The sequence below is a fragment of the Ruditapes philippinarum genome, unplaced genomic scaffold (assembly GCF_026571515.1).
Source record: "Ruditapes philippinarum isolate M1 unplaced genomic scaffold, ASM2657151v2 ctg4454_1_1_1_1, whole genome shotgun sequence".
NCBI classification, from domain to species: Eukaryota; Metazoa; Mollusca; class Bivalvia; order Venerida; family Veneridae; genus Ruditapes; species Ruditapes philippinarum.
In genome coordinates, this window is record NW_026858396.1 from 1 (window position 1) to 66,984 (window position 66,984).

Sequence of the window (66,984 nt, forward strand, 5' to 3'; positions counted from 1 at the left end):
TTTTTTCCATTTTTTTTCCATTTTAACAGCTGCCATTCAATAACCAGTCACCCATGTCTGCACACCAGTACCAAGGCAAAACCAGGCTTATTACTGTCCAACAAGAGCTTAACTCAACCAAGTTTGCAAACATTGCATACATCAACCCAGACTTGTGTAAACTCCTCCTTAAATGGTTCAGATGAGACTTTCTCTCAGAGGTTAAGATCTGTCGTCAATTCTTCGGTACAACCATGCTCCAGGACCTCTGATCAAGATTTCAAATCATCATCAAACTGGTCTAGCCTGAAATTGACTAAAGCATCGTCTTACGAAAACCGTTCGCTAGCATCCAGTCATGTTCCAAGTGGCTTCACACCTGTCAAACTGCCATTTGGCCTCAATAGTGGAGACCCTATGATGACATTTCCAGGGACACCTGCTAAATCAACTATTGGCTCACCACTTGGGTGTTTGTCAATACCAGAGGTAAGATGTATATAGATCATAGCTATGAAATTTGGATGGTAAGTCTGCTAAACACTTTTGCACAATTATGCTTCTCTTTTCTATGTTGCTTTTATTTACAATCAAGTACTAAGAAAAGTTAAGTGTGTGGTCCGCCGACACTCACTGGGTCTTGTTTGAGACAAATGAGTGGCAAACAAAATAAGTTCATGGTGGCACAGATATGAAGGCTTTCAGAAACTTTATACTGGTAGCATAAGGCAGATTTGCCACCAGCATTAAAAAAGTAGTTACTGGTACTCATACTTTATTGTGCTATTTTTAGACACCAGGTACAAGTTTCACAGGTGTGGACTATCTAGAACTGACAGATGATGAGGACGTGGCCAGTCTACTGTGTACAGAGTCCATTGATAGCATCGACCTTGAGAAAAGCTTCTCTAACAAGTATTCAACATTATATTATATTTTCACAACCTTTGAAATTTATATAAAGTTCAAGATCATTTACTGTAGAAAATATGTTAAAATCACCTCTGAAATATGTTGAAAATATCTTTTTCATTTAATTTCAAAGAAAATAAAATAAATTGTTCGGCCCATAACTTTGTTATTTGAAGTCGGATTTTAAATCTATTTCACAGAAATTATCACCATATTGAGACAACATGTCGCGTGCAACATTTGGGTCACTACCTTGAAGGTCAAGGTCACAGCATGACCTTGCAGCAAAATTGTGTCCGGTCCATAACTTCATTATTTGAAGTCGGATTTTAAAACTATTTCACATAAATGATCACCATATTGAGACAAAGTGTCGCGTGCAACATTTGGTTCGCTACCTTGAAGGTCAAGGTCACAGCATGACCTTGCAGCAAAATCATGTCCGGCCCATAACTGTTATTATAAGTAGGATTTTACAACTATTTCACAGAAATGATCACCATATTGAGCCAATGTGTCGTGCGCAACATTTGCGTTGTTTTTACACTTTGAACTTTGTCTGTGACATAACTCAGACACTACTAGAGGTATACCTTCCTGTGTCCAAAACCTATTCAGGGAGCATCACCCGGTTCAACCGGCTCTTGTTATATTTTTTATTGTATGTTAACAATGTTATCACTGAGTGTAAACAAAGTTTGAAATTTCAAGTCAAAATTTCTCTCCAAAAAGATCATTTTTAAAAATAGTCTTACTGTAATGCTTTCCCACCAGAGGCCAATATCATAATAAATTGGTCATTTCCAGAAATTTATTTTTCACATTTTTCTGTATTCAATAATTTTTAACCGTTAATAACCACAATTTAGTGCATAGCGATAAAGAATGAGTGATTGTACATAATCTAATGCCCAAGATTTTGAAAAAAAAAGTCGGAAATACATGTAACTGTTTTGATATTGGCTGATGTTAAAAATATTTGGCGGGAAAGACTACCCGGTACCTTAATTTAGAATGTGCCTGTCAGGGCCAACATTTACAGGGCTGCCGATTTTCCGCGGATTTGCGGAAATCCGCGGATTTCGTGAGCTCCTTGGTCATTTTTGAGATCGATGTAAATTCGACAAAGACAATAAATTCATTCGTCATATTTTATACAGTACCCAAAAAGCGGCACGCTTCAGCTTTTATCGTTACACTAGCCGCCTATGGTATGTCTGTAAGCGCTTTTCTCATTGGTCAAATCGAGTCTTTTCCGGCATTCTATTTTAGAATAACCAATCAAATTACAGTTTACATTGTGGCTCTTGTCTGTTGTCAAAATGTCGGATATTTGTTTTGAGGGCTGATGACTTAATAAAAAGTTAAGGAATTTTCAGAGGGCAATTGTTGACAAAATTAAAGGGCTGAAAAACAAAGACCCAAAGGCTTATTGGAGCATGTTAAACAAATACAGTACAATAAAAAAGAAATTGTTAATAATATTGCCACTGAAGCGTTCCATGAACATTTTAGTAAGTTGAATGAAAATATAGCGAATGACGCACCAGATGATTTCAATGTTTCAAATGTATCTGCGAATAATATAGATTTAGACAAACCTTTTACAGTAGAGGAAATTAGAAGAACCATTCGTTTACTTAAAAACAACAAAGCTTCATCTTCATTTGATGATGTGTTAAACGAGTATTTGAAATATGCACCAGATAAGGGTCTCACTAAAAAGCGTCCCGAAGGATTTTAGGCGTCCCGAAGCGTCCCGAAGCGTCCCGAAGCATTACTTGTTAATTTAAACAGCCCAGAAGGGTTATATTTATTGTAAATGAGCTATATTATTATGTACTGAGGTATTTATGGTAGAAAAAAATATTCTTACTTATCATTTTTTCTATTTATATAAAAAAAAACTAACAACCTTCGACTCCAGTTCACTTGCTCAAAAACCACGACGTTTTATACCGACAAAGCGTCCGGGAAGGTTTAATGTTTATCTAAACCAAAATTATTTTGAAATACTTCGTAATTTTTAGTTAATGAAATAGTTATGTAAGTAAAAATAATAAAGAAAAATGTTTTCCATACATAAAAATAATCTTTATAAGCGCGCCCGAAATCGTACATCTATCCACGCATCAGTTCAAGTTGCTAACTGACTAACATAGCGTCCCGAAACGTAATCATGGTTTTAATTTTTATCTAAGCAAATATAAATCGTAATTAATTTCTTTTTACGAAATGTGTAAGTGACATAAAGAAGGAAATAAACATTTCATCCACAAAAATATTATTTTACAGCACGAAAACTGACGTTCCCATGGTGCGCTAACAAAGCGTCCCGAAGAATTTAGCGGTCCCCGAAATGTCATGAAGCGTCCCGAAGCCATTAATCTTTTAATTTAAACAGTCAGAAGGGTTATATTTATTGTAAATAATGTATATTATTATGTATTGAGGTATTTATGGTAGAAAAAAAGAATCTTACTTATCATTTTTTTCTATTTATATAAAAAACAAAACATACCTTCGGCTCAAGTTCACTTGCTCAAAAACCACCGTATACCGACAAAGCGTCCGGAAGGTTTAATGTTTATCTGAACCAAAATTATTTTGAAATACTTCGTAATTTTGGTTAATGAAATAGTAATGTAAGTAACAATAGCGAGAAAAATGTTTTCCATACATAAAATTATCTTTATATACGCGCCCGAAATCGTACATCTATCCACGCATAGTTCAAGTTGCTAACTGACTAAACATAGCGTCCCGAAACGTAATCATGGTTTTTTATTTTTTATCTAAGCAAAGATAAATCGTAATTAAGTTCTTTTATGATACGTGTAAGTGACATTAAAAGGGGAATAAACATTTCATCCACAAAATATTATTTTACAGCGCGAAAACTGATTTTTCCCATGGTGCGCTAACAAAGCGTCCCGAAGAATTTAGCGTCCCGAAATGTCATGAAGCGTCCCGAAGCATTAATCTTTATTTAAACAGTCAGAATGGTTATATTTATTGTAAATAATGTATATTATTATGTATTGAGGTATTTGTGGTAGAAAAAATAATCTTACTTATCTTTTTTTTCTATTTATACAACTGACGTTTACCCGTGTAATTTCATGTCGCTCTAACAAAGCGCCCGGAAGAAAGTTAGCGTCCAGTATAGGAGATTATATTTACTGACTCGCAGTTAATATAATCGTTTTAAGAGCGTTCAGTTACAGATGTTTAATATATGTTTTCATATGCTCATCTGTATCCAGGCCACACCACGTGGAGGAACTCTTACATGGCCCTTTTTTTTTTTTTTTTTTTTTTTTTTTTTTGTTAATTTACTTTTAAGAATTAGACTTTTATCAATTTATTGACCCACTTGTAATTTTAATGAATATACAGTTTAAATTTATTTAGTTATTATATAGTCCTAAAATTTATATTTTAATAGCAAAATAGTTAAAATTTATATATAATAGCCTAATAGTTAAAATGTTATAAAGTTTTTTAATTGTTTCGCCCCATCATCCAGTGCCAAACCTTACCGGTCTGTATCAATGCTAAAGCAACGACATAAGCTCACCGCTGATGGGGTAAGGATAATTTAACTCTATTTTAATTATTTATTTTCTTTTAATACTTTTTTTTATTTGTGCCAAACCTACGGGTCTGTATCAATTATTCACTGCGTACGCACATCTTTTGACCCGAATGTGTCTTAGCGTTTCTTATTCGTTTCTTTTGACCTGGCTTTTTTGGCGGTAGCATTTGTTTTTGGAATGATCAAATTAGAGTCTGAAGATTTTATTGTACGGAATTGTTTTTTTTTTACCACCAAATTTTTTTATAAATTTCTCTAATAAGTGAGTTTTCTGCTCTTCTGTTTTGGATTGCCAGGCTGCTAATGAAATTCTTAAAGAAGGAGGCGCACGGCGCCAGTTCGTAGTCCCCGTGACCGTAAAGTGCGCCTTTAATTAATGCCTCTTGTAAACTTAATTTCCGAATGTAATTTTTCTATCAAATTTGGCATTTTTTGTGGAGTCCAATTTTGATTTAGTTTAAGTACGTGATTCATAGATTCGCAATTATTGTTTTTCCAATTGATAGGGACATTGTTTGATTTCCTTGGTTCATAAATATATTCTTTTAAGGTCGGGATAAGTTTATCGGAAAGATACGTGCCAACGGTTTCCTCATATTTTTCGCGAATTTCTGTCGATTTTGTTTCAAAGTCAACAGTAGTATCTACTGCTGAAAGTCCATTTGTACCGAAAATATTTTCGACAATTTCTTTACTGTATTTTTCATTCACGCCAATTTTATTTTTAAGATGCCTTTTTAAATTTTCTTCTAAATGTCGCGTACAAAGCGTTATTCTTGAGGTCGGAAAGCTAGATTTGACAGCATTAACTAATGCCTTTTCTTCATCCGTGCCAATGACAAAATCATTAAGTCCTAACTCAGTTTCTGAAATAGAGGTATTTAACACAGCTGAGACGTGGCTGAAGAACCGTTGGTATGTTAAGAATGACCCGTCCCAATGAAGATATATAGGGCCTAACAGAATAGGAGACGTGTCTTTGCTTTTTCTAATCAAGTTTTTATCTTGATAAACAAAACTTGTTAACATAACAAGGACCTAAGTTAAATGTTTGTCTATTCCAACAACAGAATTCTTACAAGCTTTTTTAAAGTGCAACAATTGAGTATCCGTGTATAATATCACATTTGGTGGTTTACCTGGCCCCTGAACGACCTCTTTTAGAAATGGATGAGAGAGTGAATTCATAGATACTTACACTTTGAATGCCGTCTGCGGTGTTCTGTTTGCTATCTGGATTTTGCTTTTTTGCTAAATTTGACTTCATATTATGAACCATTTTAGAATCACGAGGAGCATGATCGGACTGGAAAATTATCTGAAAAATATTTGTTCACGGGTTTGTTACAAATTTTTTCTGACATTATTTTATTTTTTGTTTCAGGCGACGTCTAAACGTATTCTTGTTTAGTTTTTTTAGAGTTACCATGGCTGCATAAATCGTCCAGCGGAAAATTACCTAAATACTCGGCAATGGCTACTTTTGTTACATTTGATTGAACACCACCGGGCAAATTAAATACATTAATAAAAGGCTGGCGAAAAAATTCCAAGAATATTTAATTCGATTCAATGACATTAAATACTGTAAGGACTACCACACAGACAAGGTCCATCTTAACACAAACGGGCAAAAAAAATTCAGGGCCAGATTACAACGCGTGCTGTGTAAAACATACGCGAATGGCTGAAAACTGTCCTTTTAAAGACAACAAAAGGCCTTTTTTAAGGGCCACACACATGTCTCGAAAGAAATTACCTCAGTTGTCAATATAAATCAATCGGAATATAACCTTACCAATGAATTTCCGTTTTTCTATCAGTGCATCATACATTAAGTAATGAATATACAGAAACAGAAGAAATGTATATTTCCTTGTATTAATTCAAAAAATCGGTAATTACCTGTTTATAATACTTATTGTAATACTTACCAATACTTACATACTATTTCAGGTATTCACAATTTCATGATTTTGCCCGTGTAATATACACTATTTTATTATTTTTACATATCTACTGTGATATAGACCTGAAAATAAAAATAAAAAAAAAAGTTTTAAAAATTAATCAATACGATTTTGAAATTTTACATTTTCTAGGGTTAAGATATCACAGAAAACAACAAATATGTACTGTTATTATAGACAAAAATGTCTAAAAACTATTATATAACTTATTCACAGTTTACGAACGAATGTCCGGATTATACACTTCAATAAACTAGGAAAGGCAGTTATCTGGACTCTTCAGTAATGCGTACACAACGGGGGGTGGATGGAGTGCGGTATCCATAGCGATTGCGGTTAATTTCCTCTATCGATAGATTACAATCTTTTCACTCCGTTTACGGCTTAAAAAAATTAGAAATACAATAATTAAAATATAGACAATTTAAACAAATCATAATGATAATAGTCTTGTTAGGTGGGATGTCATGTATATTATTTATTAACTTGACAAAATGATATTAGGATTGCAATGAAATGAACACAATAATCAACATAAGGAACGAGACAATGAATCACAAATCAATAATTATAGATTATAAATAGAACAGTGCTCGTGCACCTAAATGTATAATTACCTACAGTACATACAAACCGGAAAAATGACACTGCCAGCCCGTGCATTCCATGAAATATTTATAAATACAAACATTAACATTTTGCTTTTACATACATGTACATAAGTGTTATAGAAATATATAACCTTCTTATGGATAATACATAATGTCATGATCGGTACAATTTAGAAAAAAACAATGATTTCAATAAGTACCATTTATTTCAAATACTGTCAGGGTTTTTTTCCTATCGTTTTGTTAGCGCGACATGGCTAACGTGAACCGATTAATATTATCCATAAAAACAAATGTTACTTGATAATGATTGTATTCGGCTATATACAATTTATTACAATATCAACTTTTTTTGGATTACAATAACATCTTCCGGACGCTTCCTAATTTTAGGAATATGAGAGTGTGTCATCAACTGCGCACGTCCATGTCTACTTTAATCTTCTGGATATCAAATAATATTTGATAGAGAAGAACTGTCTTCCTGAATAATATCATCTAGAAAAAAAAATATTTAAATTGATAGTGATTTCTTTTAATTATATCGATGTTGAAAGCTGAAACTGATTCGGGACGCTAAATTTTGTTCGGGACGCTTTGTTAGCGCAAACATGGGAAACGTCAGTTTTTTGTGCTGCTGTATATATTTTGTGGATGAAAAGTTTATTTCCTTCTTTATGTCACTGACACATAACATAAAACAAAAAAACACGATTTATCTTTGCTTAGATAAAAAAATACCATGAAGACGTTTGGGACGCTATGTTAGCCAGTTAGCAACTTGAACTATGCGTGGATAGACGTACGGTTTCGGGCGCTATAAAGATAATTTTATGTATGGAAAAACATTTTTCTCGCTATTGTTACTTACATTACTATTTCATTAACCAAAATTACGAAGTATTTCAAAATGATTTTGGTTCAGATAAACATTAAACCTTCCGGACGCTTTGTCGTATACGTGGTTTTTTAGCAAGTGAACTTGAGTCTAAGGTATGAATGTTTTTTTTATATAAAATAGAAAAAATGATAAGTAAGATTATTTTTTTTCTACCATAAATACCTCAATACATAATAATATACATTATTTACAATAAAATATAACCATTCTGACTGTTTAAATAAAGATTAATGCTTCGGGACGCTTCATGACATTTCGGGACGCTAAATTCTTCGGGACGCTTTGTTAGCGCACCTAGGGAAACGTCAGTTTTCGCGCTGTAAAATAATATTTTGTGGATGAAATGTTTATTTCCTTTTTAATGTCACTTACACGTATCATAAAAGAACTTAATTACGATTTATCTTTGCTTAGATAAAAATAAAAACCATGAATACGTTTCGGGACGCTATGTTAGTCAGTTAGCAACTTGAACTATGCGTGGATAGACGTACGATTTCAGGCGCTATAAAGATGATTTTATGTATGCGAAACATTTTTCTCGCTATTGTTACTTACATTACTATTTCATTAACTAAAATTACGAAGTATTTCAAAATAATTTTGGTTCAGATAAACATTAAACCTTCCGGACGCTTTGTCGGTATACGGTGGTTTTTGAGCAAGTGAACTTGAGTCTAAGGTATGTTGGTTTTTTTATATAAATAGAAAAAAATGATAAGTAAGATTATTTTTTTCTACTATAAATACCTCAATACATAATAATATACATTATTTACAATAAATATAACCATTCTGACTGTTTAAATAAAGATTAATGCTTCGGGACGCTTCATGACATTTCAGGACGCTAAATTCTTCGGGACGCTTTGTTAGCGCACCTAGGGAAACGTCAGTTTTCGCGCTGTAAAATAATATTTTGTGGATGAAATGTTTATTTCCTTTTTAATGTCACTTACACGTATCATAAAAGAACTTAATTACGATTTATCTTTGCTTAGATAAAAATAGAAACCATGAATACGTTTCGGGACGCTATGTTAGTCAGTTAGCAACTTGAACTATGCGTGGATAGATGTACGATTTCAGGCGCTATAAAGATGATTTTATGTATGGAAAACATTTTTCTCGCTATTGTTACTTACATTACTATTTCATTAACTAAAATTACGAAGTATTTCAAAATAATTTTGGTTCAGATAAACATTAAACCTTCCGGACGCTTTGTCGGTATACGGTGGTTTTTGAGCAAGTGAACTTGAGTCGAAGGTATGTTTGTTTTTTTATATAAATAGAAATAAATGATAAGTAAGATTATTTTTTTCTACTATAAATACCTCAATACATAATAATATACATTATTTACAATAAATATAACCATTCTGACTGTTTAAATTAAGATTAATGCTTCGGGACGCTTCTTGACATTTCGGGACGCTAAATTCTTCGGGACGCTTTGTTAGCGCACCATGGGAAACGTCAGTTTTCGTGCTGTAAAATAATATTTTGTGGATGAAATGTTTATTTCCTTTTTAATGTGACTTACACGTATCATAAAAGAACTTAATTACGATTTATCTTTGCTTAGATAAAAATAGAAACCATGAATACGTTTCGGGACGCTATGTTAGTCAGTTAGCAACTTGAACTTTGCGTGGATAGATGTACGATTTCGGGCGCTATAAAGATGATTTTATGTATGGAAAACATTTTTCTCGCTATTGTTACTTACATTTCTATGTCATTAACTAAAATTACGAAGTATTTCAAAATAATTTTGGTTCAGATAAACATTAAACCTTCCGGACGCTTTGTCGGTATACGGTGGTTTTTGAGCAAGTGAACTTGAGTCGAAGGTATATTAGTTTTTTTTATATAAATAGAAAAAATGATAAGTAAGATTATTTTTTTCTACCATAAATAACTCAATACATAATAATATACATTATTTACAATAAATATAACCCTTCTGACTGTTTAAATTAACAATAATGCTTCGGGACGCTTCAGGACGCTTCGGGACGCTAAATTTCTTCGGGACGCTTTTTAGTGAGACCGCCAGATAATATGTATGAAATTTTTTGCTATTTGTTTAACATCATTTTAGACTCGGGAATATTTCCTGAAGTATGGAGTAAGGGTATTATTTTGCCAATATATAAGAATAAAGGTGATGTTTCTGATCCAGACAATTATCGTGGTATTACAATTTTGAGCTGTTTTGGTAAACTTTTTACGAATGTTCTTAATACTAGACTCAATAATTTTTTAGAGAATAATAATATATTGTGTGAAGAGCAAGCTGGATTCAGAAAGAATTATAGTACAACAGATCACATCTTTTCCTTAAAAATGTTAATTGATCTGTATTTGTCTAAAGGTAAAAAACTGTATTGTTCATTTATTGACTACAGGAAAGCCTTTGATAGCATTAATAGAACTGCACTCTGGCAAAAATTGTTAAGTAATAATGTTGATGGTAAATGTATAAAAATAATATATGATATGTATAAAAAAGCTAAATCTTGTGTTCAGGTGAACTCCTTTAGTAAAATGTCAGATTTTTTCACAAGTCATACAGGTGTTAGGCAAGGTGAAAATCTTTCGCCTGTTCTATTTTCTTTGTTTTTGAATGATTTAAGCCAGTTTTTGTCACAACATTATAATGGTCTAGTTTCATTATCTTCAGTAGTAAATGATACTCTGAGTAACTTCGATGTTGAGGTTTATTTTAAATTGTACATACTACTTTATGCTGATGACACTGTAATTTTTGCTGAAACTGCAGATGAATTGCAAAAGGCACTTGATGCAATGAGTAGTTACTGTAATATGTGGAGTCTCCAAGTTAATCCTGCAAAAACTAAAATTGTTGTATTTTGTAAAAATGTACGTGGTATTCGTAATGCTCCTAATTTCATTTTTGAAGGTAATATGTTAGAAGTAGTCGACTCTTTTTCATATCTTGGCGTAAAGTTCTCGTATAATGGTAAATTTACTAAAACAAAAGAATACTTGTTACAACAAGCTAGAAAAGCAATGTTCTCTGTAATAGTAAAGTCTAGAAGGCTGAACCTGCCTATTAGTATGCAAATACATTTGTTTGATACAATGGTAGCACCCATTTTGTTATATGGAAGTGAAGTGTGGGGAATTGAAAATTTAGACTTGATAGATCAATTTCAGTTAAAATTCTATAAACTTATTCTTCGGTTAAAACAAAGCACTCCTAATTGTATGCTATATGGTGAACTAGGGGTGCTACCTTTGTCTATTCATGTTAAGGCTCATATTTTATGTTACTGGAATAGAATTTTAAATGCTAAACCTGAAAAAATATGTCATATATTGTATAATGTTTCTTATAAGTTGTATAGTGATGATAACAATGTAAAACTACCTTGGATCAATTATGTACACAATTTATTGGACTCTCTGGGCATGTCAAATTACTGGATGTATAATATACCTTCTTCACAGCAATTGTTCAAGAACATTGTTAAAACTAGATTGAGAGATCAATATTTACAACAATGGCATAGTTTTGTGACTGAGTCCAGTAAAAGCCTTAATTACAGAATGTACAAAGATTCCTTTGTTTTTGAAAATTATCTAGATACTTTGCCTTACCATTTGTCTAATGCTATTTTAAAGTTCAGATGTACGAACCATAGATTACCTATAGAAAAGGGGAGATTCTTTGGTATCCCGAGAGATGAAAGAACATGTCATTTATGTAATACAAACTCTTTAGGGGATGAATTTCATTACCTGTTTGTGTGTGACTTTTTTAAGCAGGAGCGTCGTAAATATATTTCAGTAAGATATACTAGTAATCCTAATACTTTGAAATATTCATTGCTAATGAATAGTACAGACAAAAACGAGCTTGTTAAACTTGCTGTTTATTGCAGGAAAGTAATGCATGTTTTCAAATGATAAACGAGGTTGTGTAATATATGTATACATTTTGATAGTAAATAGTATTGTGTAGTATAATATTATGTTTCTTAAGGCTAACATGTATTTTTATCACCTATGTGTTAGAAATGGCTCAGTGTCTGATATTGCTCAAATTTTGTCTGATATTGCTCAAATTTAGTCTGATATGATAATTTTCTGTTTATCTAGTCACAGCAAATTTGTATCAGGTCATTTGTTCATGTTATATAGCAAATTTTCCTATGTGTTAGAAATGGCTCAGTGTCTGATATTGCTCAAATTTTGTCTGATATTTCTCAAATTTAGTCTGATATGATAATTTTCTGTTTATCTAGTCATAGCAAATTTGTATCATGTCATTTGTTCATGTTATATAGCAAATTTGTATTACGTCATTTGTTCATGTTTAATATGTTGTGTTCTGATGCCTCTCAGAGGCCTAGAATTTGATAATAAAAGTTCAAAGTTCAAAGTTGAAAACCTGAAGTCCAACTAAAGTGTCTCTGAATGGCTTTAAAGGCAACCAAGGAAGTCAAATTTAGAGTCCAGGAAATTGATTTTAGGGCATACCAAATCATCAGAATCCAGGAGCTTCTGGGGGCTTTGCCCCCTGGGCCCCCGGCGTATTTTCCTCTGATTTTGCAATTTGCTGTTGGCAGCCCTGATTTATTGTATTCATGTATTGTTCAGACTATGAAACTCAAATAAGAAATATTTACATGAATGTTACCGGTAATTATTTTATGGTTTGACTTTTCTTTTATTTTATAGACCTTCAATGGGGGAAGAAGAAAATGACAAAGAAATCATCTCTGAAATAGAGTAAGTGTGCTTACTAAGAATACACAAATAGAATGGTATAGAGATATTGTTTGGTATCATGGCAATGGTAATCTTATATATCCATTATGAAACAAATAGGTTGCTTATCAATCTCACAAACAGATACCAGAAGATATCACTTCCACGGAAAGGTGATAATTTGCCTTTCAGAAAACAAAAATTTCATAATAAATCTAGTATGTTTACAACACTGATGTTGTTTAGTAAGTATTGTCAGCTTCTCTAAATGTCACACATTTCTTATATTTCCTATACAATCAGGGAAGGGACTTCTTGAAAATGTCATAATGTTATATTCCTTTAACAGGCCTCAATATGACTCAAATCAACTTGACTCTGACTCACCTGTAAATGGTCCTGTATGAGTATCTGAATTAATACCTAAAACAATCTCTTAGCAACTCTTCATATGACGTCAAGGAAACTGAATTTAGGATGGTTATTGTATACAGAAAAAGAATGCTGCAAAAAAACAAGCTTAATCTTTACATCATTGAAAAAGGTTATCCATTTAGATTCATAATTTCAAAAACAAATATTTTATATTTTTATTAGTTACGAGGTTAGTTGTGACAGTGGTAAGAGTAGTGCCTCACAGATGAAGGTCCGTAGAAGACTTGATAGGTAAACTTTTATATGTTACTAATTAGATAAGTATAAAAGACATGCCTGTCCTTTGAAAATGAAACTGTTCATTGTTACTCTAACAACATTTATAATATTCCCCGAAAAATTTCGGGGGAGCATATAGTCGTCGGGTCGTCCGTCAGTCTGTCAGTACGTACGTACATCCCGAATTCGTGTCCGGCCCATAACTTTGTTATTTGAAGTCGGATTTTACAACTATTTCACAGAAATGATCACCATATTGAGACGGCGTGTCGCGCACAACATTTTGGTTGCTACCTTGAAGGTCAAGGTCACAGCATGACCTTGCAGCAAAATCGTGTCCCGCCTACATCATCGTTATTTGAAGTTGGATTTTACAACTATTTCACAGAAATGATCACCATATTGAGACGATTTGTCGCACGCAATATTTTGGTCGCTACTATGAAGGTCAAGGTCACAGCATGACCTTGAAGCAAAATCGTGTTGGGCCCATAACTTAGTTATTTGAAGTCGGATTTTACAACGTTTTCACAGAAATGATCACCATATTGAGACAACGTGTCGCGCTCAAATTTGGGTCTCTACCTTCAAGGTCAAGGTCACAGCATGACCTTGCAGCAAAATCATGTCAGGCCTATAACTTGGTTATTTGAAGTTGGATTTTACAACTTTTTCACAGAAATGATCACCATAATTATTGAGACGCGTGTCACGTGCAACATTCGAGTTGCTACCTTAAAGGTCAAGGTCACAGCATGACCTTGAAGCAAAATCATGTCCGGCCCGTGGCCCGTAACTTCGTTATTTGAAGTTTGATTTTACAACTTTTTCACAGAAATGATCACCATATTGAGACGATGTGTCGCGCGCAACATTTGGGTCGCTACCTTGAAGGTCAAGGTCACAGCATGACCTTGAAGCAAAATTGTGTCCGGCCCATAACTTGGTTATTTGAAGTCGGATTTTACAACGTTTTCATAGAAATGATCAACATATTTAGACAACGTGTCGTGCTAGTCGGTAGATAGATCTAATTGAGTAGAAGTGCAGTGCAAATAACAGTAACTCTGCATTGTCTAAGATTGGAATTATCACACTTTATTAAACTTTGTCTGAGACATAACTCTGAAACTACAAAAGATATACTTTTCTGTGTCCAAATCCTAGTCGGGGAGCATCACCCGGTTCAACCGGCTCTTGTTTATCACAATGCTAAAACTTAGTGGCTGTACATGACAACGTAGCTGACAATGACTTGTCAGACTACCAGGATGTTGGTTCCCTTGCTAGAATTCTTGTTCCCATAGTCTGGTACCATAGTGCTGAATGGGAACTAGTTTCAGTAGAGAATTTTATCAGACTGTATAAAGACTTGATTCCATAGACAAGTGATCAGTCTGCAATATCTTCAGACTTCAATAATTAAATAACATGTTATCCTTTAAATATTGGACTTTGTGTACCATAATTGATTTGCCAATCTTTGAATTTAGAACAGTCCAAATTTAAATTATCTTACAATTAAAATACATTAATTACCAACAAAATCAATTTTTAGTATGATTCTTAGAGTGTCTTTCAAGTGTTGCAATGCTATTCATTTTTGGGTCATTTTGCACAATAAACATTGGGTCTAAACATTATTCTGAGAAATCAGAGTGAGTGCTGTTCAGAAATTTTGCACACAAGTTATTAGCCAAAACCTGCATCAAATGGCGCACATGACTTAAAAAATAATTGTCTAAAAAAATTGCAGTTCCTTCATGTCGTAAAACCTCAATGGAGTTCCTTTAAATTACAAATTGTTCAAACACGATATTTCTCTGATTTGCAGAGACTATGGATGCAGCAAGGATCAAGCTGTACCTACCACAGATAAAAGTTGTCTGGAGTTTGATGGGTAAGATAGCTGCAATCAAGATTTTTGATAAATTGTCCCCCTTGTTGTTGTTTGTTTAAAAAAACTGAAGAGTTGCTATTGTTGTTTGAAATTCAAATAATTTCATATTTGTATTCCTAAAAGCTAGTATGTCACAGATAATTGGGCCGAAGATGAAGGTCAGTAGATGTTAACAAGTGCCTTTTGATTCTAACAAATTATTGAAGTAAAGCCCTTCATAAAAAACTGTAATTTGTTAGTTTATGGTAGCGCATTTTGTAATGCACCTATTAAAAAAAAATTGCTACAGAAGGGAGACAATTGCAATTAAACAATTTTCATTGTCTTGACTCTGTTACCTCCCCTTTTCAGTTATCTTCTATTCCACAAGCACAATGCAGCACTAATGGATCCTGGCTGCAGTTCCTCCGAGAAGGCTTTAACCATTGCTGATATGTGGGATAATCTTGAACCAGAGGATCGTGCACGTTACGCCAGGATTGCTTCCCTTGATCAGTCAGATGATTCTATTGACCTGTCAGCAGATCTGCTTGGTATTGACCTGAAACCTCTACACCAGGAACATACAGGTTTGAATACACTTTATATTTTCTTATATATTAAAATCTTAGGCACCTAAAAACTCCTTAGTCAGTATGATTATAGTAGCTGACTTTCAGTTAATTATACATTTTTATAATTTATTTTTTTTATCGTCCAGCCAATAATGTATATACAATGTCATATGGCACAAGACATTTGTTGCTGCATTTGGGTAAGATACAGAATAAGGGAAAAAAATCCATCAAGGCATATAATATACAGTGTACATGTACTTTAAGGAATTGGCTCAGAACCTTCCGAGAATAAAGAGTCTAACTGATACAAGTATATGCACTACATTCATATTGCTTACTGTATGATGATAAAGCATTTAGGGATTAGACAAATTATTCTCCATATCTCTTTATTTATTCAACAACACCATAATCTATGTGACTGATTATCTACCTAATAAACACAATGCGTAGGCAAACATTTACACGTGATTAAGGCCTTTAACAAGCAGGTCTTGAAAAAGACAACTCCTACGTCTATTTGTTACTTTTTGTATGAAATGGTGACATTACTGATTCTTAAATCATTACACAATGGTAGTAAAGCTATAAAGACATGGGTAAAAATACTTCACAATAAAACCTGTCTCCATCATGCACTTTGTCAACTGTATGTGCTGACTTGATGTTTTTTCATTGATTGTATAGGATAAAATTTTAATCTGTCAGCTGACCTATAGGACCATTACTATGACTTGGTCCAGAAATAGATGAACTGACATATACAATAACCCTCACTTTAGGAAAATATAATTGAGCAATTTTTCTTAACTTTGAGCTATCTTGCCATTTAAAAGAATAAGCAAGTTTCTCAATCACAGTAGATAAACAAAATCACTGTACCATGTCATGCAAGCCACAATGCAAGCAGGTGTTACTTATCTAATCACTGCACCTTTCTTCAGGGACCCTTTATATTTTAACCTGAACCTTTCTTGCAATAACAGGATGACATTTAAAAAGATGTTTAAAAGGTTGTTTATACGCTTTGTACATAGTTTAATTAAGATTTCTCAAAAATGAGTGATACCCAGCAAGTAATACTGGTCATATCTCATTGTTAAAAGTAGTATTTTATTGATATATAGCAGAAAAAATAAATCTTTTACATCTTGTACGTTATTTTGTATACTATTTGCAGCCATTGACAACATACAGTATCAGGATGATAGTCAGGAAGTACCGAGCCTCGTTCTTGACCTGTCAGATGAGATACACAAAAATTACGAGTTTCAGTATATCGAGGGCTACGAAGACCTGGGCGTGTTTTATCCAAATGATGTTATGAAAGGGGTATTGTTTTCTTCTTTTTTCATTGACATCTACTTTTTCTTATCAGCAATTCATTCTTTAAGATTCAGACAATTCTTAGATTAAAGATACATATTATATAGGAAGCTGTCTTATCTCCAGAGTCACCTATCTCAGTATGCATGTACATGTAATCTTGATGTAGATGAACATAAACTTATACTGTACTGGTATATGTTAATATTTTTGTGTGGTTATGTATAATTCTTGAGTTTGTTTCGCAGCTTTAAATCTTAAATGGACCCTACAAATATGATTTATTTGTGTAAATATTATAAGATGTTATTTTCACCAAGCTAACACCGAAATAGTGAATTCTTTTTATACAAAATTCCTTTTTACAAATATACTTTCACTTTGGAACTTTCTTATGAAGTTTTCCACTGTCATCAATAAACTTGCATTTAAGGAAGAAGAAAAAAACAATGTAATATTATACATTATTACAATGATTGCAGGATTTTTCAAGAGATTCCAGTGAAAGACTAGAAGACAGCGAGCAAATGAGTCAAATTGTTCCGCAGATGTGATGAAAGAATCGTCATATACTATCTTGTTACAGTGCTTGACTTCATATTGATTTTTGTAACAATGTGGTTTTTAGGCTCTATTGGCAAAATAAGTATCTTATGGCTCTAATGGCAAAATAACTATTTTTAGGCTCTAATGGCTAAGTTAATTTATTTTTTAGGTTCTAATGGCAAAATAAATCTATTTTTTAGGCTCTAATGGCAAAGTAACTTTATTTTTTAGGCTCTAATGGCAAAGTAAATTTATTTTTTAGGCTCTAATGGCAAAATAACTTTATTTTTAGGCTCTAATGGCAAAGTAAATTTATTTTTTAGGCTCTAATGGCAAAGTAAATTTATTTTCTAGGCTCTTATGGCTAAATAACTTTATTTTTTAGGCTCCAATGGCAAAGTAACTTTATTTTTTAGGCTCTAACAGCAAAGTCAATTTAATTTTAGGCTCTAATGGCAAAATAACTTTATATTTTAGGCTGTCATGGCAAAGTAACTTTATTTTTTAGGCTCTAATGGCAAAGTAAATCTATTTTTTAGGCTCTAATGGCACAGTTAATTTATTTTCTAGGCTTTTATGGCTAAATAACTTTATTTTTTAGGCTCTAATGGCAAAATAACATTATTTTTAGGCTATAATGGCAAAGTAAATTTATTTTTTAGGCTCTAATGGCAAAGTAAATCTATTTTTTAGGCTTTAATGGCAACTTAAATTTATTTTCTAGGCTCTAATGGCAAAATAACATTATTTTTTAGGCTCTCATGGAAAAGTAAATTTATTTTTTAGGCTTTAAAGGCAAAGTAAATCTATTTTTTAGGCTCTTATGGCAAAGTAAATTTATTTTCTAGGCTCTATCGGCAAAGTCAATTTATTTTTTAGGCTCTTATGGCAAATAACTTTATTTTTTAGGCTCTCATGGCAAAGTCAATTTATTTTTTAGGCTAAAATGGCAAAGTAAATTTATTTTTTAGGCTCTAATGACAAAGTAACTTTATTTTTTAGGCTCTAATAGCTAAGTAAATTTATTTTTAAGGCTCTTAGGGCAAAGTAAATTTATTTTTTAGGCTCTAATGGCAAAGTAAATTAATTTTTAGGCTCTAATGGCAAAGTAACTTTATTTTTTAGGCCTTTATGGCTAAGTAACTATTTTTTAGGCTCAAATGGCTAAGTAAATTTATTTTTTAGGCAGTAGTGGCTAAATAACTTGATTTTTATCTTGATAATGGACTGATACAAAATGGAAACTGGGCAAGTTTTAAGTGCTTTATCAACAGTAGTGATGCATTTGATCAAACTCTTTATTGGAGGGATTGTTACTTAGATGTTAATTACTGTGAATTCACTTAATTATGTGGGCATTATATTATGTGGTTTTGTCATAAACTACATTTTCGTGGCTTATTAAATTCATAGACTGTCTATTTTACCAAAAGGTAAAATGTAAATAATGTGATGCAAAATAATAGCAGATGAAAAGAGATTTCGTTGCATCTTAAATTGGGTGATTGACCATCCACAAAAACCAGTGCCCCACAAATAATAATGATTTTGCAGTATAACATTTTGATATTGGAATAATGGACAACTTAGAAAATTTAAAGCAGTTCAAGTTCATTTCATGAATTTAGCAAGGTAAACAATACTTTCAGTGTAATATTTATGCATCAACAAACTTGTTCATTGGATAATGGGCATAAAAGCTAATTTCCCAAGCATGATTAACTGGCCATTTTTTTTTAAATTTTCTAACTGTGGTGTGTATGAGGGGGGAGGGGTTTGAGATTCTGAACTGCTTGGTCATTAAATTTGGCAAGTACCAGTTAGATGTGATCAATTTCTGTGCTTCCGGTTACAATGTCCAGGATTTGTGATTTTTGTTGTTAGGTATTTTCTTTCACAAATGTAATGTTGACATAAAACCTGTCACTGAAACATATTATTTCCTGCCACTTATGTTCTGAATTTGGAAAAATTAACATATATGTAGATTTTTTTTGCAAAGAGAAAACCATTACTATCACTTCTAACATACAAATTTAATTAATTTCTTACATGTGTTATTTTACCAATTTATTTCGAATAATTGAATAAGTCAATTTTAGATAAAGTAAAAGAACTTCAGAACTTACAAGAGAATTTTAAAATACATTGTATTGGAAGGTATGTTGATAGTCACAATTATGATTTTGCATTTGGTCTTCTGAAAAAAAAATGCTATCTACCAATTTTATTTTAATTCTGCATTTGTTTGCTTTTTACAGTTGTGAAATTGTGTAAAAACATACAATGTTGTTGTTGTTGTTGTTCAGAGGATTATAATATACATTCCTGCCTTTTATGCAACATCAATAATATAAAGAAAACATTCAACAGCTTGGTGTAAATACTCTGATAATTACTGCACTACATATATTTGTCTCCAGTATTTCTCTTTTTGTTTTCTTCGTTTTTAATTTTTTGTTGTTGCTGTCTCGATTTATTTTGCTAAAGTTTAACTGAAGCATTGCAAAAAAAAAGAGGAAGGAAAAATTGGCAAATACGTAAGATCATCATCAATTATCCCATTTTCTGGGTGTTTACAGATTTTATATATGATTTAGATTGGGTGTACAAGTTTTTTAGTTATAATTTAACAGATGAATCATTAGTGAATGATGTAAATGGTGCACTATTATATAAGGTAGCCCAGTGATTTTCCTTCTTTTTTTGTGCAAATTTCATAGAGGTTCATTATGGGTTTTTCTCAATAACAAACAGTTTGAAAGTCCCAATCTTGTACATCTTGAAAAATTCTTTGAAGTTTTGATGATTTCTTTTTTCTCTGAATTATCTTGACTATATTATCTTTTATGAAAAAAAACAAAAGAAAACAAACCAAAAAAAAACACACACACCATGCATAGATCTTCCTATGTATTATCATATTTAATAATAAAATGAATATTTTTGGATTCCAAATTATCTGAAGGTTACCACAATAAAATATCAAAATTAAAAAGACATAATTTTTTTGTCTGTAAAAATCACTTCAACAGGAGTGCATCCAGGGGTATTATCAAAAAAATAATATACTGAGTAAATATGAAAAAGAAGTAAAAACTTTATCTTTTTTATATTGTATCAGCGTTTTTTTTCTCTACTTTGGGAATGGTGCCAGTACCAGAATGATTGGGGAAAAAATGCGTTATTTTGAATTAAATTGGGATTTTTTTCATGCATTTTTTCAGCTACCATTAAGATTAGTCATCATGAATAAAGATAGCTTACAGCTTCCACTGTCCAGGTAGAACTATTGAGTGGTGATTTATATGAAAATATTGTATTTAAATGATTTCAGAGAAATCACTTGGCCTAATGTGGCAATTTTGAACAGCCATTTTGGGAATTTAAACATTGGAAATTGGGAATTTTAATGTCTATTTTCTATTGGGAACAGTACCGTTTTAGGGTAGTAGTTATATAAAGAAAAAAAACACTGGGTATATATTTGTGTACTTCACCGTCCATTGTTGTTTTGATTTAATCAGGGTCTTTCAAATTCTTTGTCTATTTTAAAGACCTTGATCTACCCCTAAACCTGCTGGATTTTTAAAATTAATTGAAATGCATTGAACTTGGAACAGTTTATTCAAAGTTAAAGGGAAATTCATTATTAAAATACATACAAAAATTCAGCTACTCAGAATGATGGTCTGGCTGTACGTGTTATTGAACAGGAACTTTTCTTGTTTGCAGAAACATACGGTTTTATTTTACTTTTATTGGTTTCCATGGAGATTCTTTGATATTTTTCCCTTTTTTGAAGAAATTCTTCTTTTACCTATTTTTAAGTACATTTTATTTAAAACCATTTTTTATACTTTAGGAGGGTACTGACATTTGTCTGTGTTTTGTGTAATGAACCATTGAATTAAATTAAACGTTTTGAAAAAAAACCTATCAAATTTAATGTTCTTAAATTTACCCTCACTTTTACATATGAAATATAATTATTGAATTATTAGTTTGTTAAGCAGTTTGCAAGTTGCATGATGCACACAAAAAAGAGACAAAAGTTGAAAGTTTAATGTTATCCCTGTTACATATTGTTGTTATAGTTTACTGTTTATGTCATCATTTTATAATGTTAATATGTTAAATGAATCATGAACAATAAATCATTTGAGTTGTAAAATATTTTCTTTTTGTTTTAATTTCTGTTTCCAGAGTTATGATACAATTACCTGTAAGTACAGTTTGATAGAAGTCTTACTTCTGAGTGCTTTTTTCTCCAGTATTTCATTTATATTTGAGCCGTGTCTTGACAAAACCAACATAATGGGTTTGCGACCAGCATGGATCCAGACCAGCCTGGGCATCCGCGCAGTCTAATCAGGATCCATGCTGTTCGCTATCAGTTTCTATACTTGTTATAGAGTTTGTAAGCGAACAGCATGGATCCTGATCAGACTGCGCGGATGCGCAGGCTGGTCTGGATCCATGCTGGTCGCAAACCCATTATGTTGGTTTTGTCGTGACGCGGCTCATTTATTTTCAAACTTGAATATCTTTATGTAAAAATCGTGTTCGGTCCTTGTATTTCATTGACTTAGCAGCGTTTTTGTCATATCTAGCATTAGCATAGCCAGACTTGACCAAACGTATTAGTAACTTTTACCTGGAAAGCATATGATCGCGTTTAATGGAATTGTTCCATGATGGTTCCAGTTCTAAGGCCACCTCCATATGAGAACACATCCGGATGGTACTTTTAATAACTTATGGGGCTGATGGGATCAAAAGTTATGCATTACCCACTACCGTCCATGAAAAGCCTGCAACGTTTTCAACTGATTATTAATCATCATAAACTTATTGTGGGGGGGTTAAATGATTGCTTTTCTTTCTTTTATTAATCATCGTGAACTTTTCCATATTTTAAACAGTTCAAGACCATTACGTACAGAATAAGGCCAACAATTTGTGCGCCAGGGCTTTTTATTATATAGTCGATGATGACATCTATGCAATATCAGTTTGGTCGGTATTGCAGACTAACAGAATCACCAGTGTAAGTTTCAACTGAATATAACCTCTTAGCTACGGAATGCCGTTAGGGCCATTTCCTATGAATGTGTTGATCTGAAACGCGATAGTATGATGGTGAAAACGCGAAATCACGAAACTACGATGGTGAAAATGCGAAAAACTATCGTGTTTTCACCATCGTACTGTCGCGTTTTCACCATCGTAGTTTCGTGATTTCACGTTTTCAACATCGTACTGTCGTGTTTTCATCATCGTACTATCGCGTTTTCATCATCGTACTGTCGTGTTTTCATCATCGTACTATCGCGTTTTCACCATCGTACTGTCGTGATTTCATCATCGTACTATCGCGTTTTCATCATCGTACTATCGCGTTTTCACCATCGTAGTTTCGTGATTTCGTGTTTTCACCATCGTACTATCAACTATCGCGTTTCAGATTTACACATTCATAGGCGATGGCCCTAACGGCATTCCGGAATGCCGTTAGGGCCATCGCCTATGAATGGTTTGATCTGAAACGCGATACTTGACAGTACGATGATGAAAACGCAAAATCACGAAACTACGATGGTGAAAACGCGACAGTACGATGGTTACGCTCCCTTCGCAGCTTACTGAATACACGCCCGTTACTTCAGACCGCTGCTTTAAAACGCGCCGATTCATGATATTGACCTTTACAGTGAACTTTGAACGACCAATGAAAGTTTTCCAAAATCCAAATCGCCCGAAAATCTTTATACGCATTTTCATTGGTTGAAACAGATGACGTATGTATAAAATTGTAAATAGACGGGTAATTCCTCAAAATTTTGTAAACAAAATGGCGACTGTTAACAATTCAACTTTCGATAAGCTTGCAAAACGTTTCAATTATGGATCCATTAAACCGTTTCAAAAGGCAGTGGTACAATGTATCATTGAGCAGAACAATGACACTTTTGTGTGTGCAAAGACATGATCGGGAAAGTCTCTGTGTTTTCAAGGGTTTACATATTTATTTAGTGAACTTGGTGATTGTTAACCAGGTTTTCAATTTTGAAAATCCTGGTTATTAGATTGGGGTATGGCGGGCGGATGGGCGGATGGGCGGCTGGGCGGATGGGCGGGCGTCAAACGAAATTGTGTCCGCTCTGTAACTCTTCAACCCTTTGAAGAATTTTGATGAAACTTCAGACAAATGTTTACCACATCAAGATGACGTGCAGAACGCATGTTCCGCATGGCTGGCTCCAAGGTCAAGGTCACAGTGACATTAACATTGAAAATCCTGTCCGCTCTGTAACTCTTCAACCCTTTGAAGAATTTTGATGAAACTTCAGACAAATGTTTACCACATCAAGATGACGTGCAGAACGCATGTTCCGCATGGCTGGCTCCAAGGTCAAGGTCACAGTGACATTAACATTGAAAATCCTGTCCGCTCTGTAACTCTTCAACCCTTTGAAGAATTTTGATGAAACTTCAGACAAATGTTTACCACATCAAGATGACGTGCAGAACGCATGTTCCGCATGGCTGGTTCCAAGGTCAAGGTCACAGTGACATTAACATTGAAAATCCTGTCCGCTCTGTAACTCTTCAACCCTTTGAAGAATTTTGATGAAACTTCAGACAAATGTTTACCACATCAAGATGACGTGCAGAATGCATGTTCCGCATGGCTGGCTCCAAGGTCAAGGTCACAGTGACATTAACATTGAAAATCCGGATGGGCGGATGGGCGGGCGGGCGTCAAACGAAATTGTGTCCGCTCTGTTACTCTTCAACCCTTTGAAGAATTTTGATGAAACTTCAGACAAATGTTTACCACATCAAGATGACGTGCAGAACGCATGTTCCGCATGGCTGGCTCCAAGGTCAAGGTCACAGTGACATTAACATTGAAAATCCTGTCCGCTCTGTAACTCTTCAACCCTTTGAAGAATTTTGATGAAACTTCAGACAAATGTTTACCACATCAAGATGACGTGCAGAACGCATGTTCCGCATGGCTGGCTCCAAGGTCAAGGTCACAGTGACATTAACATTGAAAATCCTGTTTACATGATTTTAACTTGATTTGGCAGTCAAAGGTCATATCATCTTTGGAGGTAATTTAAAAAAGATATGATATATTATTTCATGTCTACTTTGTAACTTGAAAATTTTAAAAAATTTGAACTTTTTGAAGAATTTTAGAGCAAGCGTATATTTCTATATGATGTTGACCTTGAATTGACTTCATCCTGAAGATCTCATTGAATCCATCTCGGAATTTAGCGCAATTTTTAATGAAAGTCGTTTTCATTCGGCGGTTTTGTTTCCAAAAAAACTATATAGAATCAGAACAACATTTTTGAAAACCTGGTTTCGTGGCATTGCCATGTTTCTTGTTTTGGTATTTTGCTGATGCCGTGATGGAGAAACAAGTTTGGGAATTAGACAGATTTCTGCCACTTACATAGATCAGCGAAAATGGGGATATTCGTAGAGGAAAATATCTGTATTCTGTTCGACGAAGTACACACTGTCATGGTATGTTTTTCATTGTTCTTTTCACTTTTGACTAGTAAGAAACATGCTTTTCATTAAATTCTATATGTCAAATTTTAATTATATGTACAAAGGGTGTGAAGCTAAGATTTCTTTTTGGAAGTGGCAAGGCTAGTCGTACTGCTAGACAATACAGTGTGTCATATATGACCCGTAATTGTGAACTTTTTTGATGATCAAGTGGGAGATTTTTCTTCAAAAAGAGGGAGATTTTAGAATTTTTAAAAAGGAAGTTCTGTCATCAAATATTGGGAGATTTCTTTAATTTGTGAAAATATATACCCCTTATTTTAAGAAAAATCTTTAAAAATATGGCTGCAGAAAGTGGGAGTCTCCCGCTAAAAGTGGGAGAGTTCACATGTATGATGACCCACATACGGCAAGAACTTTTGTCTAGCCGTACGGCTAGCCACTTTCTATCTTATTTTCTATTTGTTGAAACCTTTATATTGTTAAATAAGCTTTGCATCAACTAAGCAGGTGTCAACTCAGCCCAGTATTATCATGATTATTTGTATAATTTTTTTCTCAACATTTTATTTCATTGATAGAAACAATAATGATGTATCATTGATATTTTCCTCAAAATTTCTGTCTATCAATAATGGATACTGTATCGACACATTAAAAAACATTGATGACATTATAATTAAATGTCTAGAAATAAGGAAAATTCACCCAAAAAAGGTGCCCATGTCTTACAATATCTGTTAATTGTTACTAGTGGACAAGTGCTACATCATCTGTACATGTCATAGGGTGAGAAAAATGCAGTCTAACACTGGACCCTCTACCAACTGAAATATACTGCTGCTTTCACATTTTCTCAGTGCAACTGGGAACAGTTCTGAAACATGATATACATGATTCTCAGCTCTTGAAGTTTTTCTCATGTAACAGAGCAATGTGCATTAAATTTTGGACTGCACCAAATGTCACAGGTTGAGAAAAAATTGCAACCTGATCGGGACTCAAACCAGGGACATTTGAAACATGTTTCCATGGCCCTACCAATAGCCCTATCCATCTGCTCGCACATTTTCTCTCCTGAACATTAAACATTTCTGAACTTTGACATTAATTTTATTTACTTGCTTCAAAACTAAATATAATCTTAATATGAATAAATAAATATATGTGATATATAAAATATAATGAATGAGTACAAGCTGCTGATCATTTTGCCAAAAAAATCATATTAAAGCAAGCTTTTAAAGTTTATTGTACTTAATACATTTTTTATACATAAATATACATATTACACTTATTCATGTGACGTCAACCTGGATGTTGTGGTCACCTGTCCATATTTTTTTTTTAGTTCAATTCCCTTACTGGCCACTACAGACAGGTTTGACTGTAAGTTAATATTAATACAGTACATGTACATGTTTGTATAGAGTGATTTTTGTTTAAACACCGTGGCTTCCTGAGGGGAAAAATATAGCAGTATAAAGGGTGAAATCCTGAAATCAAATTCTTGAATCTGAGAACAAAATAATAAATTTACACACACATTTTATAAAATTTTCATTTCAATTTAACATGCATGGTACATAGCCGAGACTATCTTATATATAGGGACCGCTTTCAGTGAGTAAGATGTACATGTATCATGTACCTGATATAAGTCAGCTGTTGTTAAGACATGCTTATGGAGAATGGGCTGTGCACAGTGCATTTCTGGGGAATAGCATTTTTAGGGGAAAATATATCAAAATATACCTATTTTGACTTGGGGAAATAACCTTTATTTATATTTGGGGAAAATCACTGAATCAGCATGAAATAATTTTGTGATGTACATGTGTATATATATATATTGTCAATGACAATTTGTCATATTGTAATATGGAAAACTTATTTCTAAATATTTATACTATGAATATGTCATAAATTTGAAGATTTTCATTTCAAACTGGAATATAGAAAATTAAGTAGCCATCATTTCATACAGTGGTATTATTATAATTTTATAAAAATTATTAATTTGAGCTGCGTCACGACAAAACCAACATAATGGGTTTGCGACCAGCATGGATCCAGACCAGCCTGCGCATCCGTGCAGTCTGATTAGGATCCATGCTGTTTGCTATAGGTTTGTAAAGCGAACAGCATGGATTCCTGATCAGATCTGCCCGGTGATGCGCATGCTGGTCTGGATCCATGCTGGTCGCAAACCCATTATGTTGGTCTTTGTCGTGACACGGCTCATTTTTAGAGCCATAATTTTTTTTTTCATAAAATTTATTTTTGTCAATACTTTGTGATGTTTGGATGATGTTTAAGGATTTTGGGTTGTAGAGGAGGAACAGGGGTATTAAAAAGTGTAAGTCCTGGCCATGCGATGTTCACCTGGGGGAGTAATTAGGCTATTTTTTTGATAGTTTGCACAAATATCTGTCTTTTCACATAATTACAGGCTGCCTCAAAAACAAAAGTTACTATTAAAAGTTTGGCCATGATAGCTAGAGGATTTAACTATTTCCAAATGTAAGGTGCTTATGGGTATTGAAAGTATAAATTAAACAGGTAGCCTCAAAGGAGATACTTTTAGAGATGATTTAATTTCAAATTTTAAGTTTCCGCAATTTTATTGAATAAATAAAGTTTTAAAGTAAGCGTGTTCTGCATTTTGACAGATTTTCTGTATATAGTTTAATGGTCAACACATTCTTCTGAAATTAAGGTGGACTATATATTCTTGACATTTATTAACATAAAGTTTGGTTATTTTTCTTTAAAGAACCAGGATTGTTACTGTATAAATGATGTTTTTCATACTGTTCAATTCTTAATATTACATATTATAATTGGAAAAATGTCATAATTTCTTTTTGTTTTTTTAGGGTATATGAAAGAACAGAAAGATGTGTTTCATCCAGTGTTCACAGGGGTTGGAAGAGCTTTGCTAGCACTTACAGCTAGAGCTAGTCCAACAAGATTGTGCCAAATACTGTAAACATTGTGTACTAAGTACATGTATAAAATAACCATTAGAAATAGTACAGTTGAACTCCAAGGCATAAAACATAGAAGAAATCAGTGATCAAAGTATCTGTGGATCTGAAAGCCTCTTGTAATGTCACTAAGTGGGAAGTAAATGTTATGAACAAAGACTTATAATGTGATTTACATGCATTTACAGAAGATAAAAATTTGTATTTTTGACCTTGTTTATTTATTTTAAAATCAAATTTGCGGATGGAGAATTATGTGACATATTACTACAGCAAAAGATCAAATCAAATCATCAATCAGAGCCAAATAGCAGTCTTAAAAGTCTTCACCACTGCAAAAATGTTGAAATATGGTTAGACTTCAATACTTGTACAGTATGGACCATCATCAGTATATGATCAGATACCTGCATTCAACATAGAGATTAAGTTTAAAGTTGTGTTGGAACACTTTCTCATGGAATGCTTTAATTACTTTATAGTATGTGTAATTTCAGGTCAAGGTTTTTGCCCAGATTTTTGCCCAAAATGTTAAGTTTTGTGAAAGGCGACAGCCTTATGGTGACATATTTCATGAAAACTACATATGTTTGGTGCTGCAAGTTGTGACTTTATCAAAAAGATGTAATGATGCGAAATTTTTACTGGTCATATGAAATACATACATGTGCATGTGCAATTTAAATTATATATTAAATCAGAATCTTTAGTTTTCCTATCAACACTCACATCAAATGGCTGTACTTAGGTTTAAAATTCTGGCATCATTTTCCATGAAATTTAGATCTTTTCTTTTACAATTTTGTAATTTTTTTGAATAATTTTTAAAATTAGCTGTTTCTGAAACATTGAAAATTTACTGTGTGAGATATTGTGTAATGCATTAAGGATGTAACAAGTTGAATTTTGTTGACTTTATTTTCTGCCCACATTCAGGCACCAGTATTTTGTGAATGATATCCCCTTTATAAATTTGAATATTTGGGGTATTTACAGCATCTATGTTATTACTGTTGGTTACCCTAAATGAGATAGCACCTTTAATTAATTAACAATGAGTTATATGTCTAATTTTTTCACAGTCTTGAATAAATGTAGATCTGCAGGAAATGTTATAATTACATTGTAAATGATTGCATTTGAACTGGGGGCATTTGTTTCACATTAAGCATCATATCATATTAGAAACAAGCTGCATAAATCCTGCATAATTATTTTTGTTTAGGAATATGGTTCCTGATCCTAAGTTAGATTTTTTAATTCAACTTGTAATATGTCTGAACTTACAGTTTTGCTTTACATGAAATTATTTATGGGATATTTGTCATTCATGACAACATAATAAGACTTTGCAGCATTTCTATACTAAGCATGAAATATCTTCTAGTGAGTGTTAACCAAATAAATTTTGTTCAAATAAAAGCTCGGGGACAAAATTGGCCCTGCCCAGAAGGGGTCATTGTTTTTCCCTTAATGTGTAAAGTAAAAACTTAAAAAAAAATTAAGAGCTCGAACTTAGATATTTATCTTGAAACATCTTTCAAATGGGTGTCTACCAAGTTTGATTCAAATAAAAGCCCCTGGGTTTAAATTGGCCTCGCCCCGGGGGGCCTATATACAGGTGAGCGTCTTCAGGGCCATTATGGCCCTCTTGTTTTTTTTCTTGTGAATGATTTTCTATGTCAATTATTTGAAGAAATTATTAATTAGTTAGCTTACAATACTTGCTGATAAAGCTTAGAAATCCTAAAATAGTTTTACTTGGTACAAGTAGATGAAAACTGATCTTTACCTTTAGTGTCTACATGTAAGTTATTTCTGATTATATTTGAAGTAATGCTGCGTCACATGACTATTGTGGTTAAAATAAAAACAAATTTGAAAAAGAAATTTGTTAAATTATTTACCATTGATTTACCAAAATAAGATAATAATCTGTAGGCTCTTGCTTTGATTTAATGCATATTTAGTAAACACTGTACAATGTAACAATGTGAATGGGAATCATGATTTCACTGAACATAGTAACAATATGACTGGGTATCTGACTCAGAAAGTTTAATATTAAACCAGTGCTGAAGACACAAATTGTACTTTAAAACCTGAAATTAAATATGCATTGCCTACTCAATAACTAGCTTATACCAACCTATTTATATTTAGTGTTGGTCAAGTTTGATCTTGCTGTTATTCTATTGTTACTATTGACTTAGGATGTTAACTTCATAGGCAGAGAAATATTTGTCAATTTATCCCTGTGATTCTGAGTGACCTTACAGCCAACTTATGTACTCTTTTTTTGTTATGTTTATGTGATCAAACCTTGATACATTATATTTAGGACTGTGGATATACATGTATGTTAAATCAATAAAATATTGCATTTGTAATTTCATATACACATTGTTTTGAAAATCAAGACTTAGAGGTATGAAATAAATTCATTGATGATCTACAGTGCAGTTATTATTTTTAGCTAAACTATTTGAAGAAAAATGGGGCTATCCTTTACACCTGGAATTCTTCATCAGTGTAACATCTTAAAGTTTTTCGTGCAACTAATGGCTTGCACTTCACCTTGGTTTGAAATCTGCATTATTTCATGTGTAAAAGACTTTGCACACTTTTTGGGATCATAAAAATGGTCACTTTCCAAGGCCAGTAACTCTAGCATGGATTTTGACAGAAGTATGACCCTCTAAACTTCTGATTTAATACAGGTTAAAGTTTTGCCTGCAAAATTAATCTTGAAACTTAATTTGTATGTTTGTTTTGGGTTTTACGTCACATCGACACAGTATAGGTCATATCGCAACATTCCGGCTTTACTGGTGGAGGAAGACCTCAGGTGCCCTTCCGTGCATTATTTCAGGCACGAACGGGCACCTGAGTAGAACCACCAACGTTCCGTAAGCTAGCTGGATAGCTTCCTCATATGAAATAATCCAAAGTCCCTGTCGGGATTCGAACCCACAGCGGTGAGGGGAAAGTGGGTTGAAGTCAACGACCTTAACCACTCGGCCACAGACGCCCCGAAACTTAATAATAGTATACCTTGGAGGTCACTGTCAAAGGTTCATAACTTGTGAACATAAATAGAATTGCAAGACTTGATCATATGTATATAAATGATATATTCCTTAGTTAATTCAAACATTTTCAATCAAGTTCTGAGAATAGTTAAATAGAACAACTGTTCTATTGACAGCCCTTGTTGATATTAATGGACAAGCTTGTGGTTGCTGTGGTAGTCTCCTGATTGACTACAATATTATTAAGTAGAATAGCTGAATTTCAAATGAGTAACCAATGCAGTTTTACTATTGATGTTTAAAATAGTGTTGGTTGACTTTGCACATATCTGCATGTAGTAGCCTATATATATGTCATTTTGCACATACATGTATATATCATGACTGTACAAAACCTGCCCATCCATGGAAAAAACACAGGGTATGAAAGTACGTCAAATATGATCTTGGATATTCTTAAATGGCCATCATTAAAGCTAGATGATACTGACTTTGTATGTAGTGTTCTATATAAGATCAGTCAAATTAATAATTTTTAAATTACTTTTTGTGCATAGTGTACACCTGGTGTAATGTTACAATAGCATGTGATAACTTCTTCCGCTTTATTCATACATATTTATAAGAATGGCTCTGTTTTTCGAGGGATTGGTTGAGTTACTGTCGAAATGCTTCTGGTCATCTGAGAAAATATAAGAAAACTAATTTTAACGGCCTGACGTGGACTTTCTTGCAGCCAGAATATGCATGCGGACCATTATTCGTATTGAGCTACCGTTTACGTAGATTCCATTACAATTGACTATCTATAAATAATATATCATCGCGAATTTACCATTTTGGTCGTTTAAAATAAACAATTTTAAGTAAAGTACAAATGAACACGCATTGTTTACATTACGGTCCGTCAAATTCAGGTATGTGACAATTCGTAAGCTAGTCACTGATTGGCTGAAGTGTAGACACGGATTTTCCTGTCTAAAAATAGAAATATCGCTCTGAACCTACAATTTTAGCAGAGGTAAGAAGTGAGCGATTGTGAAACATTCGACCGATGCGCAGGAGAGTATACGATGGTGAAAACACGATAGTTTATCGCGTTTTCATCATCGTAGTATCGTACTGTCGCGGCTTCATCATCGTGCTTTCGCGTTTTCACCATCGTAGTTTCGTGATTTCGCGTTTTCACCATCGTACTATCGACTATCGCGTTTTAGATCAACACATTCATAGGCGATGGCCCTAACGGCATTCCGTACTTAGCAGCCAATCAGAATTAAACTTCTTTCATGTAATAGTTCAGGATTAACTTGACAAGAAAATGTGACCTGTTAAAAATCTGTTGCATACATGAAAGGTCGGTGGTTCTCCTTTGTATAACTAATTGAAAACAGGCCGAATTTTAAAAAATTGGATTAAAAACAATACCGTTTTACCCTTTTTATTTCTAATCTCCTTAATCAACAAAAACATTTCTGGTCAGAATTCTTTCTCCACTCTTTAACAGATTTCTTGTTAGCCCTTTTCTCTGGTAAAATCTGTCTCTTTTTTAACGCTGTTTCTAACATTTCAACAGCGTCTAGATCTAGTAATTTCCAAATCAAAGTGTCGTCTGCAGGTTCAACAGGCGATTTTTCGTATATGACGTAGTAATCCGGATATGGAATTTCATATTGTTCACACTGTGCCCTGATGTAACCGTCAGGATCTTCTTTTAAGTAAAGAATGCGCTCTAACCATGCTTTCCAGGTTTGTTCTATATCCCCATTGATGTGCGTGTTTGTGAGCTCGTAATACCTGAATAATATTGCCAAAAAATATAACAAAAATAACTCCATCATAATCAACAAATACATAATTATGAGCCGCGTCATGACAAAACCAACATAATGGGTTTGCGACCAGCATGGATCCAGACCAGCCTGCGCATCCGCGCAGTCTGATCAGGATCCATGCTGTTCGCTTACCAACCCTATTACAAGTAGCGAAACTGATAGCGAACAACATGGATCCTGATCAGACTGCGCGGATGCGCAGGCTGGTCTGGATCCATGCTGGTCGCAAGCCCATTATGTTGGTTTTGTCGTGACGCGGCTCATATGTCATCTGTCTATTAGTGGCTTATAAGATATTTTACTATTTTATGGAAGGTCAGTGGTTCTACTGAAGAAATCTAACTTACCGTTAAATGGAACGTGAGGTCTGTGTAACTTTGAATTGGCTTAAGCAATCAAAAGTAAAACAAATTAAAACGTACCTTGTCCTCTCCAAAACACGTATAATAAGTTCATATCTATAACATGAACTATCCAATCCAATCAGACATACTGGCAAAACAGAAGACACTTCAAGGCCGTCTAGATCAAGGTCAACATCAGTAAGGTAATAAACTTCTGGATCATGTTTATAATTTGTAATGTGTCTTTTTGCGATGATTAAATTGTTTGCTGTCATTCCGAGAAGTACTAGTCTGGAATGAAAATTACCCATATAAATAATATATCCAATTAATATTATTCGTATGTTCGTTTTCATAAAGCTTTTTTGATCTATATGTATTATATACTTGTAAATGTACATATTTTGTCACAACTAATGAATGCATGTATCACATGCACAAATACGTTTCCACCGGATGAATTTTTTTATCACATACCCGTGCCGAATTTGTGACAAAAACGGTATTGCAGGGCCGTGCATATGTCTTGAAGTGAGGTCATTTTCGTTATAGACACCGCTGAATGTTAGCATTAATAGGCTCCTCAATGAAAAATTATTCTTTTGCACTAAGTCTTTATACAGTCTTTATTTTAGGTATGTGATAAATCATGCAACAATATTTTTCGAAAATGCAACAAACAAATATGATTGGAAAATTACGAATGACCGCTGAAAGGACTTCTGAAATTCTCAAATCTGTTTTAAAGTGACACCCTTTCGCACCTCGTTCATCTTCCTTAATATTAATAAGCAATGTATGCAGAGCCGAATGAAATTATGTTTCTTATTTTCAAAGTATATACATGTATTTTCTTGAAGAGCATGTCCTCTTAGATAAATTGTTAAGTGATTTGCGAATTCCTGCGCCGACCCGCCCCTCTACACTAAACAAAGAAACTCGCAAAAAAACAAAGACAAAATGTTTTCAAACAATAACCACTCGATGAACAAATAACTTTGTGAACATTTTCCTAAAATTTTATCATGAGGGTTTGCAATGTAGCTATGTTTATGTGTATAATTACATATTTACCTGCGCACATGATCTGTTTCAAACTCAAGAAACTCCCCCTCTGCAAGCACTTCATCTTCGAGTATTTTATATTCACCTGACCATAACAGTCGCTGTAATGTATCGGCTTTCTGAGCCATCCATTTAATCGTTTACACTCTCATTGTAGTCACTTACATCAAAACGTCATTGCCAATAGTGAGGAAACGTTTGTGACGTCATATGACGTCAACTAAAGTTTTGTATTGTCATGAAAAGTCCTATTTTGACGGTGTTTTTCGATTGCGTTCAACTAGCTGAAATGTAATACAACAGTAAAAATGTGAAAGAACACGGCCGGAAACACAGACCTATACAGTTGTCACGGTTCAGAACTGTTCTCTATTTAGGGGAGAAGATGTGTAAGCGGCCGGATAGCTCAGTCGGTAGAGCCGCGGTACGGTATTCCGAGGGTTTTTCTCACACTGTGATATAGTTAACCCGGATAGTCCGTCATCGTAGTCTTACTATATTATATAACATACTATTTTCTATTCAGCTCTCAGTATTTTGATCCCTAAAACTGACATATGCTAGACAGTTCCAAATTTAGAGCAATATAGTTCTTTTAACAACAAGACACAATAGTGACTTGAGAAAGTATCAAAAGTACGCAATTCCTTTTTCATTTGCGCATGCAACTGGTTCTTGCCACATCTCCGATGAAATAACTTGAATTACTAAGCTTTTGTTTACCAAATGATAATAAATATTAAGGAAAACTAAGTTGGTAAATTTAGATACAGGCATACTGATTTGAAATTCATTTTGTTAGGTATTACACTCTTGACATTACGTATTGTGCACTTACTTTAAACATCATCTTTGTCATTGCTAACTTCCCCTTGTAGGTAAAATGCTTTTTTAGCGCAACAGTGTTAAATTTGTTGTCCTGTAATAGCTATGATCTTGTTCACAAAATAAGAAGACAAACTTGGAAAGAAAAGAAATTTCTATTGTTTATATTTCAATGAATGTATAAAGAGATCTACATGTGTATTGGAAATTTTTTACTTTTATAGGATTCCTGTCTAACAAACACACAATGTGTGTAATCCTCTTTAAAAGCCATATTGACCTTCTAGTCACCCTCAACATTATTGTGTGCACGTTTAACGTAATTACGTATGTTTTTGTCAAAGCAGACGTAGTGTTCCCGCCTACCTCGTTATCAAGTAATTCGAGAAATCACCTAGTCCCTATTTGACTACATTATTCACTGCCTGTCTATACTTTGACTTCAATTTGACTGTAATACGAAACTTTAAAGGTGCGAAGCATTCTATTGTTGAGAACGCTGTGATGATAGTCTCAATACATTTCTAAACAATGTCACTCATAGACTCATGACACATATGAAGAGTTTGAATTGCCTTCCAAAGGGATACAAGAATATAGGACCATTTGCTAAGTTGTCAGAGCCCAAGAATTTTGTAGAAAATAAAGAGGATATGTATTGAGCAATCCATTTTGTCTATTTCTTCAATTTGGATCCATCTTCTATTATACAGGACAGAAGTTTTGTCAAATGGTAAAATTCAATAAAAGTGATCAGTCCTTCAGTTGAGGACTCGACCGATTGTTGAAAATTGTAACATTATTTGGAAAGCATGATTTGTTCGCACCGGTCAACACAATCTGTTCGACATACGTGTTTACGGTTACTACTGCTTTGAAGTGGTTTTTTTTTAAGCAAAACAACAAATGAAGAGGTCTCAGCACAGCGCGTAGCGCCGTAAAGCTGCCCACTTAGTCAAGTTTTAAATAGAAAAAAACAGAACCCAACACGGCAAAATTGTAAAATGTTGCAGGCTCGGTTTGATTGAGCCTGTTCATGGACGGTACTGGAAAGTGCAAGTTACACGCCCCTTAACCGGCTTAAGCAGAATTCAACATTTAAACACAAAAATGGTGAAATTTTGAATTTAGAATCATCCGCAGATGTGTTCAGACATACGAGTGTTTTAATACAACGCCAATAACGGGCCATTACGTGAAGGCATGCTTCTTTTTGTAAGTTAAAGCCTTACACTTCTTCAATGCATCAAATACATTGCTTAAGTCTTGAGCATTCAAAGAAAGTGTAATTCATTTTTCATCAAAATAGTCCGTAGTATATTAACCTGTGTCAAATTTAATCAATTATAAAATACATGTACACAAGAATGCATTCCATCTGTGATCTGGGTTACTGATAAGTATCACGAACCCACGGAACAGTAAGACCAACACTTGCAGCGGACTGTCTTCCAGAAAGTCCAATGACAACAGAAATATGTCTTGTTCAGTAATGTAAAACGTTTATGATATTAAAGGAACTCTACTGCGGTTCAAAGTTCTGAAAATATAAAAATTAAAAAACTTACAGATATCAAGTGAAGCGCTTAAAATAAAATCTTGCAAAGGATAACATTTGATTTTTTTTTACAATTCGTAGACGGATTTGAGGGGAAAGCGTTGAAACGCTTTTCATGTTTGGGTCATTAAAATTATATTTTGAAGAAAAAAAATGGATGAGGAAATGAGCAGGAAATTTGCAGCAAGTTGTTAAGTAATCTTTTCATCAACTATATCAATTTGTTGTACACAAATCTCGGGAAAATATTCTCAGTCCCATCACGTCTTAAAACATCAGTAGAGTCCCTTTAAATATAATATAACATTCCTCTCATTGTAAATGATATGATATGTAATATAACAGTGAGGGAGGTCATGGTTATTTGTAGTTAATTTTTCATGTTAAATTAGAACAGTTTTTTAGATGGACATTTTTACAAAGTTGCACAAGCGATACCCTAGCTTCAACTATCGGCCATCTTATAGTAGTTTTCAGAAGTTTGACAGAAATTATTGAGAGGCTGGTGTCAACGTAGATACTTGAACAGTCATTACAGATATCGTGTATCATTTACGGGAGATTTATGGCGTTATCTCACCAGAAGTCAAGAGCTTCAAGTGGGTATGAAACAAGAATTTTAAAGAGGTCTTGACACAGTAGGTACCCTGTTACTTTGTCAAAGTTTATATCAGATTTTAAATAATTTTTTTGAAACAAAGCCAATACTTTATACTTTAAGTGGACGCCCTCTGTGTCTACAAACAGAACAAAATTGGACGTTCAGTAATATAGAAAACGTAGATGAATAAATGAAAGGTGAAAAAATATAATTATGCTTAACAGTAAGGATGTACCTATCTAGATCTACCTAAAACTATGAACATACATTAACACAAAGTATCACACGTTTCATCCAATTATGTTTGTATCCTGTGTTTTACTCTTATCCACAATACATGTGCATACAAATTCACAACTCAATTTTATACTTTACAACATGCATTGTGAACAATATAATCAGAAATAAATTGAAAATCGTATTTTTGTGCGATTATTAAAAAAGCGTTGCAACGCTTATCAATTTTAGGTCATTTTTCACAATTGGGATAATTTTTCTGGAGAAAAAAACAGAGAGGATGAATGATCTGAAATATTTTCATATAAGTTATTGGTATAGACCTACATCAAATAGAACATTGTTCTCGAAAAACATTTTCAGTCCTATCATGTAAAAAACAAAGAAACAGCAAAAACAAACAAACAAAGCTCAGTTAAACCCGTTTTGATAGATAATGCTCATAAGGTACATTGAATGTGAAAGAAGTATAACATTATCATAACATTTAGCTCGTGTTTAAAAAATATAAAAATTTAAGGAATGATGTTTCAATTTTACTTATACTGTATATCTTTATAGTAAAGAAAAAAACTTTTATTGTTAGGAAATTGTTTAATTCTGAGAAAGGCTATACACTTTGCTTCCTAAATCAGTTTCATTCCATTTAAAGGCCCATTATGCACCAGAAATGCATTAATTTCTTTTTCTTAAAAGCTATTCATTTTTGATGTCTAAAGAATTACAAAAAGTTACTCATTACCACCTTTTGCTATATTCGTATTTGTCAATTAATATTATTTAAGTGATTATGGATGTCAGAATACTATTTTGTATACATTGTATACATTTCTCTACCTTTATCATTCAAAGTTAGTTTCCTCGTGTCAAAAGCAACTTACATGCTCTAAAACCGTTATTTAAAGGTTATAAAACTCATGTTTACACGCTCTGAAGATTGAAACATGTATTCGTTTCTAATGTGTAATATGCCTTTAAAAAGACACCAGCTTAGAACAGTTTAAAAGAAAAGATTGGTCGAATAAAAATAAGAAAGTCAAAGGCAATATAATTATGCAAATACATGTAATAACAATGATAACTTTATTCACAAAGTATTACAAACCCTTGAGTGACTTTATATACATGTATACAGTCATTTATTTGGCCAATATTCACATAAAGCTCTGATGATCACAATTCTTAGAAGTACTTAACGCTTAAAACAGTTACGAACACGTTGAGTTTAACTACAGAAGAGTTAATAAACAACTAACAAATAGCATACATTAACATATATTTAATAGATTCTGTATAGGACAAGTTATGTCAGGCATAAATTGCAACCAACACCTGTAAAACGCATTAAAACTCTCACAAATTGTTTAATTGTGTTGACTAAATGCACACGCTAAAAGATGCATATAAAATTTACTATGTAAATTGAACTGCAAAGTATACTTTACCATAAACGAAAAGAATAAAGGACCAAACTGCATCGTAAATTTCAAATAAACTAAAAACTATCAATAATTTCTCAAATTCAGAATGAAAAAGTCGTAGCTCGACATAAGTGCAAGTTTGTTTTGGTTTATTAATATCGAGACAAGCGCAAATTCGATGCAGTTTCTATTGCCATTTACTTTTGTTGAACAGAGGTCCACGGAACTTTATTTTAATGTTGCGGAATGAGTGATTGTTCACCCCGTACGAATGGAAAGACAAAAATTTTACTTATGTATTGCTACATTGATTTTCATAAACCTTAAAAGATAGATATACGTTCAAAGCTCTCAAAGGATCAGCTCATATATTACGCCAACTTATTCCAATACTTCAATGTAAAGCTATTGAAATCTTGCAATTGCAAGTCGTTAAAGACTACTTTAAAATGCAAATTTCACATGGTTAATTTTGTTATGATAAGGTTAAAAAAATACATGAAACTTACGGTAACAAGATTAATAGTTATTCAATATGTACGCTGAGAAAATATTAGGAACCGCTTTTGTTTGTTGACATGTCAGTCTTAAATTGTACTCTTGTATTGCACTCGTTTATCAAGCACGAAATTTGGCTATAATAATCTTGTGGTGCTGATTTCCCAAGAATTGACCGGACAAGCGTTTGGGTGTATGATTTACATCATTACGGATCAACATTGTGTGGTTGTATGGTGTTGTGAGACTATCTTCACTGATATGTTAAGATGTTTGACACACCTTAAACGACAACAAAAAATTCTTTAAAAAAAGTAACTGTCGGGAACTATATAAGGTTCGAATAGCATTTCGATTTTTATTTATTAATCTTCATGTAAACAATTGTAACACTCCTAAAAATTGGCGCCCTCATATTTGAGTTTATTTGTTTTACTGGAGATAAATATATCTGTCTAACCGATGCACATTTCCGTGAACCATAATGCTTTTGGTCACCAAAATGCTTTTGGACATGTTTGCATAAATTAAGCAATGGAGATAGGTTTTTGTTGTATACGTCATGAACGCATGCGCCGCGTGATAAGCATTTATAATAACTTGGATATACATTATGTCACGAGTATAGTTAAAAAAAAATATTCTAAAACTACTAGTACATACCCTAGTTTAATGGAAAAATAGATTCTATAACATGTTTATTCTGTATGAAATTCAATTTAAATCATATGCTCGATTGCCATAGTTACGATGGGGAAAAATCTCACACCAAATTCAATAACATTCATCCATATTTTTGTACTTTATGCAATTTTAATCTTTACAATATAGATATATCCATCAGCGTTAAAGATATTCTTACTTATCGCAGTAGGGACACTTACATTATCATACGCTCCGGTTTTTATCATCTATCAAAGCGCAGTGGGGTAGCATACCTTACTGTGTCTAGTTAATTTGAAAACTGTGAAGTGTTACTGTTTATAGTGATTGAAAAATTGTTTGATTTGTGATAGTCTCTTGGCCTTATAGCACTTTGAGGATAACGAAAGTAAACAGGTTGTAAATTCTTCTTCCTTCTCATTTTAAAAAAGGCTTATTATTTTTTAACATAGGTTTATATTACCGAATTGTACCTTTATGGTTTTGATGTAGTTTTAATTTAGAATCTATTTTGTATTTTTTTCATATTTCCGTTCGATTTGAACGTCTTATCTGTAATTTATAAACAGAAATGAGATTCAGGAAGCTTATATTTCCTTCCAAATAAATACATGTATATATATCTGGGACATAAAATAATGTACATATATTAAAAAATAACTGACATTAACTGGTTTTTCTCAATTTAATTTATTGCCGACCGGTAGAGTAAAATATACTGCATGTTCGACAAAGTTTTTTTTTTAATAAACAATTTAGAATTCCGTATGATGAGCATGTATGTGGAACTGAAATGTTAACAGAATCTGCACGGAAGACGGAAAAGTCAGACCCTCATCAAATAGTACTAACTTTAGCTCGCATTCTTAACGAAAACCATCGGGTCAGTGTACTAAAGGTAACAATTTATAATTACCAAGCTTGATAATGCTTCTCTTAAAACCTACAAATAGGATAGAATATTCCATTGTGATTGATTGGACACGAATGAATGTATGAAAAAGTGCATAATTATATCCTGAAACGTTGCTGACCCAATACAAAACCTTTGGGTCAATGTACTTGATGCAATGTGATCCGACAAAAGCATTTTCCACAATTATTGAGAAATAGTTTTACCCATTCATAAAATGAAAGGGCAATGTAATAATAGTAGCCTATCCAATGTCGATTTTGTCAATTTATTGAACAAAAACGATCAATTTATGAAAACCTATACCCTGTAACTAGGTTTTAATTAAGACTCGCGGTCTTTCATAGGTAAAATTACAAAGTACAAAGGTGTAATTGTATATTGTTTGTTAGAAACAAATTATCTAATCTATCTTTTTTGTTCAATTCTGATTACTTTTTCCATTTTATAAGTATTGGATGTGGAAAGGGTTAGAATGCCGTGAACCTGTTGACTTCTAGCAATATTGTGTGTCAAATGTTGAGTACAACGTATGTTTGGTCCGAACAGTTCGCTTTCTTTTTAAATACGCACAATGAATGTCAATATAGCAAATCATTATCGCTGAAATAGCTGATAGAAAACTGTACTTTTTAGGCATGTACTTTTAAATAACAGTAAAATCCAATCATTTCCATGTTCACAACATATAACGCAATTGTCACCGCAAGATTACATGTGTGGTCCTTCAGACTCAATTATTTTTCTCATTATTGTAGAAGGTAATATGGTACGCAATGGTCAATGGGTTACCGCATTACCCGAAATATTTCGTGACCTCTTTACCCAAAGTTTACCTAAACACCGTAATGTTTGTTTTCCATTCTTAACACTATGCAACGTATTCCTTCAAGTGGCCCGACCATTATCATCTTTAATTACTTTGTATAAGGATATTTTCAATAAGTTTGTTTCTACTTTTGGAGGACACTTGTCAATAAGAGAGATTATCTGAAATTCTATTCATAGTTTAAATTAGAAGCTTAAAATATTCAATAAGACAACCGGGTAAAAATTTAGAAAGGTGATATCCATCGAGGGCAATGATTACAAATATAAATACACATATGACAATTGTATATTGCTATTGGTTTTGTACATGAGAAGTGCAACATCTCTCAAGGTCCCCAGCGCCAACACTTAAATATTAGAAGAACCATAAAAGTACAATAATACTGATAGTAAGAGGCGACTTTTTTTACATCTGTTACGCAGTATAGCATATAATACATTTTCATTATGTTGCTATGGGTATAGAGTAAAAATCTGATTAATAACACTTTAATATGAGACATATAATATACTTTAAATTAACAAGACTGTTGTTTTAAAAGGTAGTGTGTTCCCTATTTTTCGCCTCCCTTCAAAACATTTCTCAGCTTGAAACCCAGCAATTTATAAGTTAATATCTACAGAGGACGACATTTCTATGTTGGTCCTAATCGGACCACTCTGTTTTTGTCATGGTGACTTATTTAACATTCTGAAATAATGACAAGATCAGTACTCCTTTTTGTTCTTTATCTCGTTTTGCTTGACACCCTGTAAGAACTTTATTTTGCATTTTCTATTACCTGGAGGGGGTTACATGGCATATATCAAGTCGAGGTGAACCTTCGATACAATTCATTGCACGAAATATTAAATTGCTTAAGTTTTAATTTCGAAGTTTATAACACAAAAATCAACACATTTTAATAAGCATTGCATCTTCATATAATTATGTTGTTCTAATCGTTTCTATGTATTCTATGTATAGCGATGCATACGACATTAATTTTGATGTCTTCCCTGCACCCTTTCTGCGCATCAACTTTATGTAGTATGGATAAATTAATTTAGCATGAAAAAGAATCACTCGTGAATTTCGTAAGAGTGTGCAGACAGTGGTGGTTTGGGGGGGGGGGGGGTCTGAATATCGCATGTTTAGTAGACATCATTCTTTTACGCTACATTCGAGCCGAGACATGTTACATTAGCAAATAGTCCTTTGGCGGAAATCCGTTTTGTCCAGCGCAATAAAGATTGAAAACCAGTAATTTTGTAGCAATAACCGACTTCGATCTTTTGTTCGATTCTTGAGCGACGCTGCTTATTATTGAAAGAAACATCAATTTTAGAGTTCATCTCGCAGTGCACAACTAAGGAATGCGTTGAAAATACGTTCAAATTAGGTATATACAGCAAGAAAATAAGGTTATCTTAAACTGTTTTAAATTTCATCGAATCCTCATACTTTTGTACCTTGCTTTTATTATTATTAATAATATTTCAAAAATATAATTTCGGTTCTTTTAAAGTCCAACGTTTGAAACAGGGGCCCGAAATGTCTTAGTCAGTAGACTAGTGGTTGAAAAGTCATCTTAAAGGGGTCTAAGAGTCAAAGGACTAGAAGTCATCGATATATCCTATGGGGTCGATAAGTCAATGGGTATAAGTGTCTTACTTGCATTGTTATAACTTATTATTATATAAAGAAAAAATATATGCTCTGATTAAAAAAGAAAATATTGATTTAACTGCAGGACCAGACTAAAGTTTTCTTATTTTATAAATAAGTACTCTCAGTGGTGCTCCTGTTTCAAGACTCACAGTCGTGTACATCAAGCTATCATTTATTATAAAATATGAATTATGAATTTCTGTGTTGTCCGGATAATCTCAGAGAGGCATTCACTTGTAAGGGTATTATGGTCAATGCTGTTAGAACAACGTATTCTATCTTTCAAAGACATGATTCTGTCGCCAGATTAATTTTGCTCTTACAAGCACAAAAGGCATCCTTTGATGTCCACAAGAATATGACAATATAATACTTATCCTGTAGAGAGATATATGTCACTGTACAGTTTCTATTCACCTTAACAGGTATAAATGTAATTAATCAAAATCGTATAAGTATTAACGACAGTGTTATCCATGGCCGGTGACAGTGAATTGATAATATTTGAGGTCATCTTAAGAGGACTTGAAAGAAGAAAAAAGGTGTCTTTTATATTAGTGAACATCCAAATGCTCATTCATAAAAAATATTTGATTTACAATATCTTTACTTTTGATTCGAACGATATTTAGATAAGAAACTAATATAGATTTATCTTCGGGGTTAAGGTCGACTCATGTCACTCGCTAGCTAGGTAAGGAACAACTATAATATGAAATATGTATTTGTATATACACACATGTACATTAAGAGATTTGACGATTGATTTGAGAAATATTTAACTTAGGGCGCCGTGACAACATTCATGAATGGTTATTTTTGTGCCAATATTTACAAAGATGTCTGCAAATGCATTTGTTTTGACAAGATAATCTAGAGTTCTTTGATAAGGGCACGTTAAGGCTGTCCATTTATTAAAGGGTTATAGAAGACTTTATTATCCTACATTTGTGCAGTATAGTGTTGAATGAACAACAATCATATAGTTCATGATAACACATTAATTACATCTTTGGACATGTGTCAAAGAAGGGGATTATCCCAAAGATAATCGACAAATAATTGTTGATATCAGAGACGTTAAAATACTATATATACTGTATATTATATGTCAGTACTATTTATGTCTATGTTGATATGTTACTAAAGTCTCAAATAATTAATTCTAGTTATCGCCTGTCATTTCATGAAATATTAGGGGTTCCTGTTTGTATCCTCTTTTGGTGTGGCTGTATACTTGGGAGTTATAGGAGGTGGACACTCTGTTCAATGAGCATTGCTTATGATATTCTTACTTTAATATCACAGCCTACTTGACACTTATAGAAGTTGTCTAAATTTGATTGTTCTAATCGGAAAATCTACAGTACCTTGAAGGTATCTAAATGTAAACTTAATACAGGTACAGAATCCATTAATTACAAATAAGCTTAGATATTGCGTATTGTATATAAACAAATGACATCTTTTATAACTTTGACCTTTGATAAATCCAATCATTAACAATCAATCTGGTATGTTGTGAGAAAATCAAAAACTGTTTTATTTCTAAACAAAATTAATTTTCCACTCCATAAAGGAGGTTAATTTGAAGCTAGCCGGGTGAGAATGTTGGCAATTGATGATATTATGGGCTGTATACTCGATTTTGGTGATAAAGTGTGCCAAACACGGTGGCAATTTCCCCTATCTAAGCCCATTAGTATCGTATCAGTTCATCAAGCTCTCCCTCCGGCAAATATTTCATTTCGTCGATCTGACACTTGCTATAGTTCTATATAAGTCAATAACGGAGCACCTAATTTAACTTCACAGATGAAAGAATAGGTGCCCATGAAAGTGGAAGGTGGAAGGTGTGTACATTGCAGCAATGTCATGATTGATAAAACAAGTCATACATTCCGAAATGAATGACTCCTGTAGTAGGCCTAATGACTTATTGTCCAATCATGGAGCTTAATATTTCGGAGTTCCCTGTCCGCTGTATGTATATCTGTAGTCCAACTAATTGTACTACGCGACGAGATATTGTGCTAATTTGTGTATGGGCAAAATCTCCCCTCGAAGCGAGATTCTGACCCAGAACAAATATATCTCAGAATCTAGTTTTGGCACGTCAATATATTTTTAATTAAATGACTCAGTGACATTCAAAGCAAATGATGAAGAATTGACCTCACCATAATCATCATCATCATCAGCAGCAGCAGCAGCAGCAGCAGCAGCAGCAGCAGCAGCAGCAGAAATGACAACAACAACAACATTTTCATAATCGAAATCATCATAAACTTCGTCGTTGTCGTAATTGTATTTTTCCTCTTTATCACAATTATTTAAGCGTCTTCGTGCTCTACAGTCATCATAATTCATGACATTTCATCATTCATTACAATCATCGTCGTCGTCGTTGTCATTATCATCACCATAACCATCATCATCGGTGATTTTTCATCCATATTAAAGACGTCTTTCCAATTGAAATTCTCTTCAAAAATCTAAAAAAGTAAAGTGACATATAGTAAAGTGAAACCATGGCAAGGCTATGAACATATATACATAAGGGGAAAAAAATAATATCAGTACTGCAACTGCTATTTTCAACTCCTAATTTAGTAGTATGAACCTTAAAAAGGAAAAAAAATATCACGAAAATTTGATATTACAATGCACACCGACTCAGTTCCGCTCCAATGATTCGCTAAAGAATTTGATTGACAGAAAAATACGAAGGTAACCGGTTGCTCAGGTGTGCAGTAGTTTTATTATATCAGTAGGTAATTTACATAAATTTAAAACGTTTGCATTCTCGCAAAAATGCATTCGATGTGAAATAAATGAAGTTTTGGATTTATTGGAAATATTGACATAAGTTTCGGATAAATTTTGTACATTGGAGAGGTTTATTTGCACGTTTCGTGTGACAGGTGCCCTTATTTATCACTGATTGAGCAAATTTTTAAAGGTACATGTACATGTATTTTTTAAGTTGTCAAGTATTTGTCTTGGGATTTTATTGAATTATTTCATGCAGGGAATTTAAGTTTGTTATTTTTTATTTATTACTTTACGAAGCGTGACAGTGGTGCACGTGTTTCTGGTTTCAACAGTCAAGGACATTCATGATTTCTATTTGTCTCTCACCAGTTTTTTTGGTGTTTGGACTTTATACCATTCAATTTTGAATTAAAACAACTTTTTAAACAAACTACTGCATGATTATTGTTTGTGTATTTAATAAGTACCTTTCATCTATATAACATTTTAATTCATCTACATAGTAATATAGCCAAAGTATTTTGACATGTCAAAGCAAGATTCTGATGTTTTTTTTATTTTTCTCACATTTTAAATTTACAAAAAAACCCGGGGGGAGCTGAAAAGCCCTTTAAAAACCCAAAAAAAATGTATATTTAGTTTTTATAAATTTTGTATTTTTTTAAAAAGCATTTTATTAAGTTTTTATAAATTTTTACAGTACTGTCTGGGTTGAAAATATACATTTTATTTGGATTTTAAAGAAGTTTTGAGCTCCACACCCCAAGTGTCTGTTTTGATCTGGGTTTAAATCCCGCTTTGACGTACACAAAATATCACAACATATGATACAATATTAGTTAGACTATATATACATTATAAAAATATTATAATAATTCTGCTAAATTGTAATCATAACATGCATTTTGTGAGATAAACATCTGTGATGTATTTATTTTATTTTACAGTACATTATGATTTGTGAAGCTCCATTTGTTGTAAATTTTAAAAAAAATGTTAATAAAACATAGATCTAAGGAACATTTGATTGTTTTATTTGTTAAATGTAAATTTATATTACAGATTTCAATTTCATTGTAAATATATAACAAGTATTCTAGGAAGTGTCTTGGCATGTAAAAAGATTTATGCAGATAATGGGTAGAGAACTACTTAAGACTTTCTTTCAATCATTAAATCAATTTTAACTAGCTTTAAAAAAAATGCTTTCCCACTGAAAAATAGAAGTTGGAGATAATCTGAATTATTTGCAGGATTTTAACTGGAGAGTCAAATTTTGATAAAATCATGGGAATTTTACCAATAGTAAGTGACAAAACTTAGTCTATACTGGTCAAAATGACCCTCAGGATTCCATGGCTAGTGGAACCCCTGGTGTAACTCTTACTTACATTATGATAATTGATGACACAGTTTAGTATTTTTGTCTTGTTGTTTTTATGTTATCACAATTTTTTTTGATTAACAATCATTTTATTACATGACATTGATATGACACATTCAGAAAGTGGTCCACATTTTATTTTCACTTTCATTTAGGAAGAGTGATTTTGAATTGAATCAAGTACTTTTAATCATGACAGTGGTGGGCAAAATCAATTGTCAAAAATGCATGCATTCGAATTGTCTTGTTAAGACCATTTTTTTTTATTTCCTAGAATCAGTTTTGTGTTTACAATGACCTAAATTCGGGTAATAAAATATAATACCCGTAATCACTGATTTGATCTAAACACTTGGACCAAGAGGTCTCGTACTCCAATATAATTATTATTTTATAAAAGAATCACTTAGTTTTAGATAAACATCAAATTGGTTTACATTTCTGCCCAGTAGAATATAGGCAATTTCGCTTTACTGTCCATTGATAAAATTCTCGATATACCCAATAGATCTTTAAAAAATTAATATCTATGCATAACCAGACTTCAGCTATCGCGGTATAAAATTTAAATATTTGCTCCACGGCAATAGAAGACCTTTTATAAGGAAATGAAAACTTTTTCATATAATCTAAAATTAAATCTAAGTATATTTATTCAGGAATTTTTTTCGTGAATAACTATGCCACTAGTTTTATTATAACAAATGTTTTTTGTTATATCCAAATACTTAAAAAAACAATATTAAAATCATTAAAAACACACTGATCTTTTTTTTCAAGGATAACATGATTTAATTAAAATAAAAAAATACAAATTTCTAACAGGAATTTAATATTTATACAATTTATTTATTCTTCACTGTATATTTTATATATCTTTTATCTTTCACAACATTTTTTCTTCTTTTGACACTTGAAAAAATATGTTTCAGTCTATAAATAATTGTTTAATTTAAAATTGATTGCGCCCTTGCAGAGAAATATAGTGCAGTAATTGTTTTAGCTTTCAAGAAATCATTTTGGTGTTTTTAGGCATTCTTTTCATGCTTTGGAGTACATGTATACCAATAGTAATCATTCAAATTAAAGGCTAAACAAGGAGAGTATTTGGCCTTCAGACCATTGTGTTGTTTATGCAAATCTTGCCTAACAATGCCTTTGTTTGTGCCTTGAAGACCATTTTGTTTATTACAGAAAAATTGTCAAAGATTCTTAGATGTAAACAGTAAGCATGATCATTCAAACAATAAGAAAACTACAACAAATGTGTCCATAGGACATGGATTTTATCAGTTTACTGACAGACAGCAGGTCTGAGAACGACAGAAACAAGTCTATATATTCCCCCTCCCCCCTAAATAGTACTGTAAGGGCATAAAACATTTGCTTTAACAAAAGTTTTTTATTTTTTTACCAAACAAACATTCCTACTTTTGTTAGCAACATGACTAAAGTCATTTAGTTTTCTTGTAATACAAGTAAGGTTATATAATTAACAAGACTGATGACTCATTTATGTTATTAGACATGTATATATGATATTTATTGTTTCATTGTCTAAAAAGGTTTTGTATATTGCCCGCCTACAATGATGTATGGAACTCATTAGCCGGTACAACTTGTCATATGTTAGTCTAACCTCTAAATTAGAGATATTGTTGTTAATACCTCGAGGTCATGAAAATATCATACTGTAGTTTTATTTTGTACTGAAAAATATTGAGTCAGACTTTTTAACAATTATTATAAGGTGTCTCTAAATATTAAGATAATATATCTTGCTATTTTTATTGTTTATGTTTTAAGTTTGAGCCTTATTACCATGTTGGACCAAAATACGCGATCAGTCTTTGTCACCGGTATAGAGCTAGGTACATGTAAGTCAAAATATATCAACGTGTCATTGCTAGATTCTGAGATGTTTTTGTTCTGAGTGTCATTGCTAGATTCTGAGATGTTTTTGTTCTAGGTCAGAAACCTCGCTTCTAGAGGGGAGATTGCCAATAGTCAATACACAAAATAGCACAATATACAATTAGTTGGACTAAGAGGTAGGTGTGCAGTCTGACCAGACTCTGTACTGTTTTGACAAACTCTAAATTTTCTCAACCTCAATATCCTTGAAATAGATGATAGTTCAAACAATAAAAGTTGGGCAAGTTTACTGCAGAAATCCATCAGGTTAAGGGTTAAATGTTTGGCATTTAAAGCAGTCTGATGATGTGCTACATGCCTGCAAATTCATATTTATAGCCTCTCTATATGCAATGTAGACTGTGTACATTATAAATTGAAGCAGTCAATAATTTATTTGTTGCAAGCTTCATTGATTATACTTATATCTATCGACAAAATTTCATCAAATTTGGTATGTTATTACATCAAATTAAGTATTCCTTTTTTACAGTTATTTACAGATTTCTTGGTTCATAAATGTTTATAATGTAAGAAGTTTATTCATTTGTGACGAAGAAGTATTTTAGAGGAGTGGGAGGTGAGGTGTATATTTCATATAATTAGTGGGTATTTTCTGATGATTCAGATGAGATGACATTAAAGTATATACCTGATCTACACACTGGAGCACATGCTGTATATGTAGGTGTTCTTTATTGTGTTTGAAATGAACAAAGACAATATATTGACTATTTGTTTCAAGGTTCTTTCCCATAGCCTCACATTTCCTGATATTGGATCTTGTGTCTGTATATTCTTTAATAATCATATCATTAACATATTTATGTCTTGTGCAACTTAATAACTGGAATGATATTGTCAGACTCCTCAACTGTTAGACGAGGATTTTACTTCAATGCAGAAATTGTTGACCTGAACATTTACAAGATATATGTCTCCTGCAGCTAATTCATTCACCAGTATATGTTTTTAAGGCATTCATATTGGAGGTCTCTAGTCATGCTATATACATATTATATACAAGCTGTTTGCATTAAGGTGTCAATTTTTTTCCTACACTTAAATGCTTTAACTATGTCAGGGATATGAATTACTGTTTCAATAAATTTGACCCTTGCCAAACATCTTAAAATATCTTTGTCAACATTACAAACAGTTTGTCTTTGTTCCATTCACGCCCTAATCATCAACTTAATATTCATATTTTCATTAACAGATAGGCTTATTTCCAGAACTAGTACAGATTTTATTTTTGTAACCTTTTATGTCTTAAAAATATTTGAAATAAGATGGGACATCTTCCAGTATGAGTTGAAAACTATTAGGATTGTTTAGATTTACTAATAAAGGTGTGTTTGTCTTGACTTGTCCTAAAGAGGTGGTGGCATTATGGTATCAAGTGATTTAAGGCTGTTTAGGTGACAATAACTTTGATATTACTGACATTAGTGCCAAGTTTGCCAGATAAATTGAACAGTTTTTGAAGGCTAAACTGTTGGCAATGTGTAAGGTGTTACAAACTTTAAAGGAGTGTGTGTCAAATAAAAGCTAGATTAGCTGGCTGACTTTGAGATAGATATTTCATATGTCCCAGTATAATTATACAGTCTTATATGGTAGTTTTGATGGTTTAACAAATTTCAACTCGGGTAGAGCTAGTAAGTTTTTGTCTCTGACTTGTGTACTGTAACAAATATTTTGTGAGGAGTAAATCATTCTCAATGATTTTATAAAAAAAAAATGTTTTAAAAAAAGAGGTTTGTTATCAAATAAGAATTTTTGATTTTCTATTATTTTATCATCACATTTGGAAGTTAAGGACAGTATTTTGAGGGAAAACACAGTCAAATATGTGACTTAAACTATGGCTGAAATCACTGAAATCAAACTGAAACTGTTTTATTTCTTAAATCCATTTCAAAATGGCAATGCAGAGTACTAATTTTGTTTTGATACACTTCAGTGCAACTTCTGCAGTGTAAAGGTATTGCAGAGAGGTCTTGATCAACAGTAGAGACATTAAAATTTGTGAAGTACTGATACAGATGTGGTGATGTACAGTTGGACCACTTTGCAGAGGGGCAATGCACCACAGTACATGATTATATTGATTCATATACACATTAATTTTACACTGTATCAATACTTACATACAACCAAAAAGTTATTTTCAACATAATCCGAATTTTTATGTACTGGTAGACTGTGAGACAGGTCATTATTCAGGTACATTTATTACATAGACACACCTTTCTGGACAGTGGTCAGTATATGATACTTAAAACATATTTTATGTGTGTTATATGTCAGGTAAACTTGTTAGTGTGAACACAAATGTCAAACATTGTCAGCTCTTGACGGGGGAATGTATTTAATTATTATAAATGAATATTGTGATTTTTGCTGATTGGTTATAATAATTTTGGTTTTGATGACCGGTAAATGATTATAGACAAAGGTCTTGTGAGGTCAGCGTCTATATATTTGTTTTTGACTGAATCAGTGAGAATAACTTGACCAATATAGAGCTTTAAGGCTAGCCTGCACATTGTTCTATACCAATCTGACCAGACTTATTAAAAATTTGATAACATTCAAAGTTGAAAGGTGGGAAAGAGTCATTATGCATGAAAGACTGGGCAAACAAAATGTGCCCTGTCCTGTTCTAGATAATGTGTCATATGTAAATAGGTAGACATATTGGTAAACATATTAACTGTATAGAGAAGAATCAAGATATATAAAGGTCTAAGAAGATGATTTGCTTTAGGACAAAGTCTAATATTCTGTATAATTTTCATGCTCCTATATTGAGTAGTTGTCTTTTTCGTCTTTCTGACAATAGAGATTATCCCTGGCCTAGTGGTTAAGGTCTTTGAGTTCAAACCACTTGCCCCTCATAGCTGACGGAACGTCGATGCCTCCACTAGTAAAGCTGGAAAGTTGCCAATATATATGACCTATACTGTGTTGGTGTGACATACAACCCAACCAAAAAGGGAAAGATCTGTGTTCGGCTCTGGTTTTTAAATATTTCATTTCTTGACCAATTTAATATTTTCGATAGTTGGTGTGTAGATCAATTTAATCAGTGGACGGTCCTCTTACTTGTATGGAGTTTAGGGTCTTTTGGGTCACGGTCAGTGTCAACACTGCTACAAATATAGATTTTAACATATTCCTAAATAATTTGTATTGTAAAGTTTTGGAAAGACTATAAAGGTTTTGGGGGGGGGGGGGTATCTATTGCCTTTAGTGATGTGTCTTGTTACATTTATTGACATGATTTTACAGTTTTGTATTAACCAAATTCATGTGTAGTGTCAAAGGTTTTGAGAAATTTTCATGTTTACATTTAGGAAGAAAGAAATATTGGAAAAAAACATAATTTGTTGACATCATTGAACAAAAATTTGTGTCAACCGAATTTTTCGCATGGTTGTAGTAACAACAAAGTTTCATGTTAACTGCTCAATAAGATTTTACCAACAAGGAAGAAAGCGTGTAAAACAAGTAAATACCATCGTTCAGGTCATGTTTCGGGCTATTGTTTAGTGATATACCTGATGTTTTTCATTTTTTTCATGTACTAGACAATAAAGCTGACCCATGTTTCACAGGCATATAATAACATTCAACCAGTCTTAAATTTCTTTTCTTTTTATAAATGCTAGCTGTTTGTAAAGAATTTATGTCATCAGCCAATGAAAAGTTATTTTTGACGGCTAATTGTGAAAACATGATTTTGTTTATTGTAAAATTACAATAAGAGATCATCTAGAGACATGGGATAATTTTGTGAGCTGGATTTCACATACCTGCATGCATTTTGTAAAAAAAAACAGGTTCAAATAAAAGAACAAAATTTATAATAGTTTTCTTATCTCAAATACGATATAGTAACAAATGTTGACATTTTAACATAACAGTTTTACTCTATAATACAATGTGGTAGTGCCTGATAGGTTTTTTTTTCGAACATTGATACATACACTATATGGTTTGTTTTGACTATGTTATATATTCATTGTTGTATATATAAGGGTAAAAATTAGCGAAGTAAGAAATTGCCTCTTCATATATATGCATGTAAATTGCAGGTGTTTTTTAATGAAACTGTTAACAGTGTCAACATATAAAAAGATGCCTGGATTTCATAAATAATATTTGTACAAATCATATTTATTCAATTTAAATCAAATGTAATATGAATGAACTTTTATTCAATTTGGTTGAACTATTGATATCTTGGACAGGATGGTCTTTTAAAATAACCTTGAGAAAACAAAATCTATGTTACTAAATTCATTATTATTTATCATTTATTATAATGTAGACTTGTAAAAATATAGTTTTTAAACCTTTCAGGTATTAAGTACCAAATGGTACTTATATTTTTAACATTCTTTTATATACTTAATGAACTAATAATCAATTTAAGCGATCGTTGGATATTGAAGGCCGTTGAAATTTAATCGCCAAATTTCACGGAGCATTAGATTATCTGGTGTGTTTATGTTTAACAATATGAAGACCAATGTTTGGTATTGTATTATAGTTATCTTATTATATATATCCTTTGTCGTAAGCTCTTCTTATTTTCTTATATTTATTTGGTACTTAAGTTTTTACTCCCGTTTTACTTTGGTATTATATTTACTGATCATTAAATCACGGAGACATGATTTAGCTAGTGAAGTTTTAGTGGTGAATTGTTTTTTACCAAAAAATTCTAATGTGATGATTTGGATTCAGATGGATTTGTGACCCTATTTTACACAATGTTAATTCTAAAGACTTGTCAGATAGAAATTTTGTGTTAGTTATATCTCAGGGCAAATAATGACCATAATATACTGAGTCAGATGTTAACTACAATGTGTACATGTATATTGAAATTCATTTAAAAAATAACATTAATAGATGTTTTAAAATAAGCTAGAATAAATAATGAAAAACTCCAATAACAATGTTAAATACCCAAAATGATGTTTATAAAGACATAAAAATTATAACAGATTGTATTTTTATTTTACTCTGAAGAAGCATAATGTTGCTCTGAAGAAATTCAACAGCTAAAGAACTATGCATTTATATGTTGACATTTATTGCACTGTGACATCATATTTCTATGAATATTTAATAAATTTGAAGCACAAATGGTGATAATTTACCTCAAAGCAATTTTTACAGAGATATGGTAATGCATTTTGAGCAGAAAGTAGGGCACAGTTCAGCAGGCAATTAGCACAGTAACATACAGTAGTGATGAAGGTCACATAAGAGGTGGCCTGCCGAATCTGCATGTATTGGTAGCATAGAAAGGATAACCACTAGCCTTTAAATAATTAAAATAGTTTGCCAATTCAATTTTTAATAATTTGAAATCATTATGTAAACAAAAAAATTAAGATTTCTAATCAATTTTCAAGCCAAACAAATACAAGTGTATCATTTTATGCTGATTGGTTGCTATTGACTTCTTTATGTCTATGTAACACGCCTATTTATTGCCTAATTACTCGATGGTTTTTGCCAATTAGACTTAATTGCTTATAAAGCTTCAATATATGACATCAAAGTAACATATAACATGCAGCCAGACAATGTGGTGATTTATTAACAGTTTGTATGAAAAGATAGGCTTATATCATTGCAATCTACCCATCTTTATGACAGAAATTATACAAGCAAAAATCAGTTTTAATGATTCCTTATATGGCACATGGTTCAGTGTACAAATATGATTGTGGATATATTATGGATCACTGCTGTTATATCCCAGTTTAAAGACACCCAAGGTATATATTTTGAAAGGACGAGAACCACATTTGTACGAAATGAGACTGCCTGAACATTGATTTTATAAAAATTAAGTTTAAATGCAAAAAGTTATTTCAAAATTTGAATAATGTCACCGTCAGCTTGTTTAGTATTGTTTTGACCTTTTTAAGAGATTTATTTAAAAAACAGAATTAATTTTTTTTTATGTTTTAGGCATTTGGACCTCATACATAATTGGACATATAATTGGACCTCCTTAAATATTTACTCCTTTTCATGGAATCTCTGTCAACATCCTAAAAGAAGGTTTCTGTAGTGTCTTCTGAATTACTCTATACTTCATAAGACTTATATTATAGTTACTGTGCTGACCTGATGTTCTTCATGAATAACTCAAGGTCTTTATTTAAGTCCCTAAGATGATCTCATTAAAGCTGTCAGTGTAATTCAGCCCAGAAATGATGTACTTATAAGGTGTTAAACAAAAATATTAATTTATAGGTCACCTTTTGGTAAGTAATAACATTTAAGGACATAAATGGTCACCTGTCCAGGGTCCGTACTCTGCAGTGCCTGAAAGGGCAAATGGACTCTCAGTAAGCCTAGAATACATACATAGTTTATAAAAACTGTTCTGCTGGAATGGTGATAAAGTTGAATATAGTTTAAAGCCCAAAAGTAGTTTTTGAAATGTGTGAATAACAGATAAAAAAAACAACAAGATTTAAAAAGATTTTAAGCCCAAAGTAATGAAATAATGGTGTTTATACAGTGCACTCCGGATACAACGAGATCGTCGGGACTTCAGATGATTCCTCGTTATAACCGGGTCTCGATATAACTGGGAAAGAACAAATTGAGAAATCCGACACCGTTGAGCATCATTTATTTCTACTTCCGCTTTCGCGTGCATCCTTTTTGAAGAGTATATAATGGGAGGTAACTCTTTGCAATCAGAAGTTTTTGTTTTATTTAAATATACATGTATATAAATATAGCTAGCTATCATAGAATTTAAACAAAACATGAAAACACAACCTACGTCTACCCGCGTGTGTTTTTTCATTAATATGTACATTTTAAAATTCGTTTTCAAAAGTCACACAGTGCATTTTTCATGAACACCGAATAACACCGCAAGAAATTAGCCGCTTCCTTTGTGCTAATCACTCAAAGAAATTAATTTGTTATGACTTTTCGTCACCTTAAGGACAATTTAGCCCGGAGCGCTGACAAAACAAGGCTGACACATTTGATCGCTAATTGCTCGACCACTAATCTTGTCCCCGGTCAATTATTTCTTCCTTAATTGACCTTTATTATTGGTCATCATTGTTTTTCTCAAGGTGACAATCTGATGCAGACGAAGTGCAAATGAAGTCACTTCGTTAAAATTCTGAAAAATACGCATGGGACGACGAAATTATGTACGTTGTTACCAATATCTCGCTAAAACCGATCTCGTTATAAACGATAAAAAATGAAAGGAAAATAGAAGGAAAAAGGCCGGGACACAGTAGAATGTAGGTTGTAAGCGGTACCTCGTTAAAACCGATCTCGTTATAAGTGGAGTAGACTGTATATTAATATGGTGTTTGGGCCTACACAATAGTCTATACAGATAAACATCCAGTTGGACTGGCTGTCCTTACAGCACTTTTAACATGCATGTTCATTGAACTGGCATCAGTTTCAAAAAATTTCAAGTTTCCCATGATGGGTTTTCAATAGTTTATTGATATCATGTACCAGTAATCTACTTGTTTGCAGACTTTGCATTTGAATGATTGCATATTTTAATGCATGTTATTTTGATTGTATAACATTGATGATTTGATATGGACGATATAATCTGCACTCAAGTCACTCTGGAGAGATATGAGATATTAGCATAATTTTGATCTTTAGCAAGTTATCTGAGATAATATATACCTGAATTTGAATATCTGAAAGCATTGTGACAACGCCTTATTTTATAATCAATGCGAAATGTTGTTCATCAAACTTATTATTATTATCTTTTATGCCAGTAAAGTTTAACCCACTGAATTTATTATTTTTCTGTACCTTTCAAGAAAAGTCAGGTTTGTGACAACCTACTATTGAACTGAGAACGAGTAACTCAAAACATCTACCGGTACATGTTGTATGAATATTCATGAGTGAAATCTACAGTATCCTATGAACATTTTATTAAGTGTTGTTTTTGTGTTGTTTTTTTTACTATGTTTTATTTTTTTCTCTCAAAATGGTGCTAATAAAATCCCAGTGATAATAAAAATTAATAATTTGGGAGTTTTTTTTTATTCTCCTAAAAGTTTACTTTATTGGACTTGTTTCCAAAAAAGGCGAGAAATAATAATGAAGTGTTGCAATGTATTTTATATAATTTTACCTTTTTTAAAGGGTAAGCTTTGAATTTTTGTTATTAAATTATTCAATATAAAGTTCAAATTTCATTTTAAGTAGTGTATTACAGCTTGGTTACAACAGCAGTTCATTTCTGTGTCATTTTCTATATATGATGATGTATTTTATATTTACATTAGCATTTTGTTAAGAAGTTTTTATGACATGTTTTACATTTTGGACATTTTTGTGACATATATTATAACATTTATAAAACATTTATGATACAAGAAAATGGCTTGTTTAACGGGTTTGGTTTTGTAACATTTAAAATGTGATAATTTGATGATAAAAAAAGAGCAAGTAAGTCCAGTTAAATGATTAAATATGTATGGACATGCTGTGGCTTTTGGAATCAGCATTCTATATTGCAGTATTTGTATAAAATAGTCAAATTGGCTTCTAGAAATTGTAATATTTTTAAGTATTTACATGTAAATAATACTAAAAAAGTATTAGTCATAGATAAGATCATGATTATTACTGTATTCAAAGAGTAAAAAGAGTAAAAAATGGTGACCGTTTGGAAATTATATTTAACTGCTGAGAATCAAAAAGGTTTTTGTATACTGAATTCTTGCAGAATCTATCGATGAAGACAGCTTGTTTTTAAAGTTGTTTTAATGATTTAATTGAAGTCATCAATCATATCATGTATATAATTTTGTCACTTGTCAGATGATCTCCCTAATAATAGACTAAGGGGGAAGACAGAGAAATTTATAATTACTGGTTATCTTGGACAGCAGATGACTGAAATATGACCAAAAATGTTTTGTAGTAGCATTAAAACATTCAACAAAGGTTTTTTTATACCAAAGTTTTGCTTGCAAAATGGTACATGGTCTTATTTTTTCATTGTTTACTGCCCTAAAGCATTGTTTTGCTAACTTTTTACTTTATTATTTCAGGTGACCAAGCAACATTGATGTAACTATAGGTGGATTTATTGAAACAGACTACTGCTGGTTTTATCCAGGTAAATATTTAAAAAAATAATCAGTTTTCAAACATGACATATTGTCATGCAAATCTTAGTATATTATGTTTCTTTATTGGTAATATAATATAATATTATATATCTGCATATATATTATTATATATATTATATTGAAATGGTATACAATTTACAAAGACTTCTGCAATGACTTTGAAGGTAAATTTCAGCATCATTTTGGATGTAAAATAATTACTGCCTTCAGTATTGAGTTATTTAGGCCAGACTACACTGATTTCATATGTTCAAATGTCTTACTGCAAGTGTTGAGACAGTCCTAGGAAAAATTCAAATGCTAGAATGTTGCCTTTTACTGGCCAAATCCTTCTCACTTTAATTATACATGTATTTCATATTAAATTGCTACTTCTCGATGCTTATAGATACATGTATGTAGAAGATGCTCAAGATTTATCATATTTTCTTTTTGGCCATTACATTCCTTGATTTCAATAAATCTAAGCGTCAAAGCCATGGTGTGAGATGGCTTGATAACCCTACATTCTACTTCTTGATGATTTTAACAGTCATGATGTAACCACAAAATAATAATGACATTAAATTGCAATGCAATGCAATAAGAAAATTATGTCAACAAATTAATCAGGCTTGTCCTTTCAATATTTTATTTTGATCAAACATAATATATAATTATGCATTATAATAACAATCAAATTCAAAAAGGATTTTGTAGAAATCTACAAGTTTTTTTAGAAACTCTCCAAAATTTTGTTTGATTAAATGAACATATAATGATCATGTACAAACTAAATAAATGTCAATGGTAGGGAGCAGATTTGATGTATACTATAGTGAGTGTTTAAATCAACATTTTTATAGGCCAAAATCATACTTAAATAAAAAGCAAAAAACTTTTAGGATTGTGAACTTGTCCATTAAAATGACATCTGTAATGTATCAATTTTGTTGTGTTTTGTAATTAATGATAGATTGCTTTGTAATTGTTCAGGAATTTCATGTTTTACACACAATTGGACATTGTTTGAAGTTTTGATCAAGTAAAAACAGAAGTGAATGAGATAGAAAAGAAGTTTAATATTAAACAAAAGTATTTTTGGTATGATTTGTTCAAGTATAGTGTAGATGACCCTGTATTTATATTGCATGGCAAATTTGTTTGGCCGGCTCAGGTACCTGAAAGTTCTTTCACCAGTAAAGCTGGAAGGTCGCCATATGGCCTAGCTGTTCTGTGTACTTGGTGTGACATAGTCCAACCAAAAAAAAAGAATGAATAAAATTGACTTAAAACCCCAACATAATACAAGATATAAAGAAAGTCAAATAAGTTTTAGTAACATTACCAGGTTATACATTTGTACATATATTAATTATAATATTTAATTGTTAATTCTTCCAAATGAGTAGTAGAGAATTGATGACTTATTAAATGTTTGACAACAAACCTTCAAAAGAAATTTGGTGTTTGTTTTTGTTTAAAGTTATTAAAGTTGTTAGTATACAAATTTCTTTAATTTGTTTTGTTGCTGGGTTGTTGTCATGATTTCTTTGGCAATGTCTAAATTGGTATTATCTAAGTTGAGCTATTGTCTTTGTTTTGTTTTTTTGTTAAAAACAATAAAAAAAAATGCGAATGTAATCGTCTTTTGTAGAATTTAAAGTATTAGTCAGTACTTTTTGTTTATAGTTTGAATATTTTGTCTTACTATCATATAATAGACTTTAAGTAATGAATGTCAAAAAAGTTGTAAATGAGGAGTAGTTATGTCTAAAAATCTATTGGAATTAAAGACAATAGTAATTGGCCAAGTAGGTCAAAATATTTAGGTAGACAGATCTTTTATAGTTGACACAATACTGAATGTGTCACAATGTATTGTTTAAAATATTCCGATATGAATTTAACATAACATTTTACATGTAATTATTATTCTAACAAATACAGTCCCATTATCATTTGTCATTCGAACTTACAGGGAGGTCGAATAGTGGCCAAGTTGACTTAACCATTTAATTTACAAAGTAACTGGATGGCTTTTGGTGTTAAAAAAAAAAAATTGTGGAAATTTTTGTTTGTCTGTTACAGAATAGTATTTTGGATATATAATTGGATTGATACTCCTGATCAGGTGATAATTTTATTGCTATTAAAGGTAAACATGATGATTTATTTAAATGCCAAGTTTTCTGCTTTGATGTTTATACCTTGTATTTCATTTAATTCAGTCTTGTCTCAGTTAAAAGAGTTTTTTTTTTAGAATTTCTGTATTTATGATACTAGCTAGTTTTGTTAATTCTAGATATTTTTTACTATGATTTGATTTCCTGTTTTTTTTGTTGTTGTATGACATTGATGATTTACTGAAGAGCTTACACAATTTATTGACAGTTTTTGGCTTTTATAGTTTAATGGTGTCACATGTTGGAAATAAGCAAGGAATGTTATAGCAACTATGGTGCGCTGTCTATGCAGTCTGTACACATATACTGCTGCACGATGATCAGTCTGTAGATATACTGTATATATTATATATTATACTGATGGCCGAAACCCAAATTGAAGCATTATTAATTCACAATAGGATTATTAGTTTATTACACAAATAAAACAGGATCATCTCCTAGAATTTAGATATTATGAGTCGAATTTTATAGATGAAATCAGTAATTGTTTCCTTTCACTAATTTTAGTAATGATATGTACATGATTATAAAACAATGAATGCATTTTGTTAACCCAAAACCTGCTGAATTTCTTAAGACTGCACTAAATGCCCAGCTCCCATTTGATCACATTTTGGGACATTATAAAGATAAAAAGATCAAGGAGACTCAAAACTGCTTTACTGATAAAGTATTACTTCTTAATTTTGGCTCATTATTTGGTTTTGAAAATTATCTGTAATCACTAGTTAAGCATAAGCTTTCAAAGTATACATTAATATTTTTGTATGAATCTTGCTTTTGAACTTTGAGAGAAAAATATAACTTTTATGTTTAATTTCTAAATTAATGGTGCAAAACGTCATTGGCTTCAAATTATAATGACTAGCCTAGCAAAATTATTGTCATGATTATGTTCTGTGCATTCACAAGTATAGGTTAAATATCCCTGTGCTACTTTGTTCCATTTCAAGGTTGTCACTTAGGACAAATGGAAAAGCTCAATGGACACTGTAGGTCAGACTGGGAATGACTCAAGTTGCTTAGGACCCCAATCATTGTATCTAAGGAATGCCCTTAAAACCACAGGACTTATAATGTTGAACATGAACAAAACTTTAATGCTGAATATCAACATTCTCAGTGCATCCGGGATTAAAACTTCCTTGGGACCTGATTTTCCATATAAACCTCATAAACACCCCAAGCATATACTTATAATGAACGTCTACTATAGATGCTACATAGCGGCAGTAGACATTGCATACCGGTATAACCCTTGCATACTTAATTGTTGTCTTTCGAAACTGTCCATTTTTTATGCCCCCGCCATATAATGGCAAGGGCATATAGTGTTACCCTGTTCCGTCATTCCGTCATTCCGTAATTCCGTCATTCCGTCCTTCCGTCATCATCAGTTTCCGTTCATTATCTTAATAACGGTTGCACATATTGAACTCAAATTTAGCATATAGATATGACTGTCATGAGTAAATACAGGTCAAGTTCGAAATTTTTCATGGTTCGATGATTTTTGGCAGAGTTATGCCCCTTTTACTTTGAAAATAATATGAAATTTTCAGTTTCCGTTCATTATCTCCCAAACGGTACAACACATTTAACTCAAACTTGACATATGGATATGTCATGAGTAAATACAGGTCAAGTTCAAATTTGGTCATGGTTTGATGATTTTTGGCAGAGTTATGCCCCTTTTACTTTGAAAATAATATGAAATTTTCAGTTTCCATCCATTAACTCCCCAACAGTACAACACATTCAACTCAAACTTGACATATGGCTACGTCAAAGGAATGCGCAGGTCAAGTTCAAATTTAGTCTTGGTTTGATGATTTTTGGCAGAGTTATGCCCCTTTCTATTTGAAAATAATATGAAATTTTCAGTTTTTGTTCATTAACTCCCAATAGTACAACACATTCAACTCAAACTTGACATATGGATATGTCATGAGAAAATACAGGTCAAGGTCGAATTTGGTCATGGTTCGATGATTTTTGGCAGAGTTATGCCCCTTTTACTTTGAAAATAATATGAAATTTTCAGTTTCCGTTTATTAATCTCCCAACAGTATTACACATTCAAACTCAAATTTGACATATGGATATGTCAAAGGAATGCGCAGGTCAAGTTAAAATTTGGTCATGGTTCGATGATTTTTGGCAGAGTTATGCCCCTTTCACTTTAAAAATAATATGAAATTTTTAGTTTCCGTTTATTATCTCCCCAACAATATTACACATTCAACTCAAATTTGACATATGGATATATATTTTTGGAATGCCCAGGCCAAGTTCGAATTTTGTCATGGTTCAATGATTTTTGGCAGAGTAATGCCCCCCTTTCACTTTGAAAAAATGATATGAAATTTACAGTTTCTGTTCATTATCAACCAAACAGTGTTACATATTCAACTCAAAATTGACATATAGATATGTCAAAGGAATGCCCAGGTCAAGTTGGAATGTGGTCATGGTTCGATGATTTTTTGGCAAGAGTTATGTCCCTTTCACTTTGAAAATAATATAGATACATCTTAGGAATAAGCAGTTTAAGTTGGAATTTGGTCGTTGTTCAATGATTTTGGACAAACTTATCTTCCTGAATGTTTGGAAAAAAAATTTGAACTTTCAGTTTCAGCACTCATACTTTTGTGGAAATGTATATACCTATTTAAGGGCTTTGAACATAGAATGAAAAAAATAATTTGTGCAAACAAATTTGGAACTAAATATTATAACATTTGAAATTTTGGCTGCATGCGGGGGCATCCGTGGCATGATGACACATTTCTAGTTTTCCTAGGAAACGACATTATTGTACTTGATTTTGTAGATATTTAAACAGAGAATGAAAAACAGAATCATTTCACTTTTGTTCTTTCGTTTTTCTTTTAAAATATTAATTGAAAACCTAAGTTTCAAAGACACTTTTATTTAATTTATATCAAGTTTAAACAGATACGTTATGAATATAATTTTGAAGTTTTATATAAAACATTTGCTGATTTATGACTTTTATATCCAAGTTTCTGATAAAAAACAAAGGTGATGTAGACAATAAAGACAATAAATATAATATTTTCATTTCAAAAATGATATATGTGAAATATCATGACTGGATAAATCAAAATAAAACTGAAATTTTGTTTTGATTTGTTATGCATTATGATTTTTAGCATAAACCCTCCAAATATTGAATGTGTTTAAAATTGTATACTGACAAACTTGTTTATAAGAGCCAATTTTGGGTGAAATTAAGAAAATAAATTTGATCAGATAATGGGTCTTAAATTGAACAAGTCATTTCATGCAAGTCATTTTTCATGCAAGTCATTTTGCAGTTTGAAAGATTTTCTCTAGGAAGATATAATTTTGCAAAGATTACCTTTAATGCTAGAGTCTTTATCAACATTCCGGTTGCTAAATTAGGTCTTACTTTAATGCAGGTTTGACTGTATTCTGAATTAATGCTTGGAATGGCAGCTAAGATATTCTTTCTTTTGCTTTATACAACCTGGTATGTCACTGTATGATTTTTATACATAATTATGTAACTGTCAGTCAGTGGTTAAAACCCCAAAATGGTTAACATTGTTAACATTTCGAGGAAATGGAATATTAATTGTACTGTTAACTTAGTCATTGAAAAACAACTAGTAAACGGTGTGATTGCAATTTTTTTTATTCAAGTTAAAGTTTAATTATAATAATCTATCCATTGAAATATTTAATTTTCACTTTTCTGTTTCAAACCAATTAAGGACACTGTTTCAAACCAATTAAGGACACTTAAAGTTTCAAACCAATTACAGACACTGTTTTGGATAGTTACAGATGGCTTAATATAACCTTAGACCTAAACAATTTAGTGTAATATCAGATCAACAATATTTCCCATTACCTTTAATGTACTTGAAACTTTCTTTGATAATGAGAAATAGATAAGTTTCCATCATAGTATGAATTGAAATTTGAAACTGAACACAGTGGCTTTTAATAAAAAATGCATACATATAGATGAATAGATATGATAAAATCTGGCGAGTCTTTTCAGACGCAAGCTCAAGGTTTGATTGGGGTTGACAAAAAGGTCTTCACAATGAACTTTACGGGTAGCTGCTTGTGGTATCATATGGGTAATATCATATGTTCAGATTAAAGTTTCGGTTTTGAAAAAAAAAAAAAATCTCTCAAAGTAGATCAGTGTATTATTATGTAGTATTTAAAGTTGGAGATTTTTAAATATGGTAATTGGATAATTTAAATTCAGGTGAGTTTATGGATTATAAATAGATTGATGATATGAATTTCTAACTTGTTTATGATGTTAAAAGTCTATATTTTCACGAGGGTTGAGGCACAGAGTGTCATGGTGGCATATATAAGTGTCACCAACATGGAGAATAATGACCTTGAGATTTCAATTATCAGTGCATTTGCAAGTTTTATTGCTAATTGATAGAGTTTCTTTCATAATAAAATAATATTTATAAAGCAATAAAATTTTGATTCAGGTAATGTGTTAATTGAGAATCGAATGTGATGAAAATTGCACCAGATTTGATATAATGCTTCAACTTGAATAGTTTGTACTATACTATACTGTTTGATTATGGCTTATTCATCAATTATTCATGAATTTCTCACCTGACCTTTTATAGTGGTGGACAAACTGGCCAACAATCGGAGCATTTATATCAAAGGTTTTGTTTCTATATATAGACATTAAACAAAAGAACATGATCAAGAACTTAAAATTTTATTTTCGTAGTTACGTTTACTTAGCAGAACGGTTGTTTGCAGGAAAAAGATTAGAAAGTTTATATGTGCGAACATTTTGATATTTTATGTTGAATATTAAATGACTTGTTTTTATGTACAAATATTGACCAAGATCTTAATTCGCACTCAAGTGCCTTGTTTGGTGGGCTTTAAACCTACCGTTTGCAGTTTTTAAAGATTATTTTCAACTTTCGATGTTATTTGTATATATCCTTAATAAAATTTGAATGACCGTCCCCTGTTTTTTTGGCAGTCTGTCAAGACAAGTACAAAAACCAGGTTGTCTTTTGATCAAATATGCTTTGACAGTGAGGGTACTCCTATTTGTCAAGTTGAATTTACGAACCTCTATACTTGTATATACATACATGGGTATAATACATACATGGATATTTTCCATTTAAATAACAGAACATGTCTGAAACTATTAAATATTTAGATTTAATGACCAAATTGTTAAATACTAAAGTCTATACTGTTGTTATTTTATTATGCGTTATGTTTTAGATGTGGGTGATCAGCAGTAAGAAATTATAATACTGTGTAAGTGTATGTTTTTGGTCAGACTTTGATTATATACTAGTATGTGAAATTATGTAACAATAGAATTATCATGTAACAAAGTTAAATAAGTATGTTCAAATGGTGTTTTGTTAAGCTGTAATTGGATAAACTACATAGTCAGAATTAATTGTGTCAATTTAAAAATAAAAAAGCTGTTGGTACTTTCAAGCACCATGGGAAAATACAGTGCAAAAATTAAATAATAAATTAAGTACAGGTGATTAATGAATATAAATAAATATTACCTTGTGTTATGAAATTTTAATCTTATTAAAAAAATTATGTTGAACATTTTCACTTGATCTGATAATGCTTCAATTTTGTCTATAAATAGATTGCTAACCTCTGACTGTTACCACCAAAATTAATCAGCATAAGCCTGGAGCCAGGCCCGAGCGGGTGCACATCGTGCATCTGTCACCAGCCGCTATGTAATCGTAACGGTGTACGTTCAATCTGACATCCAAATTGTTAAAAATTTCCAGAAGACCTAAAAATTTTTTATTTTTTAA

General features: G+C 32.2%; 2 protein-coding genes across 2 annotated transcripts; one reads left to right on the plus strand and one right to left on the minus strand.

Annotated features, from left to right (window-relative positions):
• Window positions 1-51: 51 nt before the first annotated feature.
• Window positions 52-21,873, plus strand: LOC132753065 (uncharacterized; the record flags this gene model as incomplete). The annotated part of the gene is given in 8 exon segments (XM_060743478.1): window positions 52-468; window positions 773-894; window positions 12,685-12,735; window positions 13,312-13,380; window positions 15,203-15,268; window positions 15,620-15,837; window positions 17,006-17,157; window positions 17,634-21,873. Coding segments are annotated over 8 exon segments (1,167 nt in total), but the record flags the coding sequence as incomplete, so codon positions are not given.
• A 10,807-nt stretch (window positions 21,874-32,680) lies between these two features.
• LOC132753066 (uncharacterized) lies at window positions 32,681-34,693 on the minus strand. The gene is made up of 3 exons (XM_060743479.1): window positions 34,509-34,693; window positions 33,513-33,725; window positions 32,681-33,052 (listed from the first exon to the last, which is right to left on the minus strand). Exons 1-3 carry the CDS (start codon window positions 34,625-34,627, stop codon window positions 32,716-32,718), a joined length of 669 nt encoding a protein of 222 aa, XP_060599462.1. The 5' UTR covers window positions 34,628-34,693; the 3' UTR covers window positions 32,681-32,715.
• Window positions 34,694-66,984: the final 32,291 nt, after the last annotated feature.

Coding starts and splice junctions, on each gene's coding strand:
- LOC132753066 (XM_060743479.1), bottom strand. CDS start 34,627: ATGGCTCAGAAAGCCGATACATTACAGCGACTGTTATGGTCAGGTGAA. Junction 33,726..34,508: donor GAAACAGATCATGTGCGCAG/GTAAATATGTAA, acceptor TTTTCATTCCAG/ACTAGTACTTCTCGGAATGA. Junction 33,053..33,512: donor CGTGTTTTGGAGAGGACAAG/GTACGTTTTAAT, acceptor AATATTATTCAG/GTATTACGAGCTCACAAACA.